The sequence below is a fragment of the Mercurialis annua genome, linkage group LG2 (genome assembly GCF_937616625.2).
Source record: "Mercurialis annua linkage group LG2, ddMerAnnu1.2, whole genome shotgun sequence".
NCBI lineage: Eukaryota > Viridiplantae > Streptophyta > Magnoliopsida > Malpighiales > Euphorbiaceae > Mercurialis > Mercurialis annua.
The window spans coordinates 15789921-15862009 of NC_065571.1; the positions used below are offsets into that span (position 1 = coordinate 15789921).

Here is a 72089-nt window from a genome sequence, read left to right on the forward strand (position 1 = left end):
GTGGGAATTTACATTCTTGCTCTGAGATAGACTAAGAGGTAAGTCTAGTGGTGGACTTTTATGATAAATAAAAGTTCGAGAGTAGATAATAGAAGATAATTGCGATTAAGATAAGAGAGAGTAGAATCTAATTAAACACAACTCGGTTAGTTTGACTTCAAGTAACTGTCGGTGAACAAAGTCATACGTATGTGTTTAATTAAAATGGATCTGAGATTGGTCTTACAGATAGAGCAGATGTCAGTAATGGACATATCTCTTGAATCCAAACGAGTGGTTAGATGAACCAAAACTCATAAGTCTGAGAGGAGTAAACCTCAGCACTTAACCAATAAACAACGAAACAACTAAAAGAAAGATGATGAAAAGGAAAATAATTTTCAGAACCAAGTAGTTACACTACTAGTTCTGATCTGAATAAAGAGAGTCGTTGATTATGTTAACGACTGGCAGACTTTGTAAAGTCGTGTCAAATGAAGTATTCATTGATAAATAATTATTAATTATTTAATGAATAAACAATATACTTAAATAGTATAATAAACCTTGGATTAACATAAATGGAAATGTTATCAAGGTGAGAAAGAGATAAAAATAGTGAACTGAAGGATTAAGTTTCAGATGTTATCTGAAAACTAACAAAGTGTAGTAAAAACCCCAGTAACTAGTAATCGAACCGTTAGATCGGTTTGATATTGGGATATGATGATCCCAGGACGGTTATCTAAGCTTTAACCGTTGCGATCGTCGAACGGAGCGTTACAAGATGCTTAAAGAGGAAGGTGATGCTGTGAAACTTGCGTGAATTTTGGCAGTGAGCCAAAAGCGCAAGCGATCACGATAATAAGTGTAAACTTTAATTAACTTGGAATTATCAACATAAGCTCCATATATGTATAAAAATAAATTTAAAAACTGTATTGAGACAGAAATTTCAAAAGATAGAAATTCCGAGAACCGAGCCTTATGACTGTAAAGTCGAGGCTGACTGGTAACGGAATATACATGTAACGTACATGTATTTTGAATGTCGGGCCAGAAATGCATAATGCATGGCCGACTAAAAGTGGAAAATATTTAATAAACATTTTGTTTAAATGTGAAAATGTTTTGAAAAATGGAGCTAAAGTTGATAGTCAGTTAATTAAACGCGATAGTAACAGCTATAGTACAGTTATGAAAAAAAAACTGTTAGCTGTGAACAAGGAAGATATGTATATGGAGAAGAAGTTAAGAAGTCTAATTAACATTAGATATCCCGAAAACTAGTAATGGAAATATAGTTTTGCGGTGATTGTAAAGGACGTTAAAAGGTGTTTTACGATAAGATAGTTAGATTATAACCACACCCACTCTTATACAACCACATTCCGGTAAGAGAGAAGATTAGTTACCCAATCTGTAACAGGAAGTTACAATAGATTGAGGAGTAAATAAAAGGACATTCTATACAAGGTATAGAAATGTAAGGAAACTAAAAGATGAGTAGTTAGTTTATGAAACTGTAATCATAAAACATACTAAAAGTCATCTCAATAATAAGATGAGCCATAAACAAACAACTAAGGTTGAAAAGAAAACAAAAGAAAGAAAAATAAAATAAATAAGGATGTGCGACAAAGGTGGTATATTAAAAGTAGAGTTATCGAAAACTAGCAAAGATAACCTAGTTTTACGATAACCGTGAAGTAAGTTAAATGGTACTAACTTATACCTACCTATTTGGATCACTTAGCAAGAAAGAGACTAGAGATTAGTCCTTGGAATACGTTGCAAGACGCTAAGCTAAGGAGTAAAAGATACTCTATACGAGTTATAGGATCAAGAGAAGTATAAAAGTGGATAATCTGTTGCTGAACGGAAGTTCAAACAGATGATAAGAACAATAGTAAGGAAGAGGGATATGATTGAAGATGCTAGTCAAAATGGTGCTATGCTTTCCGAAGCATGAAATGAGATCAAGTATAAGTGAAATTTGGATTATAAGTGAAAAGTAAGTATATGTAAATTCGAGGACGAATTTATATAAGGGGGAGAGAATGTAATAACCCGGAAATTTAAGAGTTAAAATATAGCCACGTGTCTAATATTTTATTAGACGGGAGTAGGTAAATTAAATTTAAAGATAAATTTAATTTACAAGTGTCCCTAAATTTTTAATATGGCTATAGGATTGCAAATTTAAATTTTTAGAATTTAAATTTGAATAGTTATATAGTTAACGGAGAGAATATGGATTTATAAATTGGGTGCAGAATAATTCATAAGTCCCTAACGAATATTTTTGGTACTAATATTCGCGAAATATTTTAAAAAGGTTATCGTGAAAATTTGATAAAATTTGGAAGCAGAAATTTTATCAAGCACAGCCAATGCGGGCTTAATAAATTAAAAATGATTTATTAAGAATAAAATATAAGTCGGATGGGAATAAAAATAATATTTTTATTCTTGTTATATTTTATTTGATTTTTGGTAAAATTTTCACGAAATTTGGAAGTCGTTTCCGTTTAGGCTACGAACGACTAGTTTAGAAGTTGGTTTAAAGTGCATGATTGAGCTAGTACTAAAGTGCACTTTAACCAATACTATATATATATACCTAATTGTTATCAAAAAGAAGGCCACAACTTCATTTCTTCATCTGAAGAAATAAAAGTGAGCTGCTTCCTTTGAAACACAGTGCGACGATTAGGGTTCCGCGCCGCTTCGTCCGTTTCTCGATTCTAACTCAATTTCTTCAACGATTACTCACGTAATCGAGTCCGACCAGCTAGCGAGCAGTCTGACCACAACCACAGGATTAAGTTCCAGACCTAGCGGTGTTTGTGAGTTCATTTGTTTACTTTTGAATATTAGTATTCAATTGTTTTTAAATCCATAAATCGCACTAAGTATGAAACTTAGCCAAGGAAGATCCACTGAAACGAGTTATCTATTGGGCAACAATAGGACTGTGTGATCACCGGTGTTAATGAACTAGATGAGAGGTAAATATTATAAGCATACATATTGAGATTAGGTTTTAAGCCAGATGCTTGCTAAGCGGCTTAAACCTAATGGGTAGTCCTGAGGTGGCAGTGATTTAAGTTCCGGCCCAGCAACCCTATACAGAGTCAAGATGGCTGTGATACATATGTATACAGCTCATCCTGTATTAAACAAGAGTTGAGCATATGCATTATATATATGATAGCACTATAACGTAATCAGGACTAGGGTTTCATTTGGATCGAGGACTGGTAATATTTTTATATACTGATATTTCGTCTATACGCGATTTTGGTATTTAACTGTAAACCTATCTACTCACTCAGAAATATTTATATTTCTGACCCCGTTGTTGTTTATCATTTTTCAGGTACCTAGCTACCGGGTCTGGTCGAGCTTCCACCCTTTTCCATCAGGGAAGCTTATTCTGTTGTTATGTAAATAACACTTTAAACTCTTAGATGCTGCAATAGTGTATATATGTTTGATATGCCTGTGGCCACGTCATGGTTCCTCTGTCTATATACTCTGATAGGAACCTGACTTTGTCTAGCTCTAATAAGTGGCTACTCAATAGGCATATGGTGTTTTATGGTGTCTCCTACGGGTGGGCCAAGCTTCGTGTCTTTGGTCTGCAAAGACATTATGTGTAGTTTAGCTGGCCTTACGTTTGTGTGCCTGCTGTGCATGTTTTTAATATGTTTGATATAATGCTTTGAAAAGAAAAGTGTTCGATATATTTTATTAAACATATTGTTCGGGTGAGCGGTTTGAAACAGGGCTGCCTGCGAGGCAAGGCACGTGAGCTAAGTCCCTGTACCACCGCACCGGTTTTCAGAAATGCGCGTGGGTCAGAATAACTAGGGTTTTTCAACCAGCATTTCTGAAAAAGCGATATCGCCTATATGAATATTTTCAGAATGTGTTTTCCACGTTAAACGGAAAAATGTTTTAACGGTGTTTTCTGAAAACGGGTCGTACGCGAGATACGATCTAGATTTGTATTTAGGAGGCGAAAAATTTATAGAGGTTTTAGGCTTGCTACGGGTTTTGGAACAACCATTCCCATTCCCTAGCGCCGGTCTCGGCTCGAGTTTCGAGGCGGAAATCGGGTCGTGACAATTTATTAAGTGAAAACCTTTAAAACAGAATATTCTTTACTATATATAATATTCATTATGGGATAAGTATTGAATCAATATTCAATAGAAGGGAACACATCTTCGTCAAACCCAAAGTAGGCTAGAGATATAACTCTGCCGATAACCAAAGTAGGTCGGATAATAATCCGCCAAGTATATCTATCACCGGTGCACACAGTCTTGATGATGCCCATCGAGTAGCTCGTTCCAATCCAGATCCATAATGAGCTAAAAACTCTTTTAAAGCCGCATTTACGATATATAAAATAATATACTTTACTTAATAAAGCAGTAAATGATGATACAAACTCACTGCTTGCTAAACAAAGCGACCTTCTTTAGGGCATCCTGTATCACTTTCTCTAATTCTGCACGAGCAGCTGACGAGACTAAGAAAAATATAAATTTAGAGTTAAAAATCAATCCTAACTCTAAGGAGTATGAGACACCACATAGGACTAGCACAAACATTAAATCAAGGTACAGTGAAATATAGTAAAGCACAATATTCGAATAATCATAAAGTCAACAACAAGTAAAGTTTATTGAGTTCCCGTTTTAAAACATAATCCGAAAAAGAAAGTAAAACCCTAGTCAAATTATTATATCTGATTTAATAATTTCAACGTAGTGAGTCAAATGAATCATCACGTCGCTCAGTTTCTTCTCACATGCCGCGCGACCAATGTCTAATCTGACCCAACCATTTTATCAAAATATAAATCATAATTTGCAATTCCCAAAACAACAATTTTAATAAAATAATAATTCATAATTAAAAGGGAACTCAATAGCTTTAAACACACGTAACCAATATCTAAAATAAATTATTTAACCAAAATAATTTAAAAGTTAAACGTATACTAGTCAAATTGGCACACCAAGCCAATTATTTAAAATGAAACATAATTACCCAAGTAATTATCCGATTAAAATATTATAATATAATTCATTGTTTTCCGATTTATCAAAATTATCCAATTAAAATCCAAACGAACATTATTTTCATATTTGAAAATAATACTAACAATTTGCAATTTAGAAATCATATCAATATTTGGAAGTCCAGTTTTAAAATCGATAATTAATCGATAACCCTTGATTAACAAAATCAAACCAAAATAGTAGAAACCATATGACCCAATTCATAGGCCCAACCCAAATGCAATAAGAAACAAATAAAACCAAAATAAGCCATTAATTTGAAAACAAAAACCCATTATTACAAAATCCATAACCTGTTGCATTTTTCACTAACAAAAAAAACCAAAGACACATGAAAATAACAATTCCCGCCCTAACTCATCTTCAACATTCAAACCTCAAAACCATAAATAAGCACAAGAGAAACAACATAGGTAACGTTAGCAAAAATAAAACCTTCGGCAGCCATCAAACACGGGAAACAGATCGATTCAGGCACACTTAGGAACAATTCATATAATCAAATAACAACATGAGATTTAGCATCTAAAACAACAATAATCAACCCAGAAATCATGGCAAATCACTCGGTAATCACAACAAGAACAACAGTAGACATAAACTCAAAAACGGTGAACCGAACGACGATTTAAACGGAAAACTTTATGTATCGAGTGACGATTTCAAGGTTTAGGATTAATGAGGATAATGTGTATAGCAACCACGAACAAACGGATCCCAAATCGACGCAAAAACGAAAAAGATATGAGTTAGGGAAACGATGTGATGATATCACACCTAAATTGTTACGGCGCTAAAACATAGAGGATTTTACGTACCGAATTCAATTCTGAAATTTTAAGATCGAAGAGGATTGAATTAACTATGGCAGAAAACTAACGGAACTCAATTTGATACTAAAACGAAGAAGAACATATCAAAATACAAAAGCAATAATAATGAATACCTAAACAGAAATGAACGATGAACTTTTACCGATTTGCAGCAAAACGAGAGGGTTAAGATGTATGATTTTCAGAGAGTTCGATGAAGGATGTGACGGCTAGGGTTTGATGGATGAGAGTGTAAATAATTAGGGTTAAAATGGTTTTAAATACTAAAGGAAAAAAATAAAGGAAATCGTCACAATGTAAAATGCGAGATGTTGTTTTCAAATTTGCTTAAAGTGAGACCTGCTCATTGCATGGCTGAATTAAAACAATTGCATGGGCCAACACTTGCATGGGCTTACTCTTACATTGGCTAACACTTGCATGGACTTAATATGAATTTAAGTAATTTATGGGCCAAAATGGCTCAACCCAAATCAAACGCGAAACGAACCACGACCGAAACAATGAGCGACTCAATAATTACCGAAAGCTCGACGAAAAAAGCCAAAAAAAATACGGGATACTACAATCAGATTCAATCTTGAAGATATAGATTATCTTGTATGTCTCTACGCTCTTTTTGATCCCTTCTTCTTCTTCTTCTTCTTCTTCTTGTCTCTACTGCACTGCCTTCCTTTGGCAACTTCTTTCCGGTCTTTGGCTTATTCTCCGTCGGGATTTTCTTGGCCATCGTTTTTTCTCCTTAGATGGTTTCTTCTCCGTTGACCTTTTCTCAGCCTTTGGTGCCATTTTTTTCAAAGATTTAAGAGAAATTTTGATTTCGTATGAGAAAGAAATGATAATAAGAATTCTTCATCAAAATGCTTTGATCGAATCTGATACTCCCTTAATTATTGTACCAGATTCGATCGCGTTATCATCTCCTTCGCCTCTCTCGTCATTGTCACCGTCGGGCAGCTGTTCCTCAACGACGCATTAATAATTGCAGTATCTTTAGGGCTCTGATGACGGTTTAGGGCAGTTTCTTGGGCTTCTGGCAAGCATGAAAAATGGGTCACATGCTAATAATTCTGAGGTGAAGTTTCCATGTCATACTGGGACCCATGTTGACGTTCCTGGGCATGTTTACCATCATTATTTTGATGATGGGTTTGTTGTTAATACCTTTGATCTTGAAGTTCTTAATGGTGGGTATTATGAATTCTGTCAGTTTTTGTTGGATTTGTGTTTGTTATGTGTTTGGTGGAAGTGCACAGTGAAAAGTTTTGACCTTTATTTTTTTAATCAAAGTTTTGACCTTTATTGGAGGATTTAAGATCAAAATCTTTGTCCTAATAAAGAACAGAGAAGAAGAAGAGGCGGCGATGGTGGTGGCGGTAGCTGAGGTGAAGGAACAAAGGAGAAGAAGAATAGAGGAAGAAGATAATAAATTGTAAAACGAGTAAAATAAATTCCTAGATTTTCAGGATCTTAAGTTTTAGATTTAAATTTTTAGAATTTGAAGATTAAACAATTTTTAACACCATGACAGCCATGTCCAGTGGCGGATCTTCTTGAAGGCATGGAGGGGTAATGGCCCCTGCAAATTTTCAAAAAGTTACTAAATACTACCTTGACTTTTTAATTTTTAAAAGTAACCAAGCACTGATTTCTCTCTTTTAACTCTTAATAAAACACCTAAACAATCTAAACGTTCCATTCTCACTGAGCCTAATTCATCCAAAACCTTTCATTGACACTGATTCTAATTATCATCCAGAACCAATACAAACGAGCAAGTTTGTATTTTTATTTGTCTTTCTTAAAAAAAATAAACGTTAGAATTTATGTCTAAATCCATTTAATTTTTGCATTTATAATTTTATTTATTTGTGTTTAAATTATATTCTTGAACATTTAATTTATATACATTTAACTTGGCCACCCCAAAAATTATAGTCAAGCTCCGCCACTGGCCATGTCAACCTATGAGTAAGCACAATTTGCTGACATGGCTACCATATAATCACTATGTTTAGGTTAGGGTGGAATTGAAAATAAAAAGTGCGAATTTGGATGTAATCGGCGATTTTACAACGTCGGGATGTAAACAAAAAGGGATTACAAGGTGGAGATTTTTTTAGATCATTAACCTTTTATTTAACCAGATCCTCATATTCTATTATTTTACGCCAAGTAACCCCTTCAAATGCATTATTTATCCGACCCTTTAGACACAAGTTTGAAGATTTAATTGACTAAAAAATTAAAAGAGACTTATTTGACCTTAAAAGATAAATTTTAAAATCTAATTAACTAAAAAAATTAAAAGATAGTGATCTATTTAATCTCCGTGACATAAATTCGGGGGCCGCGTTAGCGCTTTCTTCCAATCTCTTTTCTCTATCGAGAAAGCATAGCAGAAGCTTAGCCCACACAAACCCATTCTTCATTTCCCGCTAACAAAACATATCAAATGCTATTATCTCTCGTTCAAATCCCACATATACCTGTAATAACAACCCAACACTTCCCACAAAAACATCACTCTTTCCTTAAAATCACTCCACATTCCCAAACCGTCCCTAAAAGAAGAAGAAAACTTGAAGGGTATGCTTCAGTTTCGAGTTCTTCGTCGGCTTCTGAGGATGATTTCAACATGGAATTGGGGCGGTTATTGGGTCTATTTCCTGAGGAGATGAGAAGAAGAGTGAGTGAGCACTGTGAGCTGCAGAACTTAGTTGAGGTTGTTATGGACTTGGGTCGGAAGCCGCTTGCTAGGTTTCCATCTGGTGACTTTGTTTTGTCTGATTGCCCCATTACACTTGAGGATCTTGAGCATGCCACGTCTCAGGTTATTTGTTTTTCTCTATGTTTACTTTGATTTTTGTTGTTGATTGCCAAGTGTTTGTTGAAATGCCTCAATGATTTTAAATTTCTACGTGCTTGTTTTTTGTGATTGGAAAGGACATTTATTTCCTTTTTTTCTGTACCATCTGAACACTTCAAGTACGCGGGGAAACGGAACACTTGGACACGGACATGGCCAAATAGTGTTATTTCTATATGAAAAATGAAGTTTCGTGTCCGAAATGTCAAGTGTTTCCGAAACGGAACATGTAGATTGAATGAAGTGTCCGTGCTACCTAGCTGGGACTAGAATGTGATTCTTGATTAAGATTTTTGTATTTAAAGTGGGTTGAATAAATGTTAAAAATGACATGTATAAGTGAGTTTAATTCTTAGGATTTCATTAAATTGTGAATATATATACAAATTGTGGAATAAACTTGGAATAAGATTCTTGTGATATGAACATCCATTTCCGATCCCATTTTATTTCCTAGAGTAACCATACCGAAGGTAAAATTTTGTGCAAAAAGCAAAAAAGTATGTAATAGTAGTTACACACACAATTGTCGGTCAAATCCCATTATTAACAAATGTCTTGGTGCAAGTTTATCTTTTATTTCAGCCTTATCACTCTTAAATGCTTCATTGTTATTTCACTTCGAATAGGATTTTTATTTTCCCGTGGTTAGAAATCATAAAGTTAGAGTCTCAATTAATATTCGAATTTACTTGTTGAATTTGACATGGTATATTAGAAAGGTGTAGAGTTCAATACCGGTAACCCCGTCTAGTTAATTAAATATCTCAGCACAGGGTAGATTGGGTTTGTCCGCCTGTACTTATTCACGCTTCAAGTCCAATTCTATTGGGGAGTGTGTTAGAAATCATAAAACTATTGTGGAAGTCTATCTAACAACTTAAACTTTTCGGTTGAATGATTAGCACTCATGACTGGTAGACTACCACACACCATGATAGCGAAGATTCTTCTATATATTATCCACCACAACAAGTTACTTCAATCTCTTGGTGCCTTAATCAAGAAAGAGGTCACAGTCATACATACAGAAAAGAAATAGAAAGTGCAGGAGAGAAGAAGTGCAGATATAAATCAATGAAAGGAAAACTACACTTGACCACACTTATCTTAAAATAGCCTCATGAATGATATATGTCACCCTAAATTAGAAAATATAAGGAAAACAAAATATCTGTTCACAAATGCTAGAATTATTAAGATAGTGAAAAAACAAAGATAAATAATTAAGCAAGTTTTAGTTTGCTGAAAAGATAAATAATTAAGTTCCACGTTTGCTTAAATTTCATTGTCATTAGCAAAAAAAGTTATAGTAGTGTGTGTAATGAACACTTACCTACATGTAATCAAAATGGCAAATACTATCATTAAAATCTGAAATTTCTTTCTTAGTTTTATTAGCAGTCCGGTGATCGAAAAATAATTGAAGTACTCGTTTATTTACTTTTGAAAAATTAAAACACTAATTTTTAAATAAAATAATAATTTAGGCAATCAATAGCAAATTCATAAAAATTCAGACACCACGACTATAATTTTTCCTAAGATATTAGATGTCCTGATCAAATGGTCAATTAAGGATCAAGTGTTCAATTAAAGCTACATAGTTGAGTCAATGACTGTATGTCCAATGTTGAACGCCCCTTTTCTCAGTATAAGCCAGTCATAAAGAAATGGTAAACGATCAAATGAAAAAAAGAAGAAGAATGGACATAATTTTGATATCCCATGCATCATAACTTCAAGCAGGTTCCTTGACTTTTTTAAAAAAAATTATAACAGAAGTCTTGCATATCATGCATATAGCTTTTATTAGCTGTTCACTTACTAGTTACAACAACATTATTGGTTCTTTTGTACCTTCTTGTTGTCACACAGGTCCCTCAATTTCTTTTTATACCCATAGAAAACGAGATTTCAGTTCTTATTTTTGTTAGCTTGATCCATTCTGTTGTCTTTAGGATGCCAAGGACATTTTATTGTTTCAGTATTCTTGTTAATATTCTTTTGTGTATTGATTATTTATCAGGATAAGATTCCGATAATGAAATCTCTTGTAATTACAACATCTTAGTTAAAGTTATGAGAGACAATTTTCTAACAAGGCCAAACAACATCAAAGTTTAATGTACTAAGCATAAAATGTAACCTTTATCTTCAGAGTTTAAAGAGAGATGAAGAAATGACATTCTTATTCTGTCCCTTCCTACCTTATTTCCCTATTGTTCTACTTGATACATGCGAATTTACAACATACTACTCTTTTTTGAACGGACAGTTTTCAGTTTACGCGCCGTATTGCATCGCTTGATCTTCTAGTAAAATCCTTTTCCATAAAGTTGTTTCAAATACTGTTTTTTCTATTGATTTTCTAATATTTGAATGTGTAAATTTTGTGGTTTGGGAACTTCTCAGCATCTTAAAGCTGCAAAACATTATCTATCACTTGAATCGTTTGACTGGTGAAAAATGTGTTTTATACTCACTAAAAATTGCATATTGCAGGTTGGTGACTTTGCCATTGATAATCGAGCAGGCATAAGTCGAACATTGCACCGGATCAGTGCCATAAGAAATCGGAAAGGTCAGATTATTGGTTTAACTTGTCGTGTTGGTCGGGCAATATCTGGCACTGCTAGCTTACTGAGAGATTTGATTCAGGATGGTGCTTCTCTTTTACTTATTGGACCTCCAGGGGTGGGAAAGACCACAATTATCAGGTTATCATTCATATTATTAGCTACAGATTTACTTTCATGATTGAGGTCATTTGTATTTTTGCTTTATAGTTCTAAATGCATTGAACTGGTATATTTTGAAAGGTAAAGATTATTATACTTTCGGGACTGTATTAAAACACTGTTTGGCTTATAAGAGTTGCTTTTAGAATGATGCTCTGTCCAATAACCTTCGAGAACTTGTTAAGGGGCATTTGTTTTCGTATTTGATTAAATAAACTGTTTGGTTTGTAAGAGTTGCTTTTATACCTATGTGCTGTCCAGTGACTTTTGAAGCTTTTTTACGGGGCATTCTTTATTCCTTACTCGATGAAACAATGTATTGCAGTGATAGAAGAGAATTCTGAGTAAAAAAAGTAAAGAAATTTTTTTTAACCTTTATCATTTTCCTCAAGAAAGAAAGACCCTTTTTAGCATTCTATTCTCTGATTGAAGTGGCATTTTTCTTGCCCCTACTTCCTTGCCCCAAGCTTAATCTAGTAGGATTTTTGTTAAATTGGAGTACTAAAAGTATCCAACATGAATTTTAATGTTGCTATAGGTCAGGCCAGCAAATGACAGGGTTTCAACTTAACTTCTGCCTATTTTGGCTTGGGTTCTTAGCACTTAAAAGATTAAAATATGCGAAGAAAACAAATTCTAATAATCTCACTTTTTGGTGAACTTGTAAATCTTAAGAACTATGAGCATCAAATGCTTGATATGTTTGAATCAAGAAACACTATACTCCCTTATGGATAAATATTGTCCCGCAAAGAATTATTTCTCATGGTACTTTGGCTAAAAAAATTGTTCAGCTTGTGGATTATCACATCTGGATCACAGTTTTTCACCTTCTATTTCTTTCCATGCATTTGTTTGCCAGACCTTGTGTTTTGCTGTGCATATGATGCTGTCTCAGACTTCATAGTTCCGGACCTCTTTTGCGGCTGTGACAAGTGTCAAGTTTTAGCAAATATCTTTTTCAAAAGGATTGCATCATTTTGAATGCCTAAACTTTTAAGCATTTTTGTTTGAGTGCTTGAACTTTTCTTTTTCTTTTTATCATTTTGATACAGTTGAACTGCTAAACAACAAAAACAATGAAATTACATCAAATATCATTTACACTTCTCTAGTAAGTGACAATACTGGGATATATTGATTATGTCTTGATCGTGAACGTGATTGATTGCTCAGTTTATGGTGGTTAATGTCTATTCCTGGGATTTTCTTAGGGACCTAAACTTACAAAATTTACAGGGAAATAGCTCGAATGCTTGCAAATGATTACAAGAAACGAGTAATGATTGTTGACACGTCCAATGAGATAGGTGGAGATGGTGATATACCTCATGCAGGCATAGGTAATGCTCGCCGGATGCAAGTTCCGAATTCAGATAAGCAACATAAGGTATGAACTAGAAGACTAGAAATGTGACTTTTATTCGTTCTTGTGCTTGTGCTTGTGCATGACCAGTTCCTGCTCATGAGCTGAGCCTGAGATTTTAATAGACTTTGGGTATCTTAATACCAAAGTCAGAATGTTCTTCGTCAGTGAATGCTAGTAATTATAAAATTAATTGAAGATTGCTTCTGCCTTCTGTACAAATCATTACATTGTTGTCTGAACTTATTTTAGGAGATTCTTATGTCATGTGCTTCATTTTTATACTATTCCCCCCCCCCCCCCACCACTCTCCCTGAAATGGGCATTCCTATATTTTCTTTTTTTCAATTTTCAATCAATTTTCGTGGGATGGTCATGTTTCACTTTTGTCCATTCAGGTATTAATTGAAGCAGTTGAAAATCATATGCCCCAAGTGATAGTGATAGATGAAATAGGAACAAAGCTTGAAGCTATGGCTGCTAGTACAATTGCACAACGTGGGATTCAGCTAGTTGCCACTGCTCATGGAATCACTATTGAGAATTTGATAGTTAATCCTTCTCTGGAAATGCTTGTTGGAGGAATACAGGTGAAGGCTAAATTAAGAAATTATAGTTGTATTGATAACATATCCATCCTATTTTCTGGTAGCTGTATCTATGCTTTTCTATTGAATTCATGTTTTTGGAGCCAATTTTGCAAAGCACCATTTGCCCATAAACCTCCGCATTTGGAATGACATAAATTAAGGTATGGAGATCTTTTAGTTTCCTCATAGTTTAAGTGCAGACCAAGTTTAATATTGGAATGGACACTGTATTTTCTAAAATATCAAGTGGATAAGCTCTTCTTTCTTACTTTTGGATCCATGAGTGTAATTTTTATTTAAAAACACTCGTGACTTTTGATTACATAGAATAATTCAGTAATCCCAACTGGCTTCAAAGTCATATATGAGCCAGCCAGCAAACTTGTCTTCTACCCAAAGGGCCAAATTATACATTTATTATTAGACAATTTTCATCTATGGCCACTGATTTTCTTTGATGCGGTCGGTTCCCTTCGAACTTCCCATTAGCTCATTGGATAGTCCTAATGATCTCCAACACTGCCTTGTTGTTTTTGAAGGAAGGGAGATGATGTGGGCATTTCATTGCAAAAAAATTGCCGGCCTTGGTTTCCAGAAGTCTTTTGGAATTTTTTCTGTAGTTTCGGTGAAACTTGGCTCAGTTAATTCCATACAAATGAAATAACAAAAACATATTTTATCTGCGGTCTTTCTTGGTTGTGGCTGTATATGTCCATGTGTATTTTCGTTTATAGTTTTCAAGTTTCTGCTGTATTTTTGACATACAAGGAGTTACTTCTCTGCTCAGTTCATTTACATTGGTAGAATTGTTTGGTCAGAGTGTGACACTGGGGGATGAAGAAGCAAACCGGAGAGGAGTCCAGAAGACAGTACTGGAGAGAAAAGGACCTTCAACATTTAGCTGCGCAGTGGAGATAATTTCAAAAAATGAGCTGCGTGTTCATCGTAGTCTAGAAGCAACAGTGGATGCCAATCTCTTAGGTACTTGCTTTTACCTCCAGTAAAAAGACCTTGTTGCTTTATCATGTTCTAATTTTGTGTTGCAATATATGTAAATTAAGGAGTTCTGTTTGTCTGCTGACCTTGTTTTGTTGAAGGTCGTTCACCGAAGGTTGAAGTTCGCAAAATGGATTCTCAAGGAATTAAGGAAACTGTGGTGATTGAACCCTCTATTGATGCATCTGTTCAGAAGAAAGATGACATTTTGTTTGATGATTTTTCGATGACAGATGAAAGGATCAATGCTGGTGCTTTCATTTCTGAGTCTCCTCCATATATGCAAGAAAACTCTTCCGAAGACGAGACACCACTTCGCTTGTTTGTCTATGGGGTAAGACATCATGCCTGTATATTTAACAGGTTTACCATCATTTTTATGCAATTAGTGTTCAGCTTCTTAGACTATCTGCTCTTTGCTTCCCGTTACTGGTCATCTAATATTCTTAACCTAGTATTATATGTTTTCTGATATTGTTAGAACATTTTTGATTTACTGTTGCATGCTCAATGTGCCTATTGAAAAGTGCTAAGCTGATTTGTTGTAGCGTTCTTTGCTAAAATAGTATTTATAAATATTTTTGTCCAGATATAGAAGATGAGAGGCATAACCATATTTTCATTGCCTTTTCTCTTAATTGAATAAAGTAAAAGTAATACCATTGAGGATTTTATATCTACTATGAAATTTAGTTGTTGATTCTATTTAATTAAAGCTGTTAATTCACCAGTAGGCTGCATAATCAGGCAACTTAAGTCTCCAATAGAATTTATTCATGAAAATGAAAATCAGTATTTTGGGTTTTGAGATTATCTATGTCCCAATCAGTTTGTGACTGGGTTTATTTGAATAGAAAATTCTCGGTACAATTAATGAATCTTCATCTACATTATATTTAAATGTGTGGATTGTGGTTAGGCCACAGACATATTTATTTAATATATCGATTTTTAGTTAATTACTCATTTTAAATAAGGTTCCATATTGTTTTGGTAATTATTATTATTTATTTTAATATTAAAATATTTAGTAATTGCACGTACAATCCCAAATGAATTTGATTATGACAAGGAAATTTAAAATTGAAAAAAAAAAAGATTTAAGGAAACACGTATTGGAATTATTTTCACCCACAGACCTATTTTTCACCGAAGTCGTTTAATTTCATTTTGAGTTTGCATCGGCTAGTTGTCAAGATCACAGCGAGGAGTAAGTAAATAAGAAGTGCTTCTTCCATATGATTGGGGTCTGAATTTCTATTTGAAAATTGAAACTCTTTTCATCATTTCAAATAAAGAATATTATTTCATGTTTTCTGTTGGCACGTGCAGTAAATATGCATGTCATGAATATACTCAAAATGGAACTTACAGAATGAGCAGTTATTCTAGATCCTGGAGGCGAGCGTGAGGCAAGGGATAAATCAGTTAAAAATGGATTATGTAGTCCAACTAACTGATAACATCAGTGAGGCAGATGCACTGCTTGCCTTGCAGTCCAAGCTAAAGAAGAATTCTGGGATGCAAGCTGCCGCCAAATCTCATGATATTCCTATTTATGTAACAAAGGTTGATAACAATTTTTTTTTGTCTGTCTGAGAAGTAGCTGCTACTCATTAAGATACCTTAATTTTACTTCTCTTTTTTATTTTTCTTGCAGACAAGCTCATTGGTGCAGATAACAAAGATTATTAGATCGTTGGCCAGTGATTGGGCTAATGGATTGAAGGATTCCAAATTAGGAGATTATGCAAATTATTCAGAGAAGACTGATGCCTTAGAAGTAAGAATTGATAACTTTTCTGGGATTCCCTTTGCTCTTTCTTTTATTTTTCTAATTAATACTGTTTTGGCTAGAGCAAGTTAGAATAAGTGAATCACTTCCAAGGAGTACGCGCAAATACTTAACTTGATTCTAAAACTAAAACCAGTCAATGTTCGGTATTCTTTGAGATAAAAGAATTTATTCTGCATGGTGGCTTAATTAGTAACTTAACTGTTTATAACTAGTCATTCGGAGTTCTATCATTTTCGTTGGTGAACCTGTGACATGTCCGGCTTTTTGGTTCTTTTCTCTTGGGCCATATAAGTGCCTCAGAATAAGAGAGAGATCTCATAATATGGCTATAAGAATAGAATGTTTTATTTATTTAAACTATATAGGTACACAGACTTATGTTTATCTTCATAAACCGCAACCTTTTACTGGCACAAACAGTCCAGATTTAGTTTCCATCTCACGGCTTAAGTGTAATACTGTGTACGTTTAGATAATTTTCTGGAAGATTGGTTTGGGATTTGAAGAAGGATCTTAAAATTGTTTGATCTGGGTTTTCTTTTTAAGTAAAAATAGATAGCCATTCACATTTTAACAGCATGGTTGCTCTTTCATGTTTATTCTGTACATAATTCAAGCAGTATTCCTGCTGTTCAGCTCCATGAAAAAGTGTATTTTAATTGTAGGAGACAAGAATAGCCATTGAGCAGGTGGTAATCCCGAAAGGCGAACCTGTGGAGTTATTGCCAAGGCCATCCCATATTATTTCTCTTCAGATGGACTTGATTCAAAAGTACCGATTACAAGCAGAGAAAATGGGTACTGCCCCGGATGTCCGTATCCGTATCCTGCCATATCATACTGGATTGGATGAAAGCAGTGAAGCAGAAAACACGGAGAATCCATTTGATGACATCCTTGGTGCTAGTAGTGACTCAAATGGATCATCTTACATTATCGACAGGTTACCTATTCTTCCCGACTAATCATGGCGTTTTTATTCACCAATATTATTATCATATTCATGTTATATAGTATTGATATTATAGTAAACAAAGCATTGCTCCGTTTTAGCCGTAAATTTTATATTGCAGCCTCTTGAATATTGGTTTCTTGTCTGCCTGCTTTTATAGGTAGAATTTACGTAAATTGTAAAGGTATCAATGGTTGAATTTTTAATTTAGTTAAGATGTTGTAGATTAGTTAAACAATGCTAGATATATGTAAATTAAATGAATATATTTTTTTAGGATTAGGATGTTTTTCTTATTCTTTGTATAAATACATCTTCTAAGAGACTTAAGACATATTTCAGCTCCACAGTAGCTGATCCAATTCTACTTACAAATCTAAGTTAATATTATTATATCATGTTTTTTATTCTATTTAAAGTATAATCATCTCACACATTGTTTATCTGTTTTATTTTTAAGGTAAGTGTATCAAATTATTTTAATATCTATTTATTAAGAGGTCTTGTAAGTAATAAATAGTTTATATGTATATATACAAAAAAAAATTAGGTAGACTCGGTCTACTATGTGGACTAGTCTGTCATATTATAACACATCATTAAAATAGTGGAACTATCATAATTTTGTTTATCACTTTTTACATATTTGAATAGTAATATTATGATAGTGCCACTATTTTAATGACGTGTCGTAATGTGATAGGCTTAGTTCATGGATGACGTGGTGTATCGAGTCTACTTATAAATTTTTTGTATATATATATATATGGCTTAGTACGATTGTGCTGACTGAGAGTGTTAAGATTATGTTTGTATCATAAATTTTTATTGTTTAATGAAAATCTTCATTGTTGAGTTATATTTGGCATCCACAGGGTGATAACTACTGAATAAGTGAGCTTTATATGTTCTCCGTGGAGTTTTGTGCTCTTTGATACTGACTTTGAATTTAAGAGATTCTAACAACTATCGATTTTAGGTCGGATTTTGAAAGTTAGTCATATTTTAGCTCACCGATAAATAAAGAAAATCATCAGCGATATGATAAAATGATCAATATGTAGTACCTCGAATATATTAAAAAAAATTAATTAATTAATATGCATTATATCATTACGATAAAATAACTCAAGATTAATATTGTGGATGAAATATAAATTCTTAACGTCAATCTAGACGTAGGAGACTTTTGAACCATATAAATATACCTGATGTGATAACAAGGATAACAAGTTCTAAGCATTAGCAGCAGGACACATTAATAATACTAATTTGTTTTTTGTTAAATAACATAATTACTTTCTAAATATACCAATAATCACCGGATTCATATGGGCTACCGAGAAGTAAGCAATGATCTTTTTAAGATCTTTTAAAATTAATTTATATTCTTTTGAATAAGCAATGATCTTTTTAGGGATCTTTAGGATATAAAATTAAAGTTTAAGGACGACTGGGGTACGAATTAAAGTTCAGGGAAGGTTGAGGGTGAGAGACGAAAGTTCAGGGACATTTAGTAAAAATTACCCAAATTTTGGTCATCTCGATACCATGATCTTTATGAGCACAGGCTAGTATTTGATAACCCAACTTATTATTTAAATTAATTTATTAAACACTTAATTTTTTTAAGTTGGTTTGATAATTCAAAAAAGTCCAACTTAACTTATTCAGTTAAGTCAAAAACCACTTAAAATAATAAGTCAAAAATTTTGACTTATTTTTTTTAATGAAAACATGAAGTTATTAAATATTAGTTTTATCATTCAATAAACTTTATATCCTTATTATTTTCAATTATTACTCACGAATAAAAATATTTGATCTCACATATATTTATTTTTTTTATTTTTTTAATATCACAATGAGCGTATTATACTTAAATCAACACTTCAAATTGTAAATTACTATATTTTTCATTACGAATATTTTTTTCTATCTTTATATTTATTTTTGTAGTCTATATGTTATTCATTTAATATATCTGCTTTTAAGTATTATTTGAACTTTTATTTGTAACACACAACATTGATTATCAAATTTAAACGGTTTTTTTGGAGTTTGAAAAACTAATATTTTATTTTAAGAACTAATTTTCAAGTTAGAGAGGAGCATCATTATGTCTTTAAGTAGGGGTGGGCATGGACCGGTTAACCGGTCCATGAGGGTAATTTATAAACCGGTCCATTATAATACGGTTTTTAAAATTAAAAACCTAAACCTAAAATTTTAAACGGTTAACCGGTAAATTGGTTAACCATAAAAAACGGTTCGGTTTTGCGGTTTTTAACCATATAACCATTAGAAAAATTAAAGACAAAAAAAGATATATTTTTAATTCTATTTGATTTTTTAGCAAACAAAAAAAAACTATAAAAATTCAAATTATATTAAAAAAATATAAACCTAAACTATCTTATAAATAGTTAAATCAATGCAAATATTTAAAACTATTATTATTTACAAATAATTTATGAGTAATATTAAAGTTAGGTTTGTATTTTTTGAATTGTTTGTAGTGTTGTTCACGTCCACTTTCTACTATTTATAGACTTAAATATTCCTATTTTTGTTAAGTAAATATTTTAATAAGGAAAACAAATTTCTTTTACAATATTTTCATATATAAAATCTCCTAAAATATATAAATATTCCTAAATAAAATATATGTCAATATATTTTTATATTTAGATTTTATTGTGTATATTATAAAATCAATATTATTTTATAGATCATAAAATATATCTTATTAATTATTAAAAATATATGAATATATATATATAAACCGGTTAACCGGTTAACCACGGTTTTTAAAAATCCAAAACCTAAACCTAAACCATTAAACTAAAAATCAAAACCTAAACCTAAACCGTTGGACCGGTTAACCACATTTTCCGGTTCGGTTTTCCGGTTTCGGTTCGGTTAATCGGTTTGACCGGTTTTTTTTCCCACCCTATCTTTAAGGACTAATTATCAGGGGTGATTGATCCTGAAGATCACTGAACTTCCGAAAATTTGTCATTTCATTTCATTTTCAAAGTGAAATCATGTATGTTTGATAAATTTTCAAAATTAAACTTGTAAAATCCGGTTGTCACATGTCAATTTCCGGGTGTCACCTAAGCATTTTTGGCCTGAAATACCGAAATTAAAAAATTGAAAGTTCAGTAGTCAAAATGAAAAAAATAGTTTAGTGACTGAAATGAAAAAACTTAAAATTTCAATGATGGTCAGGATCAATTACCCAATTATCAGCATGTACAACTAAAATTTATGATTTTTATTTGTAATGTGCAATATTCATAATATTTTTTATTTATATTTTAAAAAATTGTTTATATTTAGTAATTTATTCTTAAAATAATTAATTTTTAAAGGTTTTATATGTAAATATAATAATTTCAATAAAATTCAGTAATTTTAGACTTGCAATTATCAAACAGACTTATTTAATTCAACACTTAAAAGAATCAGCAATTATTATTTTCAGCATTTAAAATTCAATACTTAATTTTCAGCACTTAATTTTCAGTTTTATCAAACGCCGCCTTAGTTTTTTTTTCCCCAACTAATTGCCTACTCCTCCGTTTTAAAATGACAGATCATTTAAACCAATGCGATAATTAAAAAAATATAATTAAATTGGTTAAAATCTATTATTTTAAATTTTAAATAATTCTTAAATATATTAATGACTAATTAATTCTTTTATTGGTATTAAAAATGATATTTATTCTATATTATAATGTGGAACAATTAATTTATTTTCTCAGGGGTAAGATAGACTTCGAATTTTAAAATAGCCGGGTGATAGAAAAGAGTAGATTTAGCATGAAGATTTTCTTTTTTAACTATTAAATGAGTCCCACATCGAATGTGTGTACTAGAGAAGTATGATCCATGGAATATAAATAGAAAACTAAACTAACATAGTAACATACTTACCTGGACGGGGTCTATAGGCGATCCATAAGATCTATGGCCTAGCTTGTTGGTCTCCATTGCACTTTGGAGATGCAACTGGTTAAAGTCTCCTCAAGTAGGAGAGCTTACGTCATAATTTGTGATAGCTGGGGCCTGCGTTCGCGCGGCCCCTGCCAATTTTGAATTCTAATTTTTTCTAGTGTGGGTTCAACTTTCAATTCTTTTAGTTCATTGGATAACGTTTCTTAATTCTTCTCAACTTTAACCGCAGCCCTTCAGCTAATTTTTATATGGAAAAAGGTGTTCTAAACTTTCTTGTCATCGCAGCTTTAAGGGTTTCAAACTCTCATTGACAAAGCTAAGCATTTGAGTCTCTTATTGATGGTGTGAAAATTGAGGGATATTATGATGAAAACTGTCTCTATCCTGCAATTTGCAGATGACACTCTTTTGTTTCCTCCAAATGACGTAGATGTGATCGGGAATTTGCTTCGAATTCTCCACTGCGTCGAGCTTGTTTCGGGGCTGCGTATTAACTTCAATAATAGCTCAATCATCTATCGTAATGTTGACAGCGAAGTGTTACTTCAGCCGCTACTATTATGAATTACAAAATAGATAAGCTGCATATTACCCATCTTGGAATATGTAGGGAAAAGAGGAATTTGCAAAGTTGATTGAACACGGTTTGTCTTCCTTTACATCAGGGTAGTTTGAACGTTCCTTCCTTTCGTTTAAAAAAACCAAAGTTTGTTACTAAAATGGCTTTGAAAACTTTTGTCTTGCAATATAAATTCCTTTTGGTTTATGGTGGTTAAAAACAACTCCAATAATTCCTCTTGGTGTCAAGGAATGGCGCAAATTTATCAACTTTATGGCAGGGAATTCGTAAAATTTGTGTTAACGATAGTTACTTTTTGATTTTTATTTGAAAACATAGTCATTTTTCATTTGAGTAATAGAGAAAGCATAGGTTTTTGGAAGTTAACTGAATTCCTAATCATTTTCAGTCTCTGGCAACTTCTCATACTGTTTTGTTCAACCTATCTCTAAATCAAGAAGCAACTATCTCATACATGTTGATACAACCACTGGCCGCGCGAATTGCTATTTTCACCTGGGAACGAAGATTGCGCATGGGAGAGGCAGTAGACATGGAGATTTTAAAGATTCGGTTTATCGGTTTACTAGCTCATTATGATTGTCCAGATCATGTCTCTTGGTTACATCCTAAAGAGAGTTATACTTCAGCAGTACCTTTTGTGAAGTACAGGTCTGCAGTTACTTTTATTTCCAGTTTATGGTAGCTTAAGGTTCCTCCAAGGCAATAATTCTTCGTCTGGTTACTTTCTAAGGATTAGAGTGGCTTCGAATCAATTTCTTCTCCTCCGTAATTTAATTAGATGCGATCAAGCTTTGTACGTGTTCTTTATGTTCTGGTTCAGAAATAGGCATTCACATAGTCCTTCACAGCTGTTTAGCTTGGAATTTCTGGTGTAGAATGCTTCGCTTAATAAACGTCTCGGCTTAGACAGTTTAGTTGAATATTGGTAACTATTTTACACTTTAATTCGGAGAAAATTAAAAAGTGAATGACATTTTTGCTTCGAGTATTTGGCAGGGTTCGAAATTGTGCTCAACCCTACATAGTATGGAGTTGCAGGTATTTTGAAATTTTGAACAATCCTAATCATGCAAGTTTTATACACATTAATGACCATGAGGCCTTTAAAAATAAATGCATAAATATCTAAATTCCTAGCACAATTAGTTCATAGCACAACTGTATAATCCTATACATCAATTAAACAAGGCATAAGCACAAGTGCTTTTCAATGACGACCAATAAGTTATAGTTGAATTGATAGAGGGGTCAACTCAATTAAGAGTCTCCCTTCCAAAAATAAGTGTATGCCATTAAAAGGAGTAAGCACACGGTATTCTTTAGTAAAAGGCGAAAGAATAGTTCGCTTTGTGCTTACTCCATGGCTCCATATTTTGCACAATTAGTTAACCCTTTACTATATGGATGGTTTCATGTCATTGGTTATTGCTTTAAACCAATGTGGGATATATAAAGAATAAGATAACTCTCCACTTTTTTCAGGCAATTGTATCAAAAACCGCAATTGTAAATGGCTTAATCACCAAAAAAACCCTCATCTTTTAGCCTCTTTTCAGTTGCACCATGACGTTGCAATTTTGTCGATTACACCCTAATTCGCACCTTTGGGTTTCAATTCCACCCTCAAAATCAAATTGGACTTTTTTCACTCGGGAAAAATTCATAAAAATCCTTATAAAGTACTCGTTTGAACTCTTTTCCACATAAAAGTTAAAAATGGATGACTTATTTTGATAGGTCCCAATCAGATTTGAATTGTATTTTGAGATAGAAATTCTACTTAGAGCGAGAATTAAACCACAAATATCTCTTAGGGTGAGATTGAACCACAATTCTAATATTTTTCATTGATTCCCTACTGCTAAATGACAGAGTTTAAATACATAAATGACTTAACAACTTTTCCTACTTTTAAGCACACAACTCTTAACTAAAGACCTCACTAAGAGCATCCACAGTAAACTCTTTATAAGTTCAAAATCTTTATTATAAAAAGTTAAATTGTAAAAAAACTATTCCAATAGACTCTTTATTTTAAAAAAATAAAATAAAGAGTCATATTGGCTCTCTACATCTAGAGAGCCAAAATAACTCTTTATTTTAAAAAACATAACGTGCAAATATCAATTATCACTTCCTCCACTCTTTCCTTAATTTTAGAACAACAATTCCCTCAATCTGCTAGCTCTAGACGTGCCTGTCAAAAACATATCATATTCGCTATTTTTTCTTTACTACCTGTTCAGCCATTTTTTTTATTTATGAACATGAATCGGCAAGTCACTGGAGAATTATTGATATCAATTCCAACCCAATTCCTGATTTTTCAACTCAACCTTCAAATTCTGATGATATTTCTATGTCTACCAATAACTCAGACTTTGTTTTTTCTGTTCCGCCGGAGACTAATTCTAAAAGATCACGTAGCAGTAATTTTAGTGTGGAAGAGGATCTCCATATTGTGTCATCGTGGCTTAATATTAGCATTGATGCTTTGCAAGGGAATGAACAAAGCATCGAACGTATTGGACACGATTATGGGAATACTTCCATAGATACAAAAATTTTGAATCGGAACGTACACAAATTTCTTTGATGAATCATTGGTCAACAATTCAATTAGCTACAAATAAATTGTGTGGATGTTATGCTCAAATCGAATCAAGAAATCAAAGTGGAATTAACGAGCAAGACAAGGCACGCATCGTTTTATATTATGAATTTGGTTTTGGTTGCAGATTGTTAATTTCTTGTTTTTTTACAGATTGCTAATGCAAAAAATTTGTTTCGAGAACTAAACAAAGGAAAATTTCAATTTGAAAATTGTTGGAATATATTAAGATTTCAGCCAAAATGGTTAGAAGATTGTGAAAAGAAAAAATCAGTAAAAAAGAAAGACAAGATTCATATTAATAATCCTGCAGAAACGGAGTTGAATTTAGGAGATGACAATATCACGGGTACAAACTTTGTCGATTTAGAGAGACCTCCGGAAAGAAAAGCTGAAAAGGAAAAAAGGAAAAAAAAGCATAGAGAGATGGAAAATGAATAATCAGATTCATATATAAATATATTGCAGGAAATGAGAGAGGAAAAAAAAGCAATTCAAAGAAAAAAAGTTAGATTTATTTGAAAAAGTGTATGTTTAAGGACAAGAAAGACTTATTTATGAGCAAGAAAAGCTTCGATTAGAACAATTAAAAGAAGAAGAAAGAATAATGACAATAGATACAACCGGAATGTCTGAAGTGGTCGCGAATTTTTATGTTCGATGTCAAAGCGAGATCATTGAAAGAAAATTTAGAAATTGTTAGAGTTTTAATTTTTGTATTGAATTTAGAATTCTGTTCTCATTTGTTTTTTTTTCAATATTTTGGAATTTGAATTTTTATTATGATTGTTTGTAAGTTTTCTGTTTATTTTAATGAAATTATAGACACTGTCTACTTCCATGCGTTTTATGTATGCTCTCCTTTTGGCGAGTCTTGTTATTCAAGGAAACTGCATATGAAATACAGACCAAGTTTCAGATTTTTTTTAACAAACTCAAACTGGAAAACAAATTGGAAATAATGTACACTGGAAGATGAATATAAAAAATGATTGCAACTGTGCAAGATCAGATATGAAACTTTCAAGTACAGTATAGTTCCAAGAATTTCAAATTGGTTTGAATCGGTTGTTCATGTGGGTAATCTTGATGGGGTTGACACCAATTTTAGTGTGTAATTAATGGCAGGAGATAATATGTTTGTAATTTTCTAAGATTGAACATGTACTTTCCAATGCAACCAACTGAAAAAATCAAGAGTACCCCTCTGCTAGAAGTGTCATTGACAGATTGACAATTTATTTCAAGCTAATCTCTATCTTAAAAAGCCTCAGATTGATGTAATCTAAAATCAACTCCAAAATGAAGTTAATAAATGAACAGCAGAATCTCTAATTGGTGTTAATTGCTCTTCAAAAAAGAATAACAGTCTGCAATATTCAGAGTTGGTAAGCCTGCATTAATTAGCAAGCATCAAAATTTTAAAACAAAACAACTGAGTAATTTTAAAAACCCAAGAACAGATAAAATAAAAAAACAAGCATGTTCAAATGTCAAAGAATCAATATACTAATTAGTACAAAGCAACAAGAAAGCAGAATTGCAGTGAAGTAAAAGCAGAATATAAATAAAACAAGAAAAAAGAGTTTAAAAGGCTCCATGATATATCAATCTAAGCAAAGATGGACCTTCATTGATGGACCAACCATTTTTTCCAGGTAACAATCCACGAACGTTTGCTTTAGTCCTTGCTAATTCCATATTCACTTGAACAAACCAAATCATGCCAAAAGTACTTGGGTCCTTGAACTTAGAAACAACGGCAGACACTGAAAAATCAGACCGGAAAAAGAAAACAAAAAATTATTTCAAAAACTACAAATAAAGATTTTCCACAATGTTTAATGTTTTTTGTGTGTTAGGAAAGAATATGCAGATAAAATATTCACCAAAAACACAATGGCACAGCCAAAAAGCATTACGGACAAATAAACAAAATAATAATTTATAAGTTCTTGAATTAATTAAAGAAGTCCTTTCATAATGACACAAACAATGCCGATACTTCATGTGAAATGCATGACCATTATATAAATGAAGTTTCAGTAATGAGAAGGGCACCTTCAAACACTAGCAGGATACACAATTTACTGATTTTATATATCCAGTATGACACATGAAAAAAAAAAGATAAAAGCAAAATCTAAGAAACACTAACAAGCTACGTTTTAGAAATAGGCAAAGATTGGAAGCATGTTTCTATATTGTTAATACTATCAAGGAATCACTAATAAGCTAGGATTATAATCAATAAAACAGTAATATCAAAACATACTATCTATACCATTAAAACTTCAGAAGTTACTACTTGCCCTTAAAATAGAATAAAGGTATTAATATACTTACTTACAAGTTCATCTAAAGAAATTTTCAGAATGTTGAAATTCAGTTATGACTTCCGTGAGTATTTCATATATGCTCTATTAGATCTTGTTGTAGTTGAAAGTGAGTATCTCTGTCCCTAATCCGACGATGACATTGAACAAATTCCAAAAAATCCGTTGAACGCTCTCGCGAGACTGATATATCAGGATTGACATCAAATGAATCATAATTATAATCTTGATTTTTAACATGTCTTTCGTCTTCCACAATCATATTGTGTAATATAATGCAAGCTTTCATAATGCTTTTGAGAGTTTCACGATGCCAAAAACGAGCTGGCCCACGAACGATCGAAAATCGTGCTTCCAACACTCCAAATGCGCGCTCAACGTCTTTTCTGGCTGACTCTTGAGCTGTAGCAAATTGTTTGTGCTTATTAGATTGTGACGATGGAATTGTTTTTACAATTGTTGATCATGAAGGATAAATACCATCCGCAAGGTAGTATCCCATGTTATATTCATGACCATTGACCGAATAGTTAGCCGGCGGAGCTCGTCCTTCGGCAAGTTCTGTAAATAAGAAAGACCGCTCCAAGACATTAATATCATTGTGCGATCCTGGTAGTCCGAAAAATGCATGCCATATCCAAAGATCATATGAAGCGATAGCTTCAAGAACTAACGTTGGCTCATAAACATGACCAACATACATCCCTTTCCAAGCAACTGGACAATTTTTCCATTTCCAATGCATACAATCAATACTTCCTAACATTCCAGGAAACCCACAACTATCCCCTTCTTTTAACAATCTATCAGTATCAACTTTTGTAGGAGATCTCATGTATTTTTCTGAAAAAATTGAAACTATTGCCTCAATAATTTTTTTGACACTTTCAATTGCAGTGCTTTCACCTATTCTAACATATTCATCGACATAATCAGCTGCAAATCCATACGCAAGCATCCTTAATGCAGCGGTTATTTTTTGGAGAGAAGACAACCCTAATAAACCGGCATCATTTTTTTTTTTTGAACAAAATATGGGTCACAAGATTCAACGGCTGATTGTATGCGAATAAAAAGAGACCGACTCATTTGAAATCTCCTACGAAATGCACTTGGGGAATAAATAGGATTATGTCCAAAATAATCATGATAAAGTTTAAAATGAGCATGTATTCTATAACGCCATATATAGGTACGACTGTGAACTAACCTGCGATACAACGTCCTTTTTTTATTGAGTGACTCTCCTATTGTAGATACTATCAATTCTAATTCATCATCAGAATCAGAATCATCAAGACAAAAATTAATTAAATTTGTAGAGAGCATGTTGTTGCAGGAAGAAAGTGAAACTCACTTAGCATTTTTATCGGAAGACCAACTGCTGCAAATGGAGATTTATGGCATGATACTTAAAGATGTTGATGCAGTTTTTCTCCACAGCAAACATTCTTGCTACTTTTAATCACAAGATATTTAATTTGATTTTAATTTTTGTTATATTTGTGCAGGTTTTGTTATGGAACAAGAAACTGGAAGTGAAGACATCGTGAAAAATGAGAGGAAAAGTGAAAATAGTAAAGATAAAAAAAAAAGGGAAAGTGAAATAATAAAAAACAAAATGATTTTGAAGAGCCTATTGAATTTAGTTTAAATTTGAACTCTTTATTATTAAAGATTCTCTCTATTTATGTAAAGATGCTCTCCAAATTTATAGAGTCTATTGGAGATGCTCTAACTAGTGGCAACAATTAAGCCGATAATCACTCAAACAATAAAATATAATATACTAATAAATTGACCTATTTTTATGGAAAAGAAACTACTACTACCCACGCCAATTGCATGGCCAATGCATGTATTTTAACTTATCAATACCTTCCTCTTCAAAGAACCTTGTCCTTAAGGTTATCAAATAATTATGTGCTTTCTTCATCATCCCATGCATCATCATCATAATTTCCTTGAAGCAATAATAATTGAGGCCCTTTACAATTATGTCCAGGTATAAATTTTTCGTCACAATTAAAACAAAGGCCTTGAACTCGTCTCTTCTGCATTTCATTCCATGGAAGTTTTTTAATTGGAGAAGAATCGGGAGTTGTGTTGGTAAATATACCTGCAACTTTCTTCTGACGAATTAGTTGTTCATCTTGCATTCTAGCCAAAGCGATAGCTTCCTTCAAGGATTTAGGTTTAAACATTCGAATTCCATCTGCAATTTCAGGTTGAAGACCTCCCATAAATGTCCCAATAAGTGCCTTTTGTGTCCATCCTTGCATCCTGTTCCCAAGCTTCTCAAACTCTTTTTGATAATCACGCAAATTTTCCTTTTTGTTTTACTCGTGACAAAGCCTCATCAAAGTCTTCACAATCTGTTGGACCAAACCGAGCCCACAATTCTTCATAAAAAATTGCCCATGTCACCTCCTTTCCTTCTTCTTTGTAAGCCTTACGACGCCATTGCCACCACTGATTCGCTTCCCCCTCAAGGTGAAAAGAAGCCAGCGAAACCTTTTGATTTTCGGGCGTCTCTTGATATTCAAAGAATTGGTCTACTCGGGTAAACCATTCCGTAGGATCGTCTCCTGCATATTTAGGAAACACCAATTTTGTTAATTTGGAGAAGAACATAGGTCTTTCTCCCCTTGGTTGTTCTTGAACCTCCTGCGATCGATTGTTGTGATGATTGGAGTGGCCGGCGGTTATATCTCTGCCCGAAAGTAAGGCTTCACATACTTTTTTCAAATGAAAAAGAGATCAATTTAGTACTTGAGGGTGGAATTGAAAACCAAAGGTGCGAATTAGGATGCAACTGACAAAATTGCAACGTCAGGGTGCATTTGAAAAGGGGCTAAAAGGTGAGGGAGGGGGGGGGGGGTTTGGTGATTAAGCCAATAGTAAATTAACCTCTAAAATACGGTGCGGGACTCTTTCTTGCAAAATTACGGTATATAATTTGAGTGTGTTTGACGATCAGTCTTTCTTCTTTCATTTTTGTGCTTTTCATTTTACATTTATATGTTTTTGCAAATGTCGAGCAACACACTTGTTTCTCATCTTCCATCTTTCATTTTTCAATCTCTTAACTCTGCCGATCGACAAAGCAATCTTTTGTTGGAGAGGAGTAGTTTCCAACGAAGAGACACGGCGTCGAGAGACGGAAATCAAGGATGCTACATCCATCTCCTTCTCCAAGTAGAAGGACTCTACCACCACTGCGTAAAGCATCATTGTAAACCCATTAAGATTATGAAGTGATGCTATTGGCGGACTAGTGAAAGTGACGTACTGAATTCATACGTTTTAGCAATAGGCTGTGATAATTTTGGATTTTAACTTCTTGATTACCATGTCACGGTTTTAGGTCAAAAAAAAGCATAAGGTGTTTGATAAAAATCCTAATTGATAGTAAATTTCTTTTTGACAATAATTAATAGTAAATTAATATAAACTTATTTCTATAGTAAAATAAAAGTAGTAAAGTTGAAACTAATTTAGTACATATTTTTATAATACTGCCAGCAAACTAATAGTAAAATAAATAATAATTTATTTTAACATTTTATAATTTTAAAATAAACAATAGTAAATTAATTTTTTAAGTAAACCGATAGAAGACCGGTACATAAATTTATAGTCAAAGTTATGTTTAGTAAAACCATTAGTAAACTTACGAATTTTTCGGCAAACCGTAATTTTGTAATAATTTCTTGCCAAACCGTATTTTTGCAATAATTTTAGTCAATATGTATTTTTGAAAATATTCAGGTTTTTTTGTGAGTATTCGTCTAAAGATTCCTTTTTTATATATGTTTTAACTTGACTGTCTATACTTATATCTAGGGGTGAGCATGGTTTGGTTTGGTTTGGTTTAGTAAACTCCAAAACCAAACCATATTTAAGGAAAATATAAAAACCAAACCACGCCAAATATTTACGTAAAATTTCGGTTCGGTTAACCAAACTTTAGCATCGGTTTCGGTTCGGTTTGGTTCGGTTCGGTTTGGTTAATATAGATTTAGATAAATATTATATATAATTCTACGTAAAAATTAAAATTATACGTAATAATTTTTACTTATATGTGTGTATTAGTTTATATATTTTATTTTCATATATGTATCTATACACATATATTATATTTATACATAAATATTTCAATTTAAATTTTATATTTATTTATACATATATAAATATTAATAAAAATAATATTATTGTAAACTTCGGTTTTTCGGTCGGTTCGGTTAACCACTAGTTGAAACCAAACCAAAACTAAAAACCATACTTTTTTATAATTTGAAACCAAACCAATCCATTTTAACCATTTTAACCAAACCAAAATTAATTTCGGGTTGGTTTGGATCAGATTAATGGTTTGGTTCGGGTTTTGCTCACCCCTACTTATATCTATGAGAAATTTAGGAAAACTACTTCAAATTTCAACATATTTGTAAAATATACCTCACCTCTACAAAGTTAGAAGAATTACTCTCCGTTTTTTCATCTTTATATTTTTACTCTAATGAGATAGGCAAAAGGCTCACTTTAGCCCCTAAGGTCGGACCAAAAGAATAAATAAGCCCCTAAGGTCAAGGTTGGCTCACTTCACACCCCGTACTTGTCCAAAACGGCTCAGATTACACTGCTGTTAGTTTCTTCAGTTAAATGATGACGTGGCATGTAAGGAAAAATTTTAAAAACATCCTTAATATTTAAAATACTTACCAATTTTATATTTATAATTTTTTTAACCATTTTCACCCTCTTCTTCACTTAAATATCAATAATTAAAAAAAATACTTAAAATTAAAATATTTATTAAAACAATTAAACACAATTAAATACTCCGAATCCTAATTAAACGTTTCATAATTCAATTAAATAAATCAAAATTTAATTAGATCAATTAAAATAAAATTTAAACCTAATTAAACCAAAAAAATTAAAAAAATTAAAATTAAAAAAAAACATCGACGAAGACGAACGGGACGAACCCGTTCGTCTTCTCCGGCTGTTCTTCCCCATGGAAGAACAGCCGGAGCTGTTTTTCCATGGGGAAGAACAGCCGACCTAGCTGTTCATTCCCAAAGGGAAGAACAGATTTGTTCTTCCCCATGGAAGAACAGATCCGTTCTTCCCCAAAGGGAAGAACATTAGGCTGGGCCTGTTCTTCCCCATGGGGAAGAACAGATCTGTTCTTCCCCTTGGGGAAGAACAGGTCACAGCCGACCTGTTCTTCCCCAATGGGAAGAACAACCGACTGTTCTTCCCCAAGGAAGAACAGCCGACGTGGCTGTTCTTCCTTGGGGAAGAACAACAGCTGTTCTTCCCCATGGAAGAACATATCTGTTCTTCCATGGGGAAGAACAGTCCGGAGAAGACGAACGTGTCTTCTCCGGCAAAATCTTTTTTAATTTTTTTTAATTTTTAGTTGAAATATTTGTTTGTCGGTGTGGTTTACGGTGGGTGTTCGGGAGAGAATGGGTGGATTAAATTTAATTATTTTTTTTAGAATAAATTTTAATTAGTGTGATTTTGAAGCGTTTAATTGGATCTTGAAGCGTTTAATTTTGTTTCGAAATGTTTAATTGTGTTTCGATTGCTTTAATAAATAGTTTAATTTTAAATATTTTTTAATTATTAATATTTAAATGAAAAAGAGGGTGAAAATTGATAAAAAAACATTGTAAGTATAAAATTGGTAAGTATTTTAAACATTAAGGACTTTTTTGAATATTCTGCCTATATGCCACGTCATCATTTGGCAGAAGAAATTAACGGTGTTAAGTTTGCGGTGTGATCTGAGCCGTTTTGGACAAGTACGGGGTGTGAAGTGAGCCAACCTTGACCTTAGGGGCTTATTTATTCTTTTGGTCCGACCTTAAGGGCTAAAGTGAGCCTTTTGCCAATGAGATAATAATTTAATTATTTACTCTGAATTTTGTCTTATAATACTCTATAATTATTTTGTCTTTATTTTTTACTCTTCTTCCTATTTCTCCCTTTTCTCATCTTCTCATGGTTATTTCACAGAACACCACCGCCATCATCCGTTCTACAACCCTTACCCGCTCGACTTTGTGACCCGTTTTAGATCCATATAAGCAGACTCCACATTTGCTTCTTGCTTCTCCAGTCCTTTGCCGGAGAAACCCAATTTGTGCCCTTTTTTTACCGTTATCTACTACCGTTGCTCATTATTGCTTTTTGTAGTTGAGCTTACACTAACAGCGTCGCTTTTGGTTTTTATTTGCCAAACTTGTGCTTTGACGGCTGCAGAGATGGTTTTCCTAGTCGGCGTCAACAACGATCAAGAAGCAATTTTTTAATCGATTTTTAGGGTTTCTTTTTGATTTCATATTGTTTAGAGTGAATTGAATTGGTTAATTTCATATATGGAGATGTCATAGTTAATTTCATAAGTATTATTTAGAAAATAGTAATAATTTCATGATACCAATTGTAATTTTAAACTTGTTCCTCAAGTGACAAGCAGTGCAGTGAAGATGCGGCTGCATTTGTGATTTACCTAGCAGAACATTTTCTTTTTCTGGGTTTGATGAGAAATTCTTAATATTAAACAAGTGAAAGTTTTCCTAGTTTTTTTATTTTGCCCGAGAATAATGATTTGTGTGTAAACATTGCAAATCAGAGGGTAAATATGTGCATACATTTTGGGTATAACTATGCACTTTGTTCTATGAATTTCATTATAGTGGGCTAAGATGGCTAAATGCTAATTAATATTGCTACTGTCTACACTGTACATTAATATGTTTCTTTAAGATTTTATTGAATTTTTGATTTAATGCTAGCTACGCGTTTCATATGATTGAAAATGGAGGAAAATAAGAACCAGAGAAGGTTCTTTAATCTAATGCTCATTATTGAGATTATTGAACAAACACATGCTAATACTTTATGCTACCCTGTAAAACTATTTGTTGATCATTTGTGTATTTTTTATCTCTTCTTTGTTCATTTTTTATATTAGTGTAAATGCATATATTAGCTGAATTTGCACAGAGTTATAATCATCTTGTTATCATAGTATAATCATATAATACTGAAATAATAATATATTATTGTACCTAAATGATAATGTTATGACAACGACATGATAATATCTATGATAAAACAATTTTTGATTATCATGTCAGTATCACTGTGTTATAATAACATACATAAAAAAAATTATAGAAGGATTTCATGATAACAGAATGATAATGTTATGCAGTTTTTGATTTGTCATGTTAGTATCACTATGATAACAGAATGATAATGTTATGCAGTTTCTGATTTGTCATGTTAGTATCACTATGATAACAGAATGATAATGTTATGCAGTGTCTGATTATCATGTAAGTATCACTATATTATTATATCGTTATCATAACACTGCAGTATGATAACTAGATGATATGAAGTATAATGAGGTTATGATAATTGGATGATAATGTATGTGAAAATATTTTAACAAAAAGATTCATGATACTAGTGATAACCTGATGATAATTAAATAATAACAGTATGCTAAATAATATGATACCTATATGGAAAAAAATTACATAAAGATTATGATAACGAGATGATAATGTGAAGAAAATAGTATGATAATGTTCTTATCGGTAATAAAATGATAATATGGCATGGAAAAAAAATTATGATAACGAGATGATAATAATCTGCTTACGATAATGATAGTGGCATGATAATAAGATAACATGCAATACGATACACTGATAATTACATGTTAAGGTGAAACTGTGATAATCATATGATAAGGTGATATAATCATATGATAAGATAATACGGTGATTTTGTCTAATATTATCCAGCATTATCATCACATTATCATATAATAATATGTTACATAAGATACTGATAATGACATGATAACGTAATGATAATATTACGATAATGTGATAATATATATGATAAGTTTATATATGATAATATTTATGATCTAATTTAGTCAATATATAAGTTGAGGGACTACAATGACTATTTGCTCGATGAATAATATCAACAACACTAAAACGGCGTCGTCTCACTATCGGGCGTTGCCCAGTTTCCCCTCTTACAAGAAAAAGAATCACAAAAGAATTTTATTTTAATTTTTGAATAGTAGCACATAATTTAAAATTAATAGAAATTTGATATTTTAATAAAAAAATGAGAAAACAACAAAAATGTCAAAAATTGGGCTCCAATTACACTAATTGCCATTTATCTCATTTATTTTACATTCATACCACAAAACATCAAAACTTTACATTCATGCCATCCCAATAAAAAGAAGACATGTGGTTCTTTTTTTTCCCACGTCCCCCCATTTTCTCTCTCATGTGTCCCCTTTTTTCCTTTCTCTCTCTTTCTTATCACGTGGTCCCCCCTTTTCTCTCTCTCTTTTTTATACTTTTCTCTCTCATGTGTTTCTCTTTCTCTCTTTCTCTTACCACGTGGTCCCCCTTTTTCATACACACACCATATACTTAAATAATTTATTTATATAACATAAATTTTGAAAATAATATTATTTTTAATTTTAAAAATTTAAATTTATTAAATTTTAAAAATACATAAATACACAAATAATACAATTTTTATTAATTATTTAATTTTTATGTCATGTATAATTATATATTATGATGTATCTATCATGTATAAATATATATCATGATGTATCTATAAAGTACATTTTAATAATGTATCTATCATGTTTAAAATATGTATCGGAAAATGTATAAATATATAAAGAAACCTATCGAATTAGTCGGTTGATTCAATTGTGCGGGCATATGGTTGGTTCAAATATGCCCCTAACGTTTTAAAAATTGCTAAAAGCAGTTATATGAAATTAAACGTAGATATTCTAGAGCGGATACATGTATGATACATTTCAGATATATTTTTGATTCATTTCAGATACATTTCCGATTCATCTCAAATATATTAGATAATTATTGATTTATTATTTTAACAAATAAATAGTTTAACGACGCGTAAATAGGTAATTTCTCCTTTTCCAAAATCTTGAATCAAAAAAGTGAATTAGATATAGTAAAATTAAAGTTTAATTAACCAAATTACTTAAACTTTTTGATTGTTATCTTTTATTTTTATCGATGTAATTGAATCAATCGACCAATTCGATCGTTTTATTTTTATATTTATACATCTCTGATACATAAATTATACATGATAGATACATGTTTTAATGTACTTTATATATACATCGTTGATACATAATTTATACATGATAGATACATTTTTTTACTACATAATTTATACATAATAGATACATGTTTGTTTTGTGAGTTGTATATAATGTGTATCAAAGATGTATAATTACTATATTAAATGTAAATTTTCAAATGTACGTATTAGATATATCGATGATACATAATTTATATATGATAGATATATTTTTAAATGTACTTAATAAATACATCTTCAATATATATAATTTATGAAACTTGTGTTCCGTATGTATTATTAATATATGTTTATATTTTAAAATGATATTTTAAATGTATTTGATAAATACATCGCTGATACATAGTTTATACATGATAAATGTATTATTTATGCTTTAGAGAAGATTCGATATGTATCAAAAATACTTAATTACTTTTTTAATATATTTTTCTTACTACTCAATTAATTTAATAATACTAAAATACAAAAATTAATTTATATATTTATTAATTTATATTAGGCTAACCATATTTTTAATAATAGAAAATATATCTTTATGTAGATTAATGGGTTAAAATGCTATCTTTTACATAAAATATATTTTCAGCTTAAAATTACAAGGTTTGGTTCAGCAACAACCTAGTCACTATAGTCAATAGTAGTTGTCAGAGAAGCTTTTATTTTGTTGGTTATAACCCAAAACTGATTCCATTATATTGCAAGTTTATTCTGTTACTTCTCATTTCACACACCCCACTAGCTTTTAACCCTCACGCGTTCACATCTCCACCACACAAGCCTTAACAATCCCAATCGCACGGCCCAGATGAACTCCAATCATATCTGCTACAAATGTTAACACCACGTGTGCATACACACGTTTTAAACCCATACGGATGGCTCTTCCTAACCACCTGCAGAAAACATACACAATGTATTTATTTTTAGACATGTGTCAGCTTGTGGAAAATGGCACTAAATGAAAACTAAATGAGTTTTGTGGTATTAATTGATATAATAATGATAATCAAGAAATAATTCTAATTAAGATGACAATTGATGAAAAAGAATTGTGATTTATGAGTTTTCTTGTTATTTTCTCTAAAAAAATTATTTAGAATTAATTTAGAAAACAAAAGATATTTGAACACATAAAAAAAATATTAATAGATAAATCCAAAGAAGAACAAATAAATTCCAACGATAGTTTAGAAAAGAATAAAAAAAAATGTCAACAGGTGATTTTCAAAAAAAACAAAAGATTGATAAAAAGGGAAGAAAGGAAATGTTGTCTGCACAAAAGAAATATGCCATGTGTAATTTATCGGGGAGAGAGAAAATAAGAGAGAGTGAGCACATGTTATTTGTCAGAGTAAAATTATAAATATTAAGACACTGAAAGTATAATTCTAAGAGAGCAAAAATTATGATATATTTTTATTAACTTTTTCTTATTGAATTATAAAGTCCTATTATTTTTATATTTTAGGTAAATTCCTAAATCTCTTTATATCTAGATCCACATATTTATATAATCGAAAGAACCAATATAAATTTTCTATTCAATATCGGGAAGAAAATCTTTCGCTCAATAAGAGTATATCATAAATTTCCATCTTTGAAAATATTTATTTTATTTTTTCATTTGCATAAACTTTCAAATCTGCTCTTCTATTTAGTCTCGACCACAAAAGCCTTCTCATGTATAAGTTTTCATCTCTTTCAAAAACATTATTTAAATATCATTATTTAAATACGGATTAATTTCATATAAAATCACCATATTTACACGTTTTTTATTTTAATCACGTCCTTTAAAAAGTATTAAATAAAATCACCACCATTTATTTTTTTATAAATCTACCACTAATGTAAAAATTTGGAGTATCTTTGTTGAGTCGATAACCAGAATAAACAAGAAAAGAAAAAGATGAAGATATTTTTTATGTTAATTAAGACATTAGTCAGATTATGACAATTATTTGGAAAGAAAAATACACCAATTTTTTTTATTGGTGATAGATTTAAAAAAATAAAAGGTGGTGATTTTATTCGATACTTTTTAAAGGGTGTGATTAAAATGAAAAAATGTGCAAAGGTAGTGCTTTTATATGAAATTGCCCTTTAAACAACTTATATATAAGCTTTATAATGGAATTATTTTCAAAATACCTCATCTTAAAACATATTTACAGCTCTTTCACATATCTTTTTATGATTTTTCTCTCTACCCTTATTTAAAACATAATATCAAAAACATCCTACTATATATTTAGGTTTTACCTCATTTTAGGTTATTTGATTTTCATAGTCGCCATATTGTTTCTCTCTCCTCACACAAATCCTCGTTTTCTCTCCCTATTAAATTTCTCTCTTCTGTTTTACTTCTCTCCCTATCAAAATTTTTCTTCCTCTCTTCTTCTTTTACGACCGCCGTTTTATTCTATCTCACTGTGGCACTTATTTTGGTGGACTTTCCGTCGTATTTTTTCACTTCCGCGTTTTTTCGGTGGATTTCTCATCGTCGCGATTTTCCTGATGATTTTCTCGTCGCAACGTTTTTTTCGATGGATTCCTCGACGTCGTTTTTAGATATTTTACAATGTTTTAGATTTTTTGTGATAAATTATACTTTTTTCAAAGAAATTATTGTAGATCAATTATTTTTATGTTTATAAAATTCTTCTATTATTCATATAATTAGTTCATCATTTTTTTTGTTCATAAATTTGTTTTTTTATCTTGATGCTACTGATAAAAAATGAATTGATTTATGATGCATTTACGTTATAGTGTATTTCTGATGTATTTATAGTGTATTTCTGATATTTTATGGTGTATATATGTTTTTCTGGTTTATTTGCAGTGTTTTGTGGTAAAAACACCATAAATACACTATGTACACAGTATTGTTATATTATAAAAATAACATAATTATACTAAAAAAACACAATATGTACATTGTAAAACACCATAGTTACAATAAAAAAACACTATAAAAAAATAAAAAGAATACTAGAAAAAAATCTATAAACAAGAGAATAAATCATTAAAAAGTGAAAAAGGATATTTATAAAAATTTAAAAAAGGTATTTTTGTACAAAAAAAAGTTAGAAAAATAAGGACTAAAAAACAATATAAAGTTGTAAATAAAATAGAAAATAGTGTAGTTTAGGAAATTTCCTCCTTTATAATCTCTATAAAAAATTTGTTTTATTCACTATTACTTATAATTTTTTTATGAGTGTTTTTGTTTTTTGAAAAAATAAACATAAAATCAACCAAAGATTAATGCATCATGTTTGCCAATGTCAAAATCAATATAAAATCAACATAAATTCAACTATGTAATATTATTATAATTCATTATTATTTATATTTTTCACCAATGGTAAAATCAACACAATGTCAACATAATATCAGCAATAATCATCAACAAATCGTGCTGTAGAATAAAAGAACGCATAATACAATAAAACACAATAGAAATGCAAAAATAACATATATTTATTTCATAAAATCATAAATTATTTTATATAACATGAAATTATTATTATTATTATATTTTTTAAAGATAATATTTATATATGTTTAATGATAAAAAATAGTAGTAAATAATAAACAAATAGATCTGGAAACAAAAAAAAACAAGAAAATGAAATTTTAAATCTGAAATAAAAATGATAAATAACAGATGATGGCAAGACAAAGATGGAATGACTGAGGCGGGACGAAAGCGGAACAGTAGTTTTGAAATATAAAATTATATCTTGTATATTAGTAACCTAAATTAAAATGTTACTTATTTGGATAAAATGTTATAGTTGAATTGATAGAGGGGTGAACTCAATTAAGAGTCTCCCTTCCAAAAATAAGTGTATGCCATTAAAAGGAGCAAGCACACGGTATTCTTTAGTAAAAGGCGAAAGAATAGTTCGCTGTGCGCTTACTCCATGGCTCCATGTTTTTCACCAACTGTTTACCTTCTCCTATATTGATTGGTTGAAGTCCCACGTCATAATTTGTAACCGATGTGGGAGTTTGTCCTCTTTTTCATGTCTACATGTAATACATTTGTTAGAAACCACTTGCAATAATTTTAGAGCAAATTACTTTAAGATTTATCATATTTGTTATAATTCACAGTTCGGTGCCTCTTATTTAAAAATTAAACGATTTGATATTTCAATTTTAGTTTTATAAACTATAAGACTCTTCTGTTAAATATAAGCACTGAATCGTTAATGGAATGAAATGTGAGGTACCAAATTGTTTAAAATGAGGTACCACATTGTCTATATAATTGAAACTAAAGTAACAAATCGTTTATATAATTGAAACTGAGGTACTAAATCGTTTATATAATTGAAATTGAGGTACCAAATCATTTAAAAATAAATTTCAAATTATTAACAGAACTAACAGAAGGGTCCTATAGTTTACAAAGTTAAAACCGAGGTAACAAATTATCTGATTTTCAAACAAAAGTATCAAACTGTAAATTATGATAAACGTGAGGGGTTTTACAATAATTTGCTCATAATCTACTACTATATATATATAAAGCAGGATGTTTTTTTCCCATAGCTTGATATATTGACATTTGGCACATTCCTATTCGTCTTAAAATATATTATTTTAATTGCGTTAAACATAATCCTCTCAATTTAATAATAATTATACATTGATTGATTTGTTAACCTTTATTATAAATTGGTAACTTGATATGAAAATAAAAGTATTTATAAATCCACCATTATTATAAGATTTTCATTTTATTTTTTATTTTTGTATAATAATAAATATTTATATTCTTAAAAAAGCATAATTAATTGAAATTTAACCTTTCACATGTAATCTACTATCTACTTCTAATATATATATAAAAATTTAAATATGATAATATTTCTTTTTAATTTTCTAAACTTTTTGAAAGTAAGAATGAAATATGTATTAATTTATAAATAAAAAATTATACAAATAAAAAACATAAATATACTGATTATATTTTTTTAAAAGTTAATAAAAAATTGTGCAAGGCACTCGACTAATAATTAATAAAAAGTATTATCTTTCTTTTAAGCTAAAGAAATTATTACTTTTTTTTTGAAATCAAGAAATTATTACTTATACTAACAATTAATAGTTATTAATAATAATAAAATAAAATATAATTATTAGATTTCTATGTGAAGACTTATAAAAGATTGATATAATTATTTGACTCAAGAGTTTCCTTTTCTTTAATACGTCAATTGCTAAACCTAATATGAAAATAATTAATTTGGTGACATTCTTTAATTGATTTTTAAATTTAAATTGATAACATTATTTTCTAATTTGCTATATATTTAATTTGGTAACATTCCTAACTAAGCTACTATATGCCTACAACTTTTATTTTTCAACTGTTATAGAAAAATGGGTGTATTTAATTTATTGATTGATTTGCATATTTAATTTAATAACATTTGTTCTTCTAAAATTTTAAAACGTTTGTTTAATTAGTAAGCTACTATATGCCTACAACATTTTTTTTCCAACTTTTATAGAAAAATAGGTGTATTTAATTTATTGATTGATTTGCATATTTAACTTGGTAACATTTGCTCTTCTAAATTTTTAAAGCGTCTCTTTAATTAGTATGGTAATATTAATAAATTTAATACATTAATTGAGTTGCTAACTATTTGATTTTGTTTTTTTTTTTAAATCAATAACCTTTTATTGCTTAAGATAGTATTAACAAATAATTAATTGTTCTCAACGCAAAGGACTATCTATAAGTAACATTCCACTCATCATTTCTTTTCTTTTTTGAGAAAACCACTTATCATTTTTTTAAACAAATTAGTTTTAATTTATTTTAAAAAATAATTGCTGTAGAATATGTTGAATATTATATTTGTTTTTAAGGATAGAACCATAATTTAATTATATAAAACGTTGATTAGGTCCAAAATAAGAGAAATTTTTAAGATGACCGAGTCTACCACGTCATCTGTAGACTAACCCATTCATAATGCAACACCTCATTAAAATGATGGTAATATCGTAATATCACCCTACAAATTTTCATATTAGTAATTGAAATTAATTAGAATTTCTATTAGAAATAAATATAATATTTTAATTTATTAATTTTTAAAATTAGATGACACCAATAACATTCATTTAGAGGATGACATGTGTTTAGGAGTTTTAACCATACTTTGATTTCATTCTTTCGTAAAATTCCACAACCAAAATATGTGTCTAATTTCCAGCCTATTGGCTTATGTTTTGTGTATTACAGAGTTATTTCTAAAATTATAAAATCTAGAGTACAATGCATAATTCCTCAAATTTCATCTCAAGTTTAAAATGCTTTTACAAAGAGTCGTGTTAAAACAAACAATATCATTTTTGTGCTTGAAGTTATGCATTACTTAAAAGTAAAATCTTATGGGATACTCATTACATGGCTTTACAGCAAGATATCAGTAAGGCTTATGATAGATTATAATGGGGTTCTCATTGCTAATATGGTGAGAAAGTGGAGTTTTGCTGTAATATCCCGTACGTTTGACGTTGCCGAAGCGGGCAACACAACTTAAATTAGTAGTCAAGGTGACTAGAAAAGGGAGTTAACGAAGAAATTACGTAATTAAGGATGAGGATAGGTCGATATTGAAATTTAAAGAAGGAAGTTCAATATTTGTAATGCCTAAAATAACTAAACGGGACGAAGGAAAAGTTGGAATTAAAAATAAGATTAAGTCCCCGAGAAATTAGAAAATGGAATTTTATTGCCCGAAAAATATTAAATAAATAAATTATTGACGGGAATCAGTAATTAAAAAAATAATATTGATAATTTGGATATCAATATTCATAAGAGAAAAATAAGGACGAAAAAGTGACGGAAATCGTCGTTTTCGCTAAAATTGGAAAATTGAGTGTTTTAGCCAAAATTTGACAAAATCGATTAGCGGAGTTTAAAATAATAAAATAGAGGAAAAGTATTATTTATTTGAATATAAATAATATGATATTTATCGAGTTCAAACGATTAAGTTATCGACGGACTAAATTGGATGAAATAAAGTTACGAATCAAATCGTGAGGAGGTGGCAAATTCAAGGATAAAAGTGTAACTTTTGTTATAAATATAAAAGACCATTATTTGACTTTTAAAATCAGAATATTCAGATATCAAATTCAGCTCTCAACCTCCATCTTCATCAACCTTAGAAACCTAAACATATAAAAATTTCAAATAGCCATAACTCCCTCATTTTAACTCGGAATTGATCGATTCTTGCGGCCACGGAACGAGCACGAGGTCCTCTATCATTCAAGCCCAGAAAATCAAGGTAAAAATCGTTGTATAGGATTAAGGTTTCTGCTGTAATCTTCTGTTTTGTTTATAATTGTTAGTGATGATGATTTTAAGCTCTAAAGTGGTGATTAGTAAGTGTAATTGATTGATTAAAGCTAAATTTAGGGGATGGTTAAGTGAGTTGTGAGAGTTGTGAATTGTGGGGTGTTAGGGTTTGATGGAAGTTTATGTCTTGAAGGGGGGCTGCTCATGGCCATGGTGGCCGGACCCTCACCGTGCCGAAGCACGGTGAGCTGCTGCAGGCAGCAGCCCTGGTGCGACGCACCAGGGCATTGGCCGGCCCCTCCCCTGGCAAAACAGGGGAGGGCTGAGTTGAGGGGGAGGGGGCTGATGCCACCCTCCGTTTGTGTTCGAGTGCGTAATTGTTTCGATAGTTAATGGAGTTACGAAACTAGGAATCAAACTTGACATAAAAGCAATTTTTAGGATGAAATGTTAATGAATTGTAATTGAAATTGGATGAATATTATGGCATGGTTAATAATTGATATATAGGTTATTATATTAAGATATAGGCTGTTTTAGATCGATTAAAACGTTAAAAGATTAACCGTATAGTTGACGTTTAAACATAGAACGTAAATGACGTAACTTACGTTAATAAAAAATGTAATATCAAAATTGATAGGTAGAATGGTTATAGAAAGTGTAATAGGGCTGTCCTAAATTGATAATAAAGTTAATGACTTAGTGTAATAGTTATACTAAACGAATTTTGAATGTTGCTTTGGTATCGTGTTTGAACCGAGCAAAAATCAATAGATAACGTTTAGCGAATTAAGTGCGTTTCGATTAAGGTCAAAGGGGTGAACCTAAAGTAAGGACACTAAGGATTTTATTTGCTGTTTTAAACTCAAAATGCTAAGGAAAAATATATTAAGGTTAAGCATTTTGAGATTTAAAAACGAAAAGGCGAAATTGACGTAAAAACGCAACGAAGTGAATTTGGATGTTTGAGAGGATTCTAAGGGATAAATTGAGTGTTATAGATAGGTTGAAGTTAAGGGAACTTAACTTAAGATATTAATTTAGTAGTTTTGATTTTATAATGCCAATTTAATTTAAATGCATTTTTTGAACCTCGTTTGTGACAGACAAACCGAGAGGCGACTGGATCGACAGTTTTGGCCTAGGAGTATTCGGCCAAGACTAATGCGTGTAAATGATTTGGATTGGAAAGCAAGGAGTGAGTATACTTTACTCTCGCGTATTATTACGCTATAAGTATATTATTAAATATTTTATTTATAAGTTATAAAAACACATCGCATTATATGATGATTTGTTGTGATTTGAGATTGTATGAACTAAATGGTTATTCTACCGTGAGATACACGGCATATGACTTATTATATAGGTATATATACATATGTATATATATGCATTGATAATTTATGTTTGACAAATTGTGTATTGGTTTAGTATATATTTGAGAATGAATTACATATTTGGCATTGGATAAAATTGTGTAGTGTTTTGTTGTTGTTTGTTCTATGTTGAAATTTTGTATATCGTTTTGTTGCTATTTGTTCTATGCTTGAAAATGATGTGTGATCCGAAGAAACAAACTACCTATTGGGCGTCAATAGGCCGTGTGATCACCGGTGTCTATAAGAGTCTAGATACGTGTATATAGAAATGTTTGATATGAGCTCATTAAATGTTGATCATATTTATGATTATGAAATGTAATATGTTTGGGTATCAGAAAGAAGGATTATAATTTTGGCAGATACGAGGTAACTCGGTCGAACTATCTCGGGACCCGTATCTGGTGAGTAACTCGGTTGAACTATCTCGGGACTCACACCTTGGGACTAAGCAGTGGCATGATGTTACTCGGTTGAACTATCTCGGGACTATGCCACGTGGTAACGAGTAACTCGGTTGAACTATCTCGGGACCGTACCACTTGGATTACAATGATTTGATATGAATACGATACACGTTAGGAAAGGTTAGGAGTTTAAGATTAAGGTTTCTATCGGATCAATTCTTTGTTTGTAATATAATGATATTATGTTTGTTTGAATAAATGATTTTCACTTGCGATGTTATTTTGTGATAATACCGTTAGTAAGGTATATCTCACTCAGCTTAAGCTGACCCCGTGGTTTTTAAACATTTCAGGTACCTAGACTTGGAGTGACTAGAAGTCTATCATTTTTCCGGGAGTCTGGCTTGCCATGTACAGTCCGACTTCCATGACCGCTGCAGTAGTACATTGTGTGACCAGTCATGACCTATGATTTATTGTGTCGGAAAGTATTTATAACTGCTGTTGTGTATAACATGAATATTGTAAGGATGTTAGGTTTACACAGTCAGTGTTTATAAAATGACTATTAATGTTTTCATAATTAAATGCTTCCGTGTTATAATATAATTACGAAAAATTTATAGTGAATTTCAGGCTTGCTACGGGATTCGGAACTATAATTCCCATTCCCTAGCGCCGGTCGCGACCCTCGATTTTGGGTCGTGACATTTGCTAACTAATTTATTCAATAAGATATGGAGTGTATCTCTGTTGTTTCATATTCGATTATGATTAATGGTAGAAATCATGGTTATTTTACTCCATTTAGAGGTTTAAGGCAGATAGACCCTCTTTTTCCTTTTTATATGTTCTTTGCTTTGAATTCCTTACACATATTTTAAATACATCAGCTCAATCTAAGTGTTAATCAAGAATTAGATTAAATTACCATTGCCCTATTATTATCCATTTGCTGTTTGCTGGTGACACTATAATTTTCTCGAAAGCTTCCCTATCTGCCATTAGATTAATTCATAGTTTTTTAAACTTTTACGGGTCGATGAGTGGGCAACATATTAATTTTGCCAAATTTGTTGTTTTTAGTAGAGGTGTGGATGATTACCAAACACGGCTTTTCTCTAATATATTAGGAATCCGTGAGCATACTTCCCAGGATAAATATCTAGGGCTTCCTTTTCAGATAATGCGATTTAAAAACCATACTTTTTTATGCATTATATCTAAGATTAGTCATCGTCCTTTTGGTTGGAAGAAATTTTTATTATCCTCTGCTGGTAAAGAAATGCTCATTAAAGTCATTGCCATAATGTCACGACCCGATTTTCCCCTCGAAACTCGAGCCGAGACTGGCGCTAGGGAATGGGAATGGTTGTTCCGAAACCCGTAGCAAGCCTAAAACCTCTATAAATTTTTCGCCACCTTAAATATAAATCTAGATCGTGCCTCTCGTACGACCCGTTTTCAGGAAACACCGTTAAAACATTTTTCCGTTTAACGTGGAAGACACGTTCTGAAAATATTCATATAGCAAAATCACGTTTTCAGAAATGCTGGTTGAATAACCCTAGTTATTCTGACCCACACGCATTTCTGAAAACCGGTGCGGTGGGACAGGGACCTAGCTCACGTGCCTTGCCTCGCAGGCAACCTTGTCTCAAGCCACGCACTCGAACAATATGTTTAATAAAATATATCAAACAATTTTTCTTTCAAAAGCGTTATATCAAACATATTAAAAACATGTACAGCAGGCATACAAACGTAAGGCCAGCTAAACTATACACAGTGTCTTTGCAGACCAAAGTCAGCCACAATCCTAATTTCTTATCAACACTTTCGTTAATCATTTTCAATCTCGGACGACCAGGGCTCAGAGGTTTTAAATTCAGTAATCCCTCAAAAAAATCTTTGGAGGAGGCAGGGCGGACGCCCGGCTCCGCCTTAACGTGCCTCCGCTAAGTATGACATGTTATAGACTATTTACAAATTGTATTCATATACAAGTAGTATTCCAATTCAAACCCTATTATAATTATTTAATTGGTAAATTACTTAACCATGTATGATCAGTCACGAGTTCAAATCGGCAACATTCTTTTTCTCTCTTTTCAAGAATAAAGTGCATTCGACCCATCTTGTCATAATTTACCAAATTCCCACCATTCTCCACTTTACAAATTCTCAAAAACCGACAAAATGCATATTACCTGACTGAAATTTTAGTTTACACCCATGCCACTGTGTAATCACCTTAATCACAAAATAGTCTGGTAATTGTCTTGTCTTTTTTTCTTCTTTTAATTTTGTACTTTTTTTTCCCTTTTAAATTCACATCCGGCTTCGTAAGTATTTCTAGTTCTGTAACCTTCTTTGGTTTCAAAACCGGAAATGAGAAAGATCGAACTTCAATCAACCCATCAATCAAAGGAGAATTAACATCGATGAGTTCTGTAATTAATTTTTCGTACGCATCTTTTCCATTTTCAACCTTCAAAGTAAATGTGGCTATGGCGTGATCTTTTTCCGACGAGGAAGAAGAAGAGTAAGTCAGCCACAATCCTAATTTCTTATCAACACTTTTGTTAATCATTTTCAATCTCGGACGATCAGGGCTCAGAGGTTTTAAGGTCAGTAATCCCTCAAAAAAATCTTTGGAGGAGGCAGGGCGGACGCCCGGCTCCGCCTTAACGTGCCTCTGCCTCTGGACTAAGTATGACATGTTATATACTATTTACAAATTGTATTTCATATACAAGTAGTATTCCAATTCAAACCCATGTGTGATCAGTCACGAGTTCAAATCGGCAACATTCTTTTTCTCTCTTTTTCAAGAATAAAGTGCACTCGACCCATCTTGTCATAATTTACCTAATTCCCACCATTCTTCACTTTACAAATTCTCAAAAACCGACAAAATGCATATTACCTGACTGAAATTTTAGTTTACATGCCACTGTGTAATCACTTTAATCACAAAATAATCTGGTAATTGTGTTTTTTTTTTCTTTTTCTTCTTCTTTTAATTTTGTACTTTTAATTTTTCTTTTTAAATCCACATTCGGCTTCTCAAGTATTTCTAGTTCTGTAACCTTCTTTGGTTTCAAAACCGGAAATGAGAAAGATCGAACTTCAATCAACCCATCAATCAAAGGAGAATTAACATCGATGAGTTCTGTAATTAATTTTTCGTACGCATCTTTGCCATTTTCAACCTTCAAAGTGAATGTGGCTATGGCGTGATCTTTTTCCGAAGAGGAAGAAGAATAGTAAGTCAGCCACAATCCTAATTTCTTATCAACACCTTCGTTAATCATTTGCAATCTCGGACGATCAGGGCTCAGAGGTTTTAATGTCAGTAATCCCTCAAAAAAATCTTTGGAGGAGGCAGGGCGGACGCCCCGCTCCGCCTTAACGTGCCTCCGCCTCTGGACTAAGTACGACATGTTATAGACTATTTACAAATTGTATTTCATATACAAGTAGTATTCCAATTCAAACCTTATTATAATTATTTAATGGCCTAATTACTTAAAAAAACCCCACCTTGTAATATTTTTTCGTTTATACCATGACCTAGGAAAAAGTTCATTTGTACCATTTTTTTGATTTTTCGTTTTCAACTCTACCCTAAAGCACTAAATTGAACTTTTTTATTTAGAAAAAAGCTTAAAATAATCCTTAATTTTTTAACTTATTTGTATTTTTTCAAATAGAAAAAAGATGATATAACCTTTCTATTTAATTATTTTTAATGTTTTCATCCTTTAATTAATTAAATTGTTAAAAAATAAAATTTTGGGGTATAGTTGAAAACGAAAAATCAAAAAAAGGGTACAAATGAACTTTTTCCTAGGTCAGGGTATAAACGAAAAAATGTTTCAAGGTGGGATTTTTTTAAGTAATTAAGCCTTATTTAATTGGTAAATTACTTAACCATGTGTGATCAGTCACGAGTTCAAATCGGCAACATTCTTTTTCTCTCTTTTCAAGAATTAAAGGGCATGCTAAATAACTTATTTTTTTATTATAAATTTGACCTTGCATCACAATTTAAACTATAGCTAACACCTCTCTCTCGTGGTCTTCTAATAAAATTACAAAAACAATCAAAACTCAAAAGAATTAATTCTAATAATTAAATACTTATAAAATACAATCTGCTATTACAATCTGCTATTTTAATTTGTATTCTTCTTCTTTTTCTTACGCTCTTCCTCTTTACTCTCTCCATTTTAGAACTCGTCATCAATGACTCCACCAACATCCTTGAAACCCCCCATAGATCATTGCCGGATGAATTTTCCGACAATAGAATTAATACCCATCATGCAATTATCACCAAATCAAAGAATTTTTGATTTGTATTGGGCTTTATCAAAATTATTACCGCATCGATTTATAATCTTCAATTTGGGAATTTGGTTATCAACTTATACGAACATTGCCATGTTTTTATTGGTTTATAATTTGAGTGAGTATTATACTATTACTAACAGATTGACTAAGCGTTAGACGTTTAAAAGTTAATTGTAAGGGTTAATCCTCATATTAAAAGAGAAAAATAGAAAAGGTTTCTTAAAGAATCAAAACCACAATCCTAATTTCTTATTAACGTGGTCGTAAATCATTTTCAATCTTGGACGACCAGGACTCAGAGGTTTTAAGGTTAGTAATCCCTCAAAAAAATCTTTGGAGGAGGAAGGAAGGACGCCTTAACGTGCCTCCACCTCTGACACCAAGCTTGTCGTTTTAAACAATTTACAAATTCTTTAAAATTAGATAAAATTAACCGAAATACCTACCTGATTAATTGGCAGCAGAGTAATTAAGAAGATAAAAAATCGCCACGCAACGGTGTAGAGAGATCAAGAAGATAATATAAATAGCAATGTGATGCCGATACATTATCCCACAGAGACCCAAACCCACCGTCATTCTTAACATTTCTTCCATACTTTAACCCACATCAAAATTAATCCATTCTAAGGTCACTCAATACATGTCGTAGTTCTGAAAAAAAAATCAAGATTCCATGCACAATCAATTAGATTTTTGAAAAACAAATTAATCGCCTACTACAACCATTCCAAGATCACTCAATACATGTAGTAGTTCTGAAATAGAATCAGGAATCCATGCGCAATCAATCAGATTCTTGAAAGAAAAAAAAAATTAAAAGTGGGTGCAATGTTTTTAAAAAATAAGAACCAAGTTTTAGATTCTTGAAAACAAAAGATGAGAGTTGTAACTAAAAGAGTATTTTGAAGTGATCAGAAAAGCTAGAAGAATTAGATTAAATCAATTAAGGAACTAAAGGTTATAAGAACATTTGGTGGGAATTTTAGAATTGAAAAAAAGAAAAAGAAGTGTTTCGAGAGAATGAGAGAAGGACTGCAGAATCCGTCGAGTACAGTGGGGTCTATTTATAGAGTCCAGTAAATTTGTTTGACGAGTTACCGATCATTTTTACATGAGTAATGGTCTGAGTTTCAAAAATGTATTCTACTCGCTTGTTCTAAAATCTGAAATAACTTGATATTATATAGCAGTCACACTAAATATTATTAGCTAAATTCTAAAAATTAGCTAATAATTAAAAACAAAATGGATTAAGGAGAAATTTAACCAACTTACCAGAAAGTAAGACATATAAAATGAATCAAGTCAAATTCTTTTATCATTTATTTAAAATTTCTACTTTTCTAATTAATTTACTCCCAACCAAAAAATATCTATCTATATGTATCTATAACTATATCTATTTATCTATCTATTTATCTATACTATATATAAAAGTACGGACGGGGGACATACACTTTTACATAAATATTTTTAATGTTATTTTAATTATTATTAAGCAATAAATTTTCTATCTAAACATTAGTTAATTTGAACTACTTTTAATACATTCAAAATACTCACTTATTTTATAAAGTTATTTACCATATCTATACTACAAAATTTATAGTATTAGGCACTTGAGTTAGGGGTAATCCAAATAAAAATATTTTATTTGTGATGGATAAGATAAAATCTCACATGATAGAATAAGATAAAACCTCACACAGCCACTTTATACCCAAATCCCACATTACTAGTTCATAAAGAAGCATACTTAACAAGTCTCTATATAAAGGCAAGCCAACTTATTAGTATAGCAAGTTAAGCTTTATTACCTCTTTTATATAGACTTTTTTATATTATATGATTATATGAAGATCAATAGTGACTTAAGTTTTGGAGTGGGTTTAGAACCAAGAGTCTGAAATCCTATCTGACCTTATTGGTTTTGTAGGACACCACTCAAAATTAGATATTTATAGTAGCATGATGTAGGAGATACGCCCAACATATTAGATAATTAAAGTAGGAAGTCTTTTCTAGCATATATATCCATGAATATTTTAAATGCTAGATTCTGGTATAGAAGTATAAATATCATTTCATGTGAGACTAGAGATATATCTAGATTGTATAATGTTATTTACCTACGTTTTTTGTTTATGGAAGATCTTATATGGATATAGATACACCCGATACGTAAAACATAAATGCCCTATAGATTATGTATGATATTCTGTTTTTGGAATAAAGTGTTAGAGTGGTCACTTTCAGCACCACAAAATTATGATTCATGTTATATTATGAGTTGTTTTACACTTGATCTATCATAAAGTACAAGTCGACCAATCAGTTATTAAACCAAATTCAAGATAATACAGCTACAAACGGGCAACGTCTCGCATAAAGTGACATTCGATAAAGAAAAGAAAAATTCTCCAAACGGGCAACATTCATATACAAGCGACATTCGACGAAGAAAATAAAAATTCTACAAACGGGCAACGTCCCGTATACAAGCGACATTCGACAAAGAAAAAGAAAAATTCTAAAAACGGGCAACATCCCGTATACAAGCGACAATGACCAAACTTATTGAGAAACATTTCTCAAAGGCAATGACCAAACTTATTGAGAAACATTTTTCAAAGGCAATAGCCAAACTTATTGAGAAATATTTCTCAATAAGAAAAATACAAAAGGCAACGGCTAAAATACAAGCGACAATTAATCAAGAAAAAAGCATAATGCCGCAAACGGGTCACGTCTCAAACTCAAGAGACAATCGATAAAAAAAGAGGCATAATGGCACAAACGGGCCACGTCCCGAACTCAAGGGACATTAAATAAAAAGAAAGACATTTGCCAAAAACGGGCAATGCCCCGAATTCAAGAGACATCCATGTAAAATAAATTAAAGAACAAATGAATGAACGGAAAAGAGGAAACAATGACAAAAACTACATACATGCACTGTCCAAACACAAGAGGAAACTCTAAACAATAACAAGGAACAAACACTTGCCATAAAAAAAAAGTACCGTCTGAATAGTAGAATCAAACATAAATATCTGCACAATTCAGACCCCCAGGTGGAGAGTGAAACTCCTCACTTAAGATTCGAGAACAAGATAGTGTAAGGTACATGCATACAAAAGATCTGACACAAGAAATATTGTATGAAGATCGGATCTCTCAAATGATAAGATACCCGAACATGGAAAGAAATGTAATGACACCGAATCTCCTAAATAACAAGAGATCCAGACATATAAGATAATTTTACATGTGAAGTGGAAGACTTGTTTTTCCACCATGATGAGAGACCCGAACATACAAGAATAACAAGAAAGAAGTTGACGATCATATCTCCATAAGGATGAGAGATTTGGACGTACAAAAATAATAATGAAAAAGTTGAAGAACGAACCTCCTATGTAATGAAAAATTCGGACATGTGAAGTGGAAGACCCGTATCTCCACAAGGATGAGAGTTACGGGCGTACGAGAATAACAAAGAAAAAGAGGTGGAAGATCGAACTTCCAAGGTAACGAGAGCTCCAGATACATGTGAAGTCTAAGACCACATCTCCACAAGGATGAGAGATCCGAGCGCATATGCAAGAATAATAATGAAGAAGTTGAAGAACGAACCTCTCAAATGACGAGATATCCAAACATGCAAAGAAATATAACGAGAAAACCGCATCTCCAAAATGAATAGAGATCTGGACATATAAGATTATATTACATATGAAGTTAAAAAACTGTTTCTCCACCATGATGAGAGATCCGGGCATACAAGAATATAACAATGAAGAAGTTGAAGATCGAACCTCCGATATAAAGAGAGATTCGGACACATAAGAAGTTGAAGACCGTATCTCTTAGATATTGAGAGATCCGGGCATAGAAGAAGATTATAGGTTGTTGAAGACCAAACCTCCGAAGTTTGGTCACATAAGAAGTTGAAGACCGAATCTCTGAGGTAATGAGAGATTCAGACACAAATAAAATCAAAGAGCGTATCTCCAAGACAAAACGAGAGATCCAGGCATAGAAGAAGATTATATGTCATCGAAGACCGAACCTCCGAAGCAATGAAAAAAGATTCAGACACATATAAAATTGAAGATCATATCTCCAAGATGACGAGGAGATCCGGAAGTGCAAGTAAAACATTAGAACAAATTGAAGATCATATCTCCAAGATAAGGAGAAATATGGAAGTGCACGATAATATTATATAAAAAAGTTGAAGACCGTATCTTCAAGGTATTGAGCGGTCCGAAAATACAGGTAAAATATTACATGAAGAAGATGAAGATTGTATTTTCACAATCATAAGAGATTTACAAGTACAAGTAAATGCTATATGAAGTTGACGACCATATCTCTAAACAATATCCGTCCATTTTAGAAAAATATAAAGAATTGAAGACCAAACCTCTAGAAAAAATAGAGAATCAAGTATATACAAAATTAAAGACTGTATCTTTAAAGTAATAGGAGATCCAGACATACGAGGGAATTATAAATCAGCGGAAGGACGTATTTCCAAAATTATGAGAGATCCGGATATACAAAAAAATTATAAAAATTGAAGATTGAATCTATGAGATGAATAGAAATTGGAACATGTACGTATCATAAATCAAATCAAACATAAATATTTGCATGATACGATACTAGGGGAGGGGGATTAATGATGGATAAGATAAAATCTCACTTGATGGAATACGACAAACTCATATGGTCACTTTATACCCAAATCCCACATTGCTAATTTATAAAGAAGCTCACTTAACAAGTCTCTATATAAAGGAAAGACAACCTATTACTATAGCAAGTTAAGCTTTATTACCTCTTTTATATAGTACTTTTCTATATTATATGGAGATCAATACTGACTTAAACTTCGGAGTGGATTTCGGAGCAAGGGTCTGAAATCCTATTTGACCTTATTTGTCTTCTAGGACACTGCTTGAAATTCATCTAATTATCAAGTTTGTCATGAAGCGACGCGGAATACAAGACGATCTTAGACCGGATCCATCAATTTGTATAAAAATACAGGTATGATGACCCAAAAACGCCAAACATTTTGTGATAGTTTTCATTATGTCTAAACGTTTAGAGTTTCGATAATAGTTAAACCTATATGATAACGTTTTAAAAATGTCCAACCCCCAAAATTGATGATATGTCGCTTAGGTGACATGTCGTGTATGCCACGTTATAATATAGTTTTTGACATTATGGAGTATTTTCCTAGTATTTTCCTAAACATATGGACATTATGGAGATTTTTACTAAACGTTTGGCCTTTTTAAGGTTTAGTTTTTATCGATGTGGCAAGTACCGACATATTACCTAAATAACACATCAACACAAGCACACTCCATTTAGGGTTGGACATTTTTAAAACGTTATCATATAGGTATGGATATTATCGAGACGATTTAAACATTTGGACATAATGAAGACTTTCGATAAACATTTGGTCTTTTCCGATTATTAAGCCAAAAATAAACGGGCTTTAACACAAACCAATTATACCCTATATGAGCATGAAAGTATGTAGAATTCGGTCAGCGCAATTGTAAGTATATTACAACTGCAACTTAATTTTTAGTGTTTTTAAATTAAATTTAAATAAGGATTTTATGTATTTATTTTTTTTAAACTGCAACTTTTAATTATTAATATTAGTTAATCGAGGCAGCAGCTCTTCGAACCAAAATTCAGTGCCGTTCGTCTTCTTCACAAAAGAAACTTCTTCAGGTGCAGCTCTAGCAACTCATCCCGATCCAGCAGCTACCACAGACCTGAGTTATTCTTTCTTCTGGAAATATAAGCTTCCTCCTAAGATTTCTTTTATCCTTTGGCTTTTGATAAGGAACCGTGTCTCTTCAAAATCTGCTTTAGCAAATAGAGGAATTCTAACAGTGGACCAACTAGCATGCTCTTTATGATTCTTTGGGATATGGGAATTATGAAAAGTTTGAAATAAGAAAGTCTTTAGACAAGAAATTACTGAAGTTGACACAGTCGTTTTTTCTTCGATTTGCAATGCGGTTGACTTTATAAGGATAACCACAATGGTTTTTCCTATTCGGGAAATGATGTTTTTCGCAATTTATCTTTCTTTTGTAAATTTGCTTGACTTTGCCTTTAAAGATTTTTGCCAATCGCACTTTGTGATTGTGTTAATATATCCATCATTTATAAAGAAAACAATCTTAAACCAACTTATAAAGATAAACTTTAACTAATTTAATATTAATTATATATAAAATATATTAATATAATTATATTAAATTTAATTAATATAATAAATTATAAATAAATGCTATTGACGCCAATTAATTTTAATAATAATAAATTAAAATGTTATTTTTATTTCTAGCAAAAATTGTAATTAATTTAATATTAATTATAAATAAAATAAATTGTTTTAACTATAATAAATTTACTTAATATATAAATTGGCGAGTCAAATTACGATTCACGTGCTAACACGTAATGCGAAATTAGTATATTTAAAAACGGCCAAAATAACTGGTTGCCCGAGTCCGAAAAAAATTTGTGGCCTCGACATGCAGAATATGGCTAGGCCCTCACATGCGAGGGTGATTTTATTAGAGAAAATTAGGGAATTACATAAATAAGTAAAATAATAGCAAATACCTACCGCAATTTGTGGACTTAACTTTCATACCTAACCGCCTCAACCAATTACTTTTATACCCTGATTTATTTGTTTTTATACCTAAATAATACTCCACGTGTTTTCATTGTAACAAACTTCTTCTTCCTCCTCAAAACTTTCAGCTCATCTTTTCTTCTCTTTTTCAGATCTCAAAATCACGAATTCTCTCTTCAATATTCTGTCGGATTCACTCGATATACTGCTATATTATTCAAATTCATTCATTACGATCATCAATAACTGCGAATTCAGCAAAAAAACGGTAAAAATTTGTTCAATCGAATTGTTTTACAGTTTTAGTATGTTTAATTAGGTTTCGGAGATTTTTCGAACATTTTATCTAGTTTAAAACGTAATAAAATTTATATTACAGTTGCAAACTGTTTCATTCGTTTATTTTTTTATCGTTTTTTATATTATCAGATTCATATAATTTCTGTTTTAGTTTATATGTTTTTACAACAGTTGATAACAGCTTCAATGATATGTTTCATGAAAACTGATCTAAATTAAAAACGTATAGATCTGTTGCAAACGGTAAAAACTAAATAAAACAGTTTATTATTATATAAAATAAAGTATAGTACAGTTTCTAATAGTATCAAATGAATTATAACAGTTTCAATGTGTATAGACCTAATTTCTGAATAAAATTTAATTTTATATAAAATATTTTTGATTATTTTAAAGTTTAAAGCAGTTGCATATGTAATTTACATGTGTTTACAATAGTTGACATTAGTTTAAATGTTATTTTACATGAAAATATATCTATTGTAGATTTAAATGTTGACATTAGTTTAAATGTTGATTGACATTAGTTTAAATGTTAGTTGATATTGTTTAACATTAGTTTAAATGTAAGTTTACATGTGTTTACAATAGTTGACATTAGTTTTAATCAGTATAATTTTGATTTTCTAATTATTTAGATTTTTTTATGTTATCAGATTCATACATTTTCTGTTTTATTTTATATGTGTTTACAATAGTTGATAACAGGTGCAATAATCTAAAAACTAAATAAAACAGTTTATAATCATATAAAATAAAGTATAGTACAGTTTCTAATAGTATCAAATAAATTATAACAGTTTCAATGTGTATAAACCTAATTTCTAAATAAAATTTAATTTTATATCAAATATTTTTCTATATTTAAAAGTTTAAAGCAGTTGCATATGTCATTTACATGTGTTTACAATAGTTGACAGTAGTTTAAATCTTATTTTACATGAAAATATATCTATTGTAGGTTTAAACGTTGACATTAGTTTAAATGTTGATTGAAATTAGTTTAAATGTTAGTTGATATATTGTTTAACATTAGTTGAAATGTAAGTTTACATGTGTTTACAATAGTTGACATTAGTTTTAATCAGTATAATTTTGATTTTCTAATTATTTTGATTTTTTTATATTATCAGATTCATACATTTTCTGTTTTATTTTATATGTGTTTACAATAGTTGATAACAGTTGCAATAATCTAAAAACTAAACAAAACAGTTTATAATTATATAAAATAAAGTATAGTACAGTTTCTAATAGTATCAAATGAATTATAACAGTTTCAATGTGTATAAACCTAATTTCTGAATAAAATTTAATTTTATATAAAATATTTTTAATTATTTTAAAGTTTAAAGCAGTTGCATATGTACTTTACATGTGTTTACAATAGTTGACATTAGTTTAAATGTTATTTTAGATGAAAATATATATATTGTTGGTTTAAATGTTGACATTAGTTTAAATGTTCATTGACATTACTTTAAATGTTTACAATGAGTTACAATTGTTTATAACAGTATCTAAATTATTTACTACTTTAATTTTTACTTCAGGAATGGAAGATTTAAGATTTTATTACAATATGATGGCTCATGGGAAGATGATTCATCTTATTCAAATTATAAAGTATCTGGAATCATATTACCAAAGAATTGTAACTTCACAAATCTTGTTGATATAATCTCTACTGAAATGAAGATTCAGCTTAAACAAAATAAATTAGTTATTAAGTACAAAATCAGTGATGATTGTCCTCCAATAAGTATTGAAGATGATGTAGGTCTTACATTCTACAAAGAGCTTAATAGAAAAGATAATGACATTACAAAATATAGAATATGTGTAACATTTTCTCTTTTTATAGCCACATCAATAGCACCCTCATTATCAGCACCAAGAGAATTTGTTTGATCATTTTCTTTTTCTAGAGCCACATCAACAATACTCTCATTTACAACACCAATAGCATCAATTTGATCATTTTCTTTTTCTAGAGCCACATCAACAGTACTCTCATTTACAACACTAATAGCATCAGTTTGATCATTAATCTTGCATAAACCAAATATAAAATAAAAAAGTTTAAAACATTTTAATAAAACAACAATAAAATGTACAAAAAAGGATTATAAATTCTTACCATCTCAGCATCCATCTCATGAGTAATAACATCAATTTCTCTCTCATAAGTACAAGAAAAATTAACATCACTAGCAATATGAGTAGTTTCATCATTCTCGTGCTAAAAACAAAACAAGAACAAATAGTTTTACAAGGTTTCAAACAGTTTAAATTTAAGTATATAAAGTATTAGAAGAGTTTATAAATTTCTTACCTTATCAACACCAATCTCATCAATGATAGTTTCATTGTCTTTCTCATGAGTATTAGAGACATTAACATCAACCTCAACTTGATCATTCTTCTAAAAAAATGACAAAAAAAGATAGATAAAATAAATTTAAAAAGTTTATATAAATGAATACAAGAGAATACAACAGTTTATAAAATTATTAAATATACAATTTACCTTCTCATTTCTCATATCAAATAAACCATCATGAGAATTCTTCTCGATTTGTACATCATCTCGAATATCATCTTCCTTATAAAATTCAGTAACTTCAACATGCTCTTTTGTATTATTTTTCTTTACAAAAAATAAAAAAAAGAAAAACAAATCAGTAAAAAAATCAATATTCATAAAAAATTAAAACAAATATAAATAAAAGTATAAAATATACCCTTTTCACAAATATCGGATCATCATCTGATTCGGTCTTCTCATCATCCTCTGTTTGAAACTTTAATTTTTCAATTAAATCAACTCTTTTCTCAAGCGATGAAATATCTTTCTTTAAAACTTCAAATTTACTATCCACATACGACTTCAAATCGCAAACAATATCAGCTTTAATGTCCTTAAAAAACTTTGAACATAATGACTGCACTTGATTATAAACAGGAACATCACCACCCCCATCGACATTCGCCTCACCAATAACATTTTCGGCAGCAATCAAGTCATTAAAACCTAAATCATTCTCATCAAGCTGAGGAACTAACCCACCAAAATCTAAACACAATACTTCCTCTTCTGTAGCTTGTATTTTCTTCATGGAAACCTAAAATAACAAACAAGCAATTATAAAAGGAAAGTTTAAATCAAATTCATACAAAATGAGACAGTTTGCAACCCTTTGCAACTGTTGTTGCAACCCATTGCAACTGTTGTTGCAACCCATTGCAACTGTTTGTTGCAACATTTGAAACTAGTAATTAAAAGCTTTAAAAAGTATACAAAGACCACATATATTTAAAATAAAATGAATATGATATCAGAATAATTACCTTCATCATGCTATCTTTGAAAAGTTTGTAGTCCACATCCTTTAAGTCCAACACGTCATTTGGTTTCCAACGTAACATACGAGGAGACGCTTCAGATTTGGTTAACTTGACAAGAAAGCCGGGTACACGAACCAAGCACTCATAAAACCATATCTGGATAATATACGGAAATCCGCATAATCTATAAAAATAACCGTTGTTTTGGTAATCCTCCGAATTCATACCAACTAGCTTATGCTTTAAGGCACCTACTGTTTTTTCAAAGATATATCTACCCCAAGAAAAATCATCAAATCTCTCACAGTCAATCAAATGTAGAAGCTTCATCTCAACTCTAGTTTCAGAAAGAGTAGATAATAGAAGACACTGAATCAAATAGTTGCTAAATCAGATTAATACAGTTGCAAACAGTTTCATATAGTTGCAAACATATTCATATAATTTCAAACAGTTTTAAAATCACCTAATTATAATTTAAAACCATAATATCAACATAAAAAATAAAAAATATCATAATAAAAACAGTTAGTTACCTTATTATTACTTGAAGGAACATCTTTATGAGCAAATAAGCGTCTTCGATTTGGTCTTCTATGTCGAACAGTTTTTTCTGTATCTGAATAAGGTTCATTATCAGATTCTTCAGAAACAACCTTAACCTTCTTCTTACCAGTAACATTCTTAACCTTCTTCACTGAAGCAGAAGCAGATTGAACATTAATTTTCTGTTTTTTCTTTACAGGAGACTTAACACTAGCTTTTTTAGAAGGAGATTTCAGAGTTCGCTTTTGTTTTTCCTTGCTAACAGGCTTAACAACAGGAGTTTGAGGCTTCTTCGCTTGAGCCGCAATATCATTTAAGCTCTTATCAATATCATCATCAGACCTTGTATTAACCATTTTTCAAAATCTAATAATAAAAACAGAATAGAAAACAAGCAAACTCCAATTAGAAAAATCAGAAAATACCTAGAACTAAGAACACAATACATAAAACAAAATAAAATCAAAATCAAAAAGAAGAATACATGAAACCGAAATAGAATACACAACATGCAAACAAAAATAGAAAAATCAGAAAATACCTAGAATTAATTTCACTTGCAATGGATGATTGAAATAACGAGCACTTTATAGGAAAGATTGCAGAAAACCGCCGAGGAATGGATAGGAAAGAAGAAACCGTCGGAGAGTGGGAGAGAAGAAACCGTCGGAGAGAGAAAGAAATCAGAAAAGGAAAGAGAGAAAAAAGAGAGAAAGTGTGCCAAATATTTCAAATTGAAGTATTTTCACAAATAAAAAAAAGCCTTAATTGAGGTAGGCACAAAAACAATACAGAATAGGGGTAAAAACATAAAGATTCAAAATTGAAGTATTTCAAACAAATAAATATATAAAGGGAGTATTTTGTGCAAATTCCTCATTTTATTAGAGTTTTTAACACTAATTACGGGGCTTAGCCCAACTTAATCCCAAATATATGGTTTGTGTTTTTTCCTTTAATAATTAAGGTTTAATAGTTTCAGTTTTCAATAATATCTTTCATTTTTCACAAAAATATATTTTCAAAATTTGAAAAAAATACTGTTGAAGAATTCGATTCAATATTAGGCTGAACCATTGTTTTTACCTCAACATTAATGTTGATTGCTGATTTAATTTTGATTGTTTATTCATTTTTTTGCTTATTATATTTTTAGGTGTATGCTGAATGTGTATGATTGGTGTGCTAAATGTGTATTAATGGTTTACTAAAACATTTTTGTTGTGTTGATAAATTAAGCGTATACCAGTTATTTCAACCTCTTTTTGTTTTATGTTTTTGTTTTTAATGTTAACTAGTATAACTGTTTTCTTTGATGTTAAGTATATAAGTGCGAAAATCTCATATAGCAGTCACACTAAATATTATTAGCTAAATTTTAAATTATCCCTAAACATATTCTTTTTTTTATGAATGTAAAATTTAATAAAAGGCCACGAGAAGTGGCAAACGCTCCCAACTACAAGAGTTTTCGCACAAAAGTGACACGAGGCACACTAGAGGCTACGACTCGAGAGAGGAAAAACAATCAATGGAAAAGAATACAATTCGGATTCTTAAAGAAATCCATTCCCGAGTATGGGAAGCTAGTTACATTACAACTAAAGTAAAAACAAGCTGAGATGAAGTTTCTAAACACTAGATCTTCAATGCCTGTTGATTTTTGATCAAAAATTCTTCGGTTTCTGCTTTTCCATAACTCCCAAATGGTAATGTCCCAAATTGAATGCCAAAGTTTTGGACTCGAACATCTAGGAATGAGAGAGTTCCATTGGAGAAGGAATTCATCAATCTTATTTGGCATAACAGATGAAATACCAATCTTCCTCAAAATATTATTCCAAACTGATGAGGCAAAGGAACAATGCATAAGGATATGATTCTGAGTTTCCGGTTCCTTACACAGCGAGCAAAGTCTGTTTGCATCCGAGACGATGTTCCTGTGATTAAGATAGATCAAAGAGGAGACACAATCATGTAATGCTAACCAGATAAAGAAACGAATCCTTGGAGGAGAGAAGGAGGACCAGGCTGTGCAGAATGAAGACGTGACAGGTGAAGGAACCGATCTGTTATTTATTGTAGCAGATAATGGAAGTTGCAAATTAGCAGTCCTAGTTAATTTGCAAAAACTTCCAGCTGAATACACACCTCCATGTTTAATCCAGCAAACCAAATCTTGTTCTGGAGATAAAATAATCAAACGCAGGTGAGAGAGCATAGAATCGAGCTCTCTTTTTTCATTCAATCGTAACCTGCGACGCCAACTCCATTCACTGTTAAATATATCAGAGATAGAAGCTTCTTTTTGTCTTGACAGATTAAAGAGGCAAGGGAAAAGATCCTTCATAATACCATTATCAACCCAGCGATCAGACCAAAACGAGATTGAGAGGCCATTATTTACCTTAAACTTAATATTCGACAAGAACAGCGACCATTGCGAAGAGTCGGTACAGCAGCTTCTCCGAATACCCTTCCAAACATATGAAAGCTGAGATGCATCGTTGGAAGTTAAAGAGTTCCAATTATACACATTAGAGCCTGCGAACATAATCCTCGACCACAAGGAATCCGAGTTTTGAAATCGCAATTTCCAAACCCATTTGTACAGTAAACTCTGATTACAAATGCGAATCTTATACATGCCTAAGCCACCATCTTTAAAATCAGAACAGATAGTTTCCCACGAAACTTTACAAAGAGCTCTCGATGTAGAATCACCTTTCCATAAGAACCGTTTCATGTAACTCTCAAGTTTATTTTCGATAGACACAAGCATTTTAAACAAAGACATGTAATAAACAGGTAAGCTCTGCATGACAGATTTGATCATAATTAATCTTCCTGCAGGAGATAGAAGTGATCCTTTCCAGAGAGAGAGCTTCTGATTGAATCGAGAAATGATAGGATTCCAAGAACCCGAGTTAATCGATCTGCTTACTAAAGGAAGGCCAAGGTATTTGGAAGGAAAGGTACCTGTTTTACAGCCCACAATTGCTGCTGCCCATTGAAGATCATGGTTGTTGACATTAATCCCAAAAAGAGAACTTTTATGGAAATTAATACGCAGCCCAGATACGATCTCAAAACACTAAACATATTCTCAACACAATCATTAAAGCAAAAGTAATTTTAGTCTTATGACTACCATTATTATTTTTTCACATAATCCTCGATTTTCCTTATTAAATAACAATATTAGAAACTGAAAAGGAATTTAATATGCCATTGAAGTTAAAAATCTTTTGAATTATCCATGAATTACTATTATATATACTTATATACTTGCTCTTTTACAAGTTGCAAACTTATCGGGTAAGTTTTTTTTTTTTACTACAAAAGGTGTTTGTTTTATACATATTTTGTTTTTAGTTCTTTGCAATTTTTATTGTAATTTAATCTATCGGATGTGTCTAATTTAATTATTGAAGAAGTGAATGAGGTATTTGATTATCACCAATTTTATTTTAGTGAATGTTTATGAATCTACAAAATTTTGATTCATTTTTAATGTATATTGTGTTTAATTATAGGTGAAAATAAATGAATGTGTATGATGATCACATAAATACTAAATTGCCGTATTAGATGATCATGAGAGATTTTTTTATTGAAAGTTCGTATGAAGAAAATGACATTACTGGAATAGTCTATGAGAAAGAGAGACATAACATTTCTATGAAGAAAAAAGCTCATGAAATTCGAATAAAGAAAAATTTCATAATTGTTATTGTTTGAGGTGAGGATATGTTTACAACGACCATTAAAATCGTTACAATACCTATACCTTTTATAACGATTATTTTAATGTCGTTTCTAAATATAATGATTTTACAACGCCTAATAAAATCGTTATTAAAAGTTATACTTTTAGCAACGACTTAAATTATATCGTTTTTAAAGATAATTATTTTACAACGACTAATCATGTCATTGTAAATTATTTGCTTTACCAACGATTTAATATGTGTCGTTTTTTAATATTATCATTTCACAACGACAAATAATTTCGTTGCTAAAAAAAAGAAGGAATAGTTAAAATCCCACATTGAAAATAAGTGAAATAAAAATGATGCATTCTCACTATAAAAGAAACCCACCCTTCACTATAAAAATAATTGTTACTTTTGTTGTAATATATCAATCAAGAAATAAAAAATATTAAATTTTAATAATAACTGTATTTTAAATTATAAAATTACATAACATATTAAAATAATAATTAATATTATAATGTTTTGAAACGACTTTTTATAGTTACTAATAACTTTTAACAACCAATCTTATAGATTTTGTAAAATCTATAGCAACGACCATTATTTAAAAAAGTCGTTATAAAAAACATTACATTACGCCAACACGCACAACCACGTTTGTCGTTGTTAAAAACTTTTAACAACCATATTTTAGGTTTTCACAACGACAACTCACGTTTCCAAAAATTAATCAAGTTTCTTGTAGTGTATATATTAAGCAGTCTTCATACATTAGTTATATATAATGAAAATATAAATGCTGAAATAACAAACATTAAAAAAAATTAAAAATAATGTTATAAATATGAGTTTTGGAGTTTTATAACTATTTGATTTTTGAAAAACCAAAATGTTGTCATGTAAATTTTATTAGAACTATGTTTTATGTACTTTGTGATTGTAAAATTGCAACAATTAAACTATATTTTAGTGTCTTTATATTAAACAAACTACTACTCCGTATAATCGATAGATTCAGGGGGACTTCTAGGTGAAAAAAGCACACAATGCTCAAATCTAGCTAAAAAAGAATATAATACTCATTTATGTAATATAAATTTTGTTCAAAATAGCGATGAAATCAAACTCTAATAGATATTAATTGATATACTATTATAACATCTAATATCTCTTAAGACTTTTTTTCATAATAATTATTTTTTAAATAATTTTATACAGACATTGAGAAAACTTCTCAGAATAGAAAATTAAAATTACAAAGTTTTGTCATTATTTTTTTATTCTAATTTGTTTTCTTTGATTCACACCTCGCACCCTAACAATTATTTTCATATGTGATTTAATATTTTTTAAAATTAATATTATAAAATTTGAAAGGTTGTTACTCTATTTTGTTTTCTTTGGTTGACACTTGATACTTTTACAAGCATTTTTATATTTTTTTTAATTTTTTTTTTATCAATATCATGAGATTTAATTAATATTTTTATCTAATTTTGAAACATTTTTTCTTCGAAATAGCTATAAGCCTACACTTTTTTTTTAATTTAAATGGTAAGGTTAATGAATTTTTTTTTGATGAATAAAATTATATTAAAAAGCCACAAAAAGAGGCAAAGCTAAATTTCTAAACTTTCGCACAAGAAGTGGCACACACAAGATGACACACTAGAAGCTACGACTTAGAGAATAGCTAAACAATCATAAATCAGAGTACAAGATTTGGTAAGGGTTTCTAAAAAAATCGAAACCAGAATAGCTAAAATCTTTATTTCACGATTTAAACAAAAAAACCGCTATTCATGAAGCCATTAAAAATAATCGTCTCCTTGTTTCCAACTGAGCCAGAAAAAATCCTCCCATTCCTGCACTTCCATATTTCCCAAACCATCTGAACCCATAATAACTGCCATAATTTCCGATAAGGGCCTCTATAAACAATACTCTCCCACTGAATCATGAAGTCGCAAAAAGAACTCGGAAAAGACCATGCTATGTCAAGCTTTTGAAGAATACCACGCCATATGCTTTTAGCAAATTCACAATGAATAAGAATATGTGCTTGTGTCTCGACAATATTACATAAAGAGCATAGGGAATTATCCGAAGTAATAATAGAATGTTTGGCTAAAAAATCAAGTGAAGGGACTCTATTATGTAAAGCGAGTCATAAGAAGAACTTAACTCGAGGAGGTGTCGCTGGTTTCCACACTTTCATGAAAGGAATATCATTCCTATTCTCAGTTTGGAGACCCAAACTATAATTCCTATTTGCCACTATTTGTGAAATAGAAGCAGCAGGTGCACGTGGATCCAACATTGCATGGCCTGCATGTTGAGATGAATCATTACGTTGCAAAACATGAAGTCCTTCATGGACTGAATTAATAGCAGCAGCACTATTAGCATCCCTGTTCACGCCGTTATTCACAACTGAAGCATCATTAACAAATCTGCAGAAAGAGTTAGCCGAATAAATTCCAGAGCTTGAATTCCATAAAACTACATCATCAACAGTAGATGTGTTATCCAAACGATGGAAAATATTAAGAACTGAATCAAACAGTAACGCCTCTGAACCTCGCAACCGCCGACGCCAACGCCAACCCATAGTCCATATCTCATAAATAGACGCTCTTTTTTGATTTGAAAGGTTGTATAACCTTGGGAATAACAACGAGACCAGACCATTATCAATCCAATTATCATTCCAAAATGAAATAGAAGATCCTCTACCAATATCAAATTTGATATTTGCAATAAATATTCCCCACGCATATTTATCCACACAACATGATTTGCGAATTCCTTTCCAAATAAAGGATAATTTCTTCGCATCCCCGTTATGAAGGCAATCCCAACTCTTAATGGAAGAGCAAGTCGAGATTACTTGACTTGTATTAGTTGGTTTGTTAATACATTAATGAATTTAATGTATTAGTTGGTTTGTTAATCAAATTTGGTTACCTTTTTAGATTTAATTCGAATAATGTTTTTTTAACTTATATGTTGAGATATGCAAATTTAATTCATTAGTCGATTGCTAATCAAATTTGTTAACAACCTTTTTTTAATTATAATAACATTTATTTTTAATTGGTTTTGTAAAAAATAATAATTTGGTTATCTTTTTTGTTTTGAATTTGAATAACGTTTTTTTAGCTTACATGTTGAGATTTGCAAATTTAATGCATTAATTGATTGTTAATTAAATTCGGTAACGGCACTTTTTTCTTAATTGTAATAATCTAATTATTAATACTATTATTTTATTTAATTTTGCTGACATAATTACATTATATTGATTGAGTGGTAGAGTTGGAGTGCAAAATTAGCACTTTCAAATTTGGTAGTATATATTATTAATTGTGATATTATTTTATTTGACTTTGCTAATATGATCAATTATATTATAATAATTAAATATTGAGAATATACTATTAAAATCTTATTTAATTATAAATTGAAATTTGACACTCCAATATTGAGGTATTCTCAAATAAGTATATAATTAATTCTTTATGCTTTATTACATTTGATTCTTATTTATCATGTTAATTTTTTATTTTAAATGAATGTCTATTATAGTTTATCATTTAATTAAGTATTTTATTATAAGAACTGTATTTTCATGTATATTAAATTCTTGCAAATCGGTCTTGCAAAAATAATATATTTTTAATTTTTTCATATTTTTTAAACAATCCCGTATAGTTAAATAAAATAACTAATATTACTTTCTTCATTAGAAATTTATAGCTCGCTGATTAATCAAAGAAGGAGACGAAAATAAGAAAACAGTTCAGAAAAAAAGACAAATTATACAAAAATGGATTGTAGTTTTCTCGATAAAGAAAACAATTCGGCTTCATTGTTAATAAATAGGAATAAGATTTGACTTCTGTTTTGTTTATGAGTTATAAAAAATTAACCTTTATAATTTGGGCATTAAATATTATTAATATAAAACTTGAGACTTTTAATTTAAATAATTTTTCATATATTTTTCAAAATAATTTTACTAAACATTAATTTGTCAAAATGAAACATAATGACCTATTAAAATTAAACAAATATATAAAATATATGTTAGATTATAAATAAATAAATAAACTATCCAAATTTTGATTAAAAAGAGAATATTCAAATAAAAAATACAAACAAAACTCTACTAATTGTAATATTTTAGAACGTTAATAATTTAAAAAATCATGCAACACACGGGACTGAAGCTAGTTTTAATATAAATCCTATAAGTCCTTTACTCCTTAGGATTTGTTTATTCAAACTGGAAGATGATCTTTTGTTGTTCAACTATTCTCATATTTGTTTTCTTTTAAATTTTAAATGTTATAGTTTAGTTTCACAGTTTCATTTGTTTTTTCTATTTTTAAAATGTTTTTATCTAAGTTAATTAAATTCAAAAGATAATTATTATATAAGGCTTAATATCACTCATCGTCTCTGATTCTAGCGCCTTCTATCATTGATGCTCTTAAATTTTATTTCCGGCTTATAAATCCCAAGAATTTCGATTTAAAATCAGTAAACTTCTTTCATCCATTTTTATTTATCATTGTTAGACAGAGTTGATGTGGTATTTTAAAAATACTGGTTTCGTATTACATGCTACGCATGTGGCTCGTAATATGACTCGTCAATTTACATATATTAATTAAATTTATTGTTATTTTAAAATTTATTTTATTTATCATCAATTTAAATTAATTAGAATTTCTATTAGAAATAAATATAATATTTTAATTTATTAATTTTTAAAAGGGATAATGTCATAAAAACTTACCAACTTTACATGTTTTCTCAATTTAATCACGTTCTTTAAAACTTCTCATAAACATACACCAACTTTCATTTTTTCCCAAATTCATACACGGTGCTGACGTGTCACTCATTCATGGGTGCAATTTACTGAGAAGTAAGTCATTTGTAACCAATGAATGAGTGACACGTCAGCACTGTATATGAATTTGGGAAAAAAATGAAAGTTGGTGTATGTTTATGAGAAGTTTTAAAGAACGTGATTAAATTGAGAAAACGTGTAAAGTTGGTGAAGTTTTATGACATTAACCCTTTTTAAAATTAGATGACACCAATAACAGTCATTTAGAGGAGGACATGTGCTTAGGAGTTTTAACCATACTTTGATTTCATTCTTTCGTAAAATTCCACAACCAAAATATGTGTCTAATTTCCAGCCTATTAGCTTATATTTTGTGTATTATAGAGTTATTTCTAAAATTATAAAATCTAGAGTACAATGCATAATTCATCGAATTCCATCTCAAGTTTAAAATGCTTTTACAAAGACTCGTGCTAAAAAAACAATATCATTCTTGTGCATGAAGTTATGCATTACTTAAAAGTAAAATTTTATGGGACACTTATTACATGGCTTTACAGCAAGATATCAGTAAGGCTTATGATAGATTATAATGGGGTTCTCATTGCTAATATGGTGAGAAAGTGGAGTTTTGCTAACTAATTTATTCAATGAGATATGGATTGTATCTCTATTGTTTCATATTCCATTATGATTAATGGTAGAAATCATGGTTATTTTACTCCATTTAGAGGTTTAAGGCAGGTAGACCCTCTTTTTCCTTTTTATATGTTATTTGCTTTGAATGCCTTACACATATTTTAAATACAGCAGCTCAATCTAAGTGTTATTCAGGAATTAGATTAAACTATTATTGCCCTATTATTATCCATTTGTTGTTTGCTGGTGACACTATGATTTTCTCGAAAGCTTCCCTATCTGCCATAAGATTAATTCAGAGTTTTTTAAACTTTTACGGGTCGATGAGTGGGCAACATATTAATTTTGCCAAATCTATTGTTTTTTTAGTAGAGGTGTGGATGATTACCAAACACTTTCTCTAATATATTAGAAATCCGTGAGCATACTTCCCAGGGTAAATATCTAGGGCTTCCTTTTCAGATAATGCGATTTAAAAACCATACTTTTTTATGCATTATATCTAAGATTAGTCATCATCCTTTTGGTTGATAGAAAATTTAATTATCCTCTGCTGGTAAAGAAATGCTCATTAAAGTCATTGCCATAATGTCACGACCCGATTTTTCCCTCGAAACTCGATCCGAGACCGACGTTAGGGAATGGAAATGGTTGTTCCGAAACCCGTAGCAAGCTTAAAACCTCTATAAATTTTTCGCCACCTTAAATATAAATCTAGATCGTGCCTCTCGTACGACCCGTTTTCAGAAAACACCGTTAAAACATTTTCCGTTTAACGTGGAAGACACGTTCTGAAAATATTCATATAGCGAAATCACGTTTTCTGGTTGAATAACCCTATTTATTATGACCCACGCGCATTTCTGAAAACCGGTGCAGTGGTACAGGGACCTAGCTCACGTGCCTTGCCTCGCAAGCAGCCTTGTCTCAAGCCACGTACCCGAACAATATGTTTAATAAAATATATCAAACACTTTTTCTTTTAAAGCGTTATATCAAACATATTAAAAACATGCACAACAGGCACACAAACGTAAGCCCAGCTAAACTATACACAATGTCTTTGCAGACCAAAGTCAGCCACAATCCTAATTTCTTATCAACACCTTCATTAATCATTTTCATTCTCGGACGACCAGGGCTCAGAGATTTTAAGGTCAGTAATCTCTCAAAAAAATCTCTGGAGGAGGCAGGGCGGACGCCCGACTCCGCCTTAACGAGCCTCCGGCTCTGGACTAAGTATGACATGTTATATACTATTTACAAATTGTATTTCATATACAAGTATTATAATTATTTAATTGGTAAATTACTTAACCATGTGTGATCAGTCACGAGTTCAAATCGGCAACATTCTTTTTCTCTCTTTTCAAGAATAAAGTGCACTCGACCCATCTTGTCATAATTTACCTAATTCCCACCATTCTTCACTTTACAAATTCTCAAAAACCGACAAAATGCATATTACCTGGCTGAATTTTTAGTTTACACCCATGCCACTATATAATCACTTTAATCACAAAATAGTCTGGTAATTGTCTTTTTTTTTTCCTTCTTCTTTTAATTTTGTACTTTTCTTTTTTCCTTTTAAATCCACATCCGGCTTCTAAAGTATTTCTAGTTCTGTAACCTTCTTTGGTTTCAAAACCGGAAATGAGAAAGATCGAACTTCAATCAACCCATTAATCAAAGGAGAATTAACATCGATGAGTTCTGTAATCAATTTTTCGTACGCATCTTTACCATCTTCAACCTTCAAAGTGAATGTGGCTATGGCGTGATCTTTTTCCGACGAGGAAGAAGAAGAGTAAGTCAGTCACAATTCTAATTTACTATCAACACCTTCGTTAATTATTTTCAATCTCGGACGATCAGGGCTCAGAGGTTTTAAGGTCAGTAATCCCTTAAAAAATTCTTTGGAGGAGGCAGGGCGGACGCCCGGCTCCGCCTTAACGTGCCTCCGCCACTGGACTAAGTATGACATGTTATAGACTATTTACAAATTGTATTTCATATACAAGTAGTATTCCAATTCAAACCTTATTATAATTATTTAATTGGTAAATTACTTAACCATGTGTGATCAGTCACGAGTTCAAATCGACAACATTTTTTTCTCTCTTTTCAAGAATAAAGTGGACTCGACCCATCTTGTCATAATTTACCTAATTCCCACCATTCTTCACTTTACAAATTCTCAAAAACCGACAAAATGCATATTACCTAACTGAAATCTTAGTTTACACCCATGCCACTATGCAATCACTTTAATCACAAAATAGTCTGGTAGTTGTCTTTTCTTTTTTTTTTTCTTTTTCTTCTTCTTTTAAATTTGTACTTTTCTTTTTCCTTTTAAATCCACATCCGGCTTCTAAAGTATTTCTAGTTCTGTAATCTTCTTTGGTTTCAAAACCGGAAATGAGAAAGATCAAACTTCAATCAACCCATCAATCAAAGGAGAATTAACATCGATGAGTTCTGTAATCAATTTTTTGTACGCATCTTTACCATCTTCAACCTTTAAAGTGAATGTGGCTATGGCGTG

At 31.0% G+C, this 72089-nt stretch overlaps 2 protein-coding genes, 1 long non-coding RNA gene and 3 other non-coding genes across 6 annotated transcripts; 3 read left to right on the top strand and 3 right to left on the bottom strand.

The window, feature by feature from the left end:
* The first annotated feature begins 8267 nt into the window (after positions 1-8267).
* LOC126669949 (protein SEEDLING PLASTID DEVELOPMENT 1) lies at positions 8268-17361 on the top strand. The gene is made up of 9 exons (XM_050363599.2): positions 8268-8744; positions 11286-11500; positions 12761-12911; positions 13286-13477; positions 14296-14458; positions 14575-14807; positions 15866-16042; positions 16134-16256; positions 16937-17361. The coding sequence occupies exons 1-9, from the start codon at positions 8367-8369 to the stop codon at positions 17234-17236; spliced, it is 1932 nt and encodes a 643-aa protein (XP_050219556.1). The 5' UTR covers positions 8268-8366; the 3' UTR covers positions 17237-17361.
* Positions 17362-21160: 3799 nt separating this feature from the next.
* On the top strand, positions 21161-21321 carry LOC126670839 (U1 spliceosomal RNA). The gene has a single exon (XR_007638833.1). It is a non-coding gene; the product is annotated as a U1 spliceosomal RNA (small nuclear RNA).
* Positions 21322-23021: 1700 nt separating this feature from the next.
* Positions 23022-23138, bottom strand: LOC126670879 (U5 spliceosomal RNA). The gene has a single exon (XR_007638869.1). It is a non-coding gene; the product is annotated as a U5 spliceosomal RNA (small nuclear RNA).
* Positions 23139-26784: 3646 nt separating this feature from the next.
* LOC126668271 (uncharacterized) lies at positions 26785-28048 on the bottom strand. Its single transcript, XM_050361476.2, is given in 3 exon segments — positions 26785-27280; positions 27476-27740; positions 27743-28048. Coding segments are annotated over 3 exon segments (1059 nt in total). The 3' UTR covers positions 26785-26792.
* Positions 28049-39765: 11717 nt separating this feature from the next.
* Positions 39766-39882, bottom strand: LOC126670884 (U5 spliceosomal RNA). Its single transcript, XR_007638873.1, has one exon. It is a non-coding gene; the product is annotated as a U5 spliceosomal RNA (small nuclear RNA).
* Positions 39883-43092: 3210 nt separating this feature from the next.
* Positions 43093-45675, top strand: LOC126670105 (uncharacterized). The gene is made up of 3 exons (XR_007638656.2): positions 43093-43278; positions 44399-44490; positions 45435-45675. It is a non-coding gene; the product is annotated as an uncharacterized LOC126670105 (long non-coding RNA).
* The last annotated feature ends 26414 nt before the right edge of the window (positions 45676-72089 follow it).

Coding starts and splice junctions, on each gene's coding strand:
- LOC126669949 (XM_050363599.2), top strand. CDS start 8,367: ATGCTATTATCTCTCGTTCAAATCCCACATATACCTGTAATAACAACC. Junction 8,745..11,285: donor TTGAGCATGCCACGTCTCAG/GTTATTTGTTTT, acceptor TGCATATTGCAG/GTTGGTGACTTTGCCATTGA. Junction 14,459..14,574: donor AGTGGATGCCAATCTCTTAG/GTACTTGCTTTT, acceptor GTTTTGTTGAAG/GTCGTTCACCGAAGGTTGAA.